Genomic DNA, 72,089 nt, shown 5'->3' with positions numbered 1-72,089 from the left:
CATTGACTCAGGGTTCACGATTCTCCTGCTGCAGCCAAGGGCCCCATGCATCCCAGCACCTGGGCTTTCTGGTGACTCTCAGAGTATGAGACTCTCCCACCAAGTCCTCTTCTTCAGGCACAGGCACCACATAAATCATCACATGGACCCTTCGGTGAGAGCAAAAATCAGAGGCAATGAAACAACCACAAGAAAAGAAAAGAAAAGAAGGAATTGAAAAAAAAAAAGAAAGAAAAAAAAAAGGAAGTAAATAAAACAGACACATGAAATATGTCAGAAAAAGAATTCAGAGTAATGGTCATGTAGTTCATAAACCGGATGGATAAGACAATCAAAAAATTATATAAAAGTCAAGAGGAAATCATGAATGATATATTTACAATAAAAATTGGAAGGTTTCAACAGTAGACTAGAAGAAGTGAAGGATCAAATTAGTGACTTGAAAGACAGGACAGAAAAGCACACCCAATCTGCAAAGCAATTGGAGGAAAAAGATTAGGAAGCAGGATTAGAGCCTAAGGGAGCTTTTGGAAAACATGAAAAGAAGTAACATATGTATTATAGGGGTTTCAGAAGGACAATAAGAAGAACAATGTATTTGAAGAAATAAGACAGAAAACTTCCCTGATACGAGAAAGAAAAAAGTCACACAAGCACATCCCAAACAAGATGAATCCCAGAAGACTCACACCAAGACACATAGTAATTATGACAAACATTAATGACAACATGAGAATCTTAAAGGCTGCAAGAGAGAGATAGATAGTTACCTACAAATGATCTCCCATTAGATTAGCAAATTATTTCTGAACAGAAACACATTAAGCAGAAGGGAATGGAATGAAGTATACAAAATGATGAAAAACAAGTTACTGAATCCAAGAATACTCTATGCAACAAGGCTATCATTAAAAATTGAAGGGGAAATCAGGAACTTCACATACACAAAAAAAGCTAAGGGAGTTTGTTTATCACTATCAAGAGAGTAATGCAAGAAATGCAAAGAGTTCTGTTGTAAAAAGAAGAAAGAGAAAGGAAAGGAGGAACACAGGCATAAAGAATAAAAATGGCTATAAACAAGTACCTATGAATAATAACCTTAAATGTAAATGGACTAAATGCTCCAAGCAATACACGTAGAGTGGCTGAATGGATAAGAAAATATGACCCATATACTCGTATATGGTGTCTTCAAGAGACACCAAAGAACAAGGGACCCACACAGGCTGAAAGTGAAGAGATGGAAAAAATATATTCTATTCAAGTGAATAGGGGGAAAAAAGCAAGGATGGCAATATTTATATCTGAAAAAATAGACCTCAAAGTGAAGGCCATAATAAGAGATAAGAAAGGCATTATTAAGGCCTTATTAATATTCATAATATTAAAGTGAACAATACAAGAAGATATAACTCTGAAAAACATATATGCGCACAAGACAGGAGCACCCAAATACATTAAAATCTTCTGGAATATATCAAAAGAAAGATAGACAACAATACAATGATAATAGGAGACTATAATACCAAATTGACATCACAGGATAAATTCTCTAAACAAAAATACAGCAAAGAAACAGCAATCCTAAATGACTCACTAGATCAGATGGACTTAATTGACATCTTCAGAACATTTTACCCCAAAGTTACAGAATATATGTTCTTCTCAAGTGCACATGGGACATTTTCAAAGAGAGGCCACATATTGGGACACAGGCAAAGTCTCTCTAAAGTCAAGAATATATAAATCATATCAAGCATCTTCTCAGATCACAAGAGCATAATTTTAGAAATAAACTACAATAAAAACAATAAAAAATTCAAACACTTTGAGGCTAAATAGCATGTTATTAAACAATGATTGGGTGACCAAAAGATCAAAGAGAAATTAAAAAAAATATCCTGGAAACAAATGATGATGAAAACACAACAGTCCAAAATGTATAGGACACAGTGAAAGCAGTCCTGAGAGGGAAGCTCATAGCAATACAGGCTTATTTCAAAACAAACAAACAAACATACAAAAACAAGAAACAAATACACACAAGAAAAACTGGTAATAATTATCTAACTCTATAGTTTAAAGAATTAGAAAAAGAGCAATAAGAAAAGCCAGAGTGAGAAGAGGGAAGGAAATAGTAAAGATTAGAGCAGAAATAAATGACATAGAAACTAAAAAAAACAAACCAACAGATGACCTGATATAGTATATATAAAATGCTAAAGATGTCATCTAAACACTACTAAATTTAATTACTGAATTTGGCAATGTAGCAGAACACAAAATTTATGGCTTTTTAATACACCCATAATGAACTCACAGAAAGAGAAACCAACCAACAAACAAACAAAAAAAACAACAACACAATCCCATATATCACTGCACCAAAAAATTAAGATACCTAGGAACAAACTTAACTGAGGAGGTAAAAAGACCTATACTTGGAAAACTACAGTACATTGAAAAAAGAGATAGAAGATATAAAAAAGAAATGTAAGAATATACTGTGTTCATGCATTGGTAGAATCAACATCATTAAAATGTCCATATTATCCAAAGCAATCTATAGATTTAATGCAATCCCTATTAAAATACCAACAGCATATTTCACAGACCTAGAGCAAATTCTCCAAAAAAATTTATGAGATAAAAAAAGACCCCAAATAGCCACAGCAATCTTGAGATTCAGAAGAACAAATTTGGAGGGATCATAATACCAGCTATCAAGCTATATTACAAAGCCACTGTTCTCAAAACTGCCAGGTACCGGAACAAGAACAGACATATAGACCAATGGAGCAGAACAGAAAATCCAGAATTAGACACAAGCCATTAAGCTCAATTTATATTTGACAAGAGGCAAGAGCATACAATGGAGTAAAGATAATCTCTTTAATAAATGGTGCTGGGAAAATTGGACAGAACATGCAAAAAATGAAACTCAACCACCAACTTACACCATGCACAAAATTAAACTCAAAATGGATAAAGGTCTCAAACATAAGACAGGCAACCATAAAAATCTTAGAAGTATCCATAGGCAGCAAAATATCAGACATATGCTGTAGCAATATCTTTACTGATACAGCTCCTAGGGCAATGGAAACTAAGGAGAAAATAAGTGGAACTACATCAAAATAGAAAGCTTCTGCATAGCAAAAGAAACCATCAACAAAACAACAAGAAAAGCCCACTGCATGGGTGAACATATTTGTCAATTTTACAACTGACAATCCTTTAATCTCCAAAATTCATAGGGAACTCATACAGCTTGAAAAAAGGAAGATAAACAACCAAATCAAAAAAATGGGCAAAGGACCTAAATAAACAGTTTTCAAAGAAGGACACACAGAAGGCCAAGAGACATATGAAAACATGCTCAAAGACACTAATTATCTGAGAGATGCAAATCAAAACAACAATATGGTACCATCTCAGACCTGTCAGAATGGCTATCATCAACAAATCAACAAATAACAAGTACTGGTGAGGATGTGGAGAAAAAGGAACCCTCTTGCACTGCTGGTGGGAATGCAGACTGGTGCAGCCACTGTGGAAAACAGTATGGTGTTTCCTCAAAAAATTAAAAATTGAACTGCCATTTGACCCAGTAATATAATACCTCTGTGGAAGGGCCCGCACCAAGACCTCTCCTGCAGCAGTGCCACCTCCTCTGCTCCTGCTCCTGCAATATTTCTAGGTTGTCTACTGGGGTATCACCAAACAGGGAAAGCTCACTGGCAATGCATTCCTGAGGGGGTATTTAGTTGTGGTGGCATTGCATGTTTAGGGTTCCCCAAGTGTCCCTGATCTATGGAGCTGGCCATGGTGGCTGGGAATCCTGGGTGGAGAGAACCAATCTGGGGAGAGACATGGTGTGGGGAAGGCTGGGGCATATCCTGGTGATGGGCTGGAATGTGGAGGCTGGGACTGGGGTCTGGAGACTGGACAGGGTCAGAGATCTCACCTCGCTATTGAGGGATGTGACCATGTGCTGGCTAGAGAGGTGAGGCCTGTGGGGCTCATGGGTTTGTTAGGTCCATGCTGACAGGAGATAGATCAAGAGATGTGAGAGTTTTAGAAATTTTATTTTTAACAAACACCAGTATATCCATTTCAGCAAGCCAGAGTAGGGAGGGCGGGATAACTGCCTTTCTGTTGCTGCTGCTGCTCTTGCTCCTTGGCATCTCTATACTGTGGTTCAAACTTGCCAGGCTGGGATTGTGCCCTGGGTTCATGATGTTCAAGGACTGGTCCTGGGGATCCAGACTTCCCAATGCTTGCTACTGCAGAGGGACAGCAGGTCGTGGCCCACTGGCTTGAATGGCATTAAGGGTCAGCAGGCTGGGCTAGAGCTGAAGGCAGGGCTGGCTGGCCACTAACTTGGCTGTGTGCTTTTTGATGAGAGTTGCCATCAGCTGAGGGTTTGACTTGAAGGTGTTGAGCACATGCTGCTGCTGGGGGAGCTGGGAGACTTCATGGTCCCCAGCAGGTCCTGCACCTGGAGAGATGCTCTGCGGTGGCTGCACCTTGGGTCTGCATAGACATCCTGGGTCTGGGCATGCCTCACATTGGCTGTTGCTGGGGGATGGTGCTGGCTGCCATTGCCGGGGGCCTGGGGGCAGAATATCAGGACCACTGACCTGGTTGGGTAACATTCAGGCCCATGGGGGCCATCTGGCTCTGGGGGTCATGTTGTTGGTGTTCATCCAGTACAGGTGCTGCTGCTGTGCTTCACATGCAATCTGCCCGGCACCTCCACTGCTGCAGGTGGGCCTGGGCGGCGGAGGGGCGGTGGGGCTGGCACCTGGTTAGTGGGCATCTCGGTTTCCTGGTGCAAACTGTGGTGGGGGGCTGAGTTCTGGCCATGCTGGAGAAGCTGGCTAGTGAGGTGCTCACAGGCGAGGGCTGGGCAGTTGGGGGCTGTGGTGTCCAGGGTGCGCTGGGATGCAGTGTGGGGGCTGGGGTGGTGCTGAAGAAGGGGAAGGCAGACTCTGCTGAGGCATGGTGCAGTGTTGATGATGGCATCTGCTGGTGCATGAGCTACGCGTGCTGCTGCGGGTGCTTATGTCCTGCCAGTAGAGCTTCTGCTTGATGTTGAAGCGGTAGGGAATGGGGCATATGCTTTCTTGCAGTGTTTGGCATGGTAGCAGCAAAGGGCCATGAACTGCTTGCACACTCCACAACCTCCATTGGCCTTGTGCTGGCGGCCCTTGGTGTGCTGCACAACCCGGTTCATCTTCTGGCAGGACGGCTGTGGGCAGTTGGCTTCATGGCACTGGTGGGCACGCCTCAGGGACTGGATGCAGCGCTGGATGGCCTGGTACAGCCACTCACAGAGGCTCCTAAACTGCGGCTCACCTTTGCTGCCGCCCTTATTGGCCTCTTCACCCAGGCCCACCATCTTGTGGGTGTGTCCCTTTGTGTTGTAGCAGTTGATGCAAAGGTCATAGTCCTGCACCAACCCACCACAGCTCCCATGGCAGAAGCATCAACTCCACTCCAGCTCCTCCTCGTTCTAACTCCCTTGGCTTGCGGCTCACAGCCACTGTGGCTTTGAGGGATGGACATCAGATAGATGTCCAGAAGACATCTGCCCTAATTAGCATATTACCCTTTTATTAATATAGATATGTCAACTATAATTGAAAAATTAAAAATGGTTTTTGAAAAAGAATATGTTGTTCACAGCTGTGTCCTCAGCAACTTATGCGGTACAGGGCACACAATGGGCAAAACAGAAATACTAAACCAATAAGTAATGAATGCTCTGAGGAACTGGAAAAGATGAGTCAAACCTTTCCAGTGGTAGGCCAGGAGGAAAGTATGAGGTCCCTGAGATGCTAAGTAAAACACAACAAAATAATCTCCATTGGCAGTTTGATTCCTTAAAAAGGAAAAACAAACAAAACAACACTAGTGATCTCTGATATGCATAAAAAAATAAATGTATAAGAATGATCACAGCAGCATATTTCCTAAAATGCAAAAACTGGACAACAAAATATCCATTGATAGAATGATAGGTAAATAAAGTACAGTAAGTTTGAATATCAGAACAGTATACAACAAAGAAAAAAAAATTGATACATGAGACAACACAGATGAATATCAAAAAATATTGTAAAATGAAACCACCCCCTCCCACCTCCAGGTTGTACAATGAGAACTGAAACCATAAATTGCTTCACAATTTACTGTCTATATTATCACAATTTTATTATTCCACTAGAGGCCCAGTGCATAAAAATTGTGCACTGGAGCGGGGCTGTCTGTAAGCCCAGCTTGCAGGCTCTGCAATCTGGGACCCCTCAGGGGATGTTCTGGGACTGCTATCTCCTAAAATGCTTGCCTGCCTGCCTGATTGCCCCTAACTGCTTCTGCCTGCCAGTCTGATCACCCTCTAATTGCTCCCCTGCCAGTCTGATTAACACCTAATGCTTCCCTGCTGACCCGATTGTTCCCATCTGCCCATCCCTGCTGGCCTGATCTCACCCGCCTCTGCCAGTAAATTTGGTTCTAATTGGTCAATTTCTATGCCAGTCAGCATCAAAATCTTTACCTCCGAGGCAGCCATTGGCTCCTCAGAGTTCACCTGAGTTTGGTTCTGATTGGTTGATTTCTATGCCAGTCAGCATCAAAAGCTCTGTCTCTTAGGCAGCCATTGGCTCCTCACAGTTGACCCAGAATTAGTTCTGATTGGTCAGTTTCTATGCCAGTCAGTGTCTCTGGGCTTATTAATGGGGCCTGAACAGAAAGTCAGGGCTGATAAGCAACTCCAGTGGAGTCCTGGAGAGAAATAGAGGTGCGGCTGCTGGCCAGGCCCAGAGAGAAACAGAGAGGTAAGTGCTGATCAACAGCTGCCATGGAGGCTATGGATCAGACCCTGATTCTCCCCATGTCTCTCTCCAAGCCTGATTTTCACACAACCCCCTCAGCAGTCAGTGCTGGGTCACCACCGCAATCTAACACTGACTGCAGGACTGACTTCTGGTTAGTTGAGCCTCTGGTCATGAGGGACCCAAGATTTTTAAATATTAGGATAGTCTTTGCAGGCCCGAATACTTTTGCGGAGGCAAACACCTTTGTTTATTTATAGAAACTTCCTGAAAGACCCATCATCTCTTCAATAGAGATAATCAATAATTTACATCTCAAGAGTCTTTAAACCCCTCACCCAAAATCCTTGCCTTAATATTTCTGCCAATGCTAACTGATATGATAATCCTCATCAATCCTACTCAAACCTTCACACTGAAAGACTTCCATTAAACCAAAATAAAAATCTCAAGCCCAGCTGTTCCTACCCCCCTCCAACACACTACCAAAGCTCTCTCAAGATGACATCCTCCATAACTGTAATAAGCAGTATACTCAGCATTCTCTTATGAACAGACTAAAGGCCAGGTGCACACAATTGGTGCATGGGTGGGGGGAGGGTCCTTTAGCCTGACCTGCACCCTCTCCAATCCAGGATCCCTCAGGGGATGTCCAACTTCCTCTCCCAATCCAGGACTGCAGGCTCCTAACCACTCACCTGCCTTCCTGCCTGATTACCTCTAACCACCTCTGCCTGCCTGCCTGATCACCCCTAACTGATCCCCTGCTGGCCTGATTGCCCCTTAACCATCTCTGCCTCACACTGTACTTGGGACCTAGAATTTCCTCCTCTGGCTGGTCGCAGGCACCCAGGATCCACACTCCCCTCCCTCTGACTGGTCACAGGCACCCAGGATCTGGGCCAGCTTTGCCTGGGCTGGCTGTAGCTGCAGGGGACTATAGGAAGGCAGCTTTGCCTGGGCCACAGCTGCAGGCACTGGTACCTGGGACCACAGGGCTGGCAGCTTGTCCCTCTCCTGGGCCGCACCCACAGGTGCTAGTGCCTAGGTACACAGGGTGGGTGGCTTGTCCCTCTCCCAGCCACAGGCACAGGTGCAGCAGTTGGTGTCCAGGACTGTGGGGTCGGCTGCTTGTTCCTTTCACAGGCTGCAGGTACAGGCACAGGTGCAGCCACAAGTGCCCAGGACCATGGGGTGGGCCGCTTGTTCCTCTCCCAGGCCACAGCCTAGCTGGTTCCCATTCCTCTCTTGTGTGCTCATTTGTGCCTGGCTGGTCCCCAATCCTCTCTCCCCAGTGTTGAGTGTCTGAGCCATTATGGTGTGAGGGTGTGACAAGCATTTGCATATTAGCTCTTTATTATATAGGATTGTTCCGGTGATATTTTAGGAGCCATAATTCAACAACATAGTGTTGATTGAGAAAAACCAGACACAAAAGAGAACATGCTTTATGAATCAATTTATGTGAAGTTCAAGGACAGGCAAAACAAATCTATGATAATATAAATCAGAACCATATTTGCTCGAGCTGTATATAGTCATGGTAAGGAGCCCATTGCCTTAGAGAAGACAAGAGTTTTTTGGGTGCTAGAAATGTCCTCTGTCTTGATCTATATGAGACTTACCTGGGTATAAACATGTATAAAATTCACTGAACTGTACTTTTTTGTGCACATCTTTTAAATAAAATTTTACAGTTTAAAATTTTAATAGGTATCAGAGATTACCAAGATAGCTAAGCATAGGGCTTTTCTTGCTTTAGTCAAGGGCTTGCTTTAAACAACATAGGGTTAGGTATTCTAAGAGATCCCCACTTGGCTGCCCTGGTTTTGTTTTGAAAGCCTTCTAGATATCATCTAGTTTGCATTTGAGACCAAGAGCAACCATTGCAATTGGCCCTGAGCCCTGAACATGAATCATTGGTATTTGTACACATGTGACAGAAAAGGGTGTGGTGAGAATTAGCAAGTTGAATGCTTGACACAGTCTTCTACTGGCAGGATGTAACTTGTGAATCTATTGTAAAAACCTGGAAACTGCACCTCTCAGGGAACTACACTGAGTGGCCAGGTTATTATGATCTCTGAACACATAATAATCTGGTCAGTCAGTGTATAGCCTATATAATAAAAGGCTAATATGCAAATTGTCCCCTCTACCAGGAGTTCGACCAACAGGTAGACCAGCCAACAGCCCATGTCCCCTCCCCCTGGCCAGGCTGGCCAGACCTCACCCATGCACAAATTCATGCACCAGGACTCTAATATATGTATACTGAGTGGCCAAATTATTATGCATTCCACGGTGTTGCTCCTTAAAAAACCCAGTGTGTGAAATGTGGCATAAGGATACTCACTATTCCTTTCCCTTTTTACCCCTAAATCTTTTAAGGACTTAGCTACATTAGTTGACATTACATTTAGAATTCTGTCACAATTGGGGGAGGGGATGGTGTAAATGGTTTCCATTCTCATTATTTGTGCAATTCACCCAAATTGTCTTATGTAGCAATAGTTTGCTCTTTTTAATTGCTGTGTAGTAGGAAAATGTGTGTATATGTGAAAGAGAGAGAAATGATTAATTAATTTTGGGAATTAACATGAAATCCACCTCCAGAAAGGCTTAGCAAGTTTCTTTAACCACAGTAATTAAAATAAATATCTACATTGACAAAGATACACATACAAAGATATTTCATATTAAAAGGGAAGGAAGAACAATTTGTACTAGCCTAGTGTGGATGGCTTAATTTCTGTACCTGTTAAATCCCCACATTGGGCATCTTCATAAATCAGGCTAGTTCAAGTCATGTAAACCCATCCCGTTGTTAATGGTCCTCTCATTTCAGAAATGTGAAGTGAGAAAAACCCGGGCTGTTCTATAAAAAGCCTTGATCAAAAATCAATGCTTAAAGGAATTTCATTACTTTCATTTTTAAATAGATAAACAGATAATGTAGTTATTTTTTTAAAATCTTATTTAGTAGCAAACTAAATAGATACCATGAACTTACATTCCCAAACACAGAGCAGGAATGTTGGCCTCCCATAATATTTTTTAGTCTGTGGTTACTGCCTGCCCCACCTAGCCCATCCCTCCACCTAATTGCAGGCACACTTAATTTTCAGTGTTGACTGTGGAATGACTCCTCTGTTTGCCAGCAAGAGCAATGGTTTCTCATACATTTGGGGTGTTACCTTTGAAGACTGTGGACTGCTCCCTGGATGATTTTAGAACTGAGTCTTTTTTTTTTTTTCACTTTTGTTTTCTTTCCAAAAGTAATATGTTTATTGTAGAAATTTCAATAAATTTCTGATACAGAAATTAAGTATAGATAAGCAAATCAAGCAAAAATCACCTAGAATCTGATCAAAATTATGTTTTTGTTTATATATATTAAATATACATATTTTTTTTTTATTATGCTGACATTTGATCAAACAAGTTCCTTGTTGGGCTTTTAGACTCTTGTCAGTTTTCTTAGTATAAATAATATTCCCAAAATTATCCCTGGAAACTGAACATCTTTGATGATTGCTTTAAAATAAATTTCTAAAGATAAAAATACGGGGTTAAAACATGTTCAGACTTTATAAATTGTTGCTTTTCTAAAAAGTTGCACCAGATCCATATCTGTTCCCACAGAGTGTGAGCATCAGTAGGAGCATGATTGGAGCATTCTTGTACATATGTAAAAGACAAGTTGTAATGAAGGTAATAGCCCATCAGTTTTCTTAGATTTTGATTCAAGAGGGTATTCTTTATGAGGGCAGTTATTTGTACATTTGGTAACCATGGTAAATTTGGTTACTATTTCCTATGACCCTTAGATTGAAGTATGTAACCTTGGTGCCATGTTTGCTAATCAGGTGATTCAAATTCTACAACATTTTTATTGTTTTATGCAGCCAGGTGATAAAGAGCTATTTCAGTATTCCTGCGGAAATTTCCACCCAAATTGAGGGGTTTAGAATATTACAGTTTCAGCATAGCTGGTAACTTGAATAAGCTATTTACTTTGGGCAATGGCAATTATTAAAGAATTTACAAACCAGGGGAAAGTGAATCACTCAATTTGGGCCCTGGGATAGGAATGAAGAGGTCACAGGGGCTTGTCAAAGCTTCCTTAGGTGGTGGAGAGGGTGAGACAGTGTTGGAGGAGCTGTGATCCCAACATGCTGGCAGAGACAACAGAGGCAGAGAGCCAACAAGAGGAGCTAAAATCTGGGTTTTCACATTAAATCTGAGTTTGGATCATAGTTTTATCACTTGGGAAAGATATGCTGTTGGGCAGATTACTTAATCTCTCTAAACTTTGACTAATATGGAGACAAGCATCACCTAATAAGTGATTTTGGTGAAATAATATGTATAGGAACCAAGTACAGTAACTAACACATTGAAGGAATTCAGTGGTTGTTATCATTACTATCACTAGAGGCCCAGTGCATAAAATTCATGCACAGTAGGGTCTTTAGGCCTGGCCAATGATTAGGGCTGATCAGGGCCTTCTGGCTAATGGCCAAGACCTTCCTTTCAGCTACTGACTAGGGCCCTCTTTTCCCTAGCTGCCGGCTGCCTGCCAGGGCCTTCTTTCTTTCCATGCCACCCCCTGGTGGTCAGCACACATCATAGCAAGCAATAGAACTCTTGATCTCCCAATTAAACACCTGCGGAGACACTTTCCATGTTAGGCTTTTATATAGATAAATGTAAGTAATTATACCATTTCTTTTGAGTATACATTTAGAAAAACAAGATGCTTATAACTAATCATTATGCCTCTTTTTTAGATACTCTATTGCATGGATTCTTAACCTTTCCAAGAACTCACATGAGGTCCATGGATAGATAGATATCTGTTAAAAAGAATATTAAACTTAGATGGGAGAAAAAGTCATTATTTTTGTCAAACTCTAATGAACATTTAGTATTTCCTTTATTATGACTGCATGCAGCAAATCTCAGTAGTATCAGCAATACTGATCATGCTTTCATCAACTATACAAAGTTACATATGATTTTCATATCACATTAAAGTCATTGCAGGTAGCTTGAAATCTAATTTCAATTGGAATCATGTTTCAGAAGAACAGTAGTTCTTAGACCCACTCATTAGACTACTGCTAGTCACCTGGGGTCACTGTTTACCTGTGCACAGACACTGATATGATGGAGCTGGCCATCAAGAAAACCATGTCATAATTTTCAAAATCATTTTGATAAAATACTGCAACATATTGATTTACTTTGTAACCATATATACCTTCATTTATTCACTTTTAATTTTCTCTTTCTTTTTGAGAAAGAGAGAGCGAGAGAAATATGGATTTGTTGTTCTCTTTATTTATGCATTCATTGGATGTACCCTGTCCAGGGATCAAACTCACAACCTAGGTGTATAAGGATGATATTCTAATCAATTGAGCTACTCAGCCAAGGCTATTCACCTTTAAAAAAAAAAAAAAATATATATATATATATATATATATATATATATATATATATATCGTCTAAAGTATTACATATGTCTCCTTTTGCCCCATTGACTTCTCCCCAGCCATTCTCACCATCCCAGCACATGTCCTCACTTCCCCTTCTGTCTGTGTCCATGCTCATATGCATGCATACAAGTCCTTTGGTTAATCTCCTACCACCACCACCCTCCCTTGCCTTCCCTCTGAGATTATGTTACAGAATTTAGCAGGTGACCAGAAAGTACACATAGGAATACCAGTGATACCAGAAAAAATAAAAACAAAAACAAAAACATTTATTTCCAGATGTACTAGTACTGTGATCAGGAGAGCCTGTTTCCAAATCCTAAGCAAGCCAATGTAGAGGATTCTTTCTCTTTATATATTTTGGTTTCTTTGTACCCTACATATGGATCAGATTTCCGGACCTTTCACAGACTTTGCAAAAAGCCCCATGTGTTGGGATGGGGGACGTGAGACCACACTTAAAGGCCTGGCCTGGAGACAGCGCTGATAACATCCTCTGGGGGTTGTGTATTGTTCATGGTTTATGGCCTTTGTAAAATTAGAGTATTTATGTCTTGCAAGACCAGATAATTAAGGAAGGGACAATGAGTTAATTATCAGCTAACAAGAATGTGCATTAGGGATATTGATTAGGTACAGAGTCAGGCTACTAGCCCACTCCCCTCAAAAAAATGTCTTATTTCCCCATCAATTAGATAGTCTGTTCTTTAAACAGTATCCTTCATCAAAGTCTGTAGGCTTCATCAGACTGCCAGAGAGACAGAGGTACAACAAAGATTAGAATCCTTCAGTCAAGAAAGTGCTATTGGGTGTCTCATAGGCAGGAGGAGCTCTGTGGTCTAACAGCCAACAAAGCTGCTTTATTAACTGCATGTCTGTTGCCAAGAAAAATGAACACCTTTAGAGATGTATTAGGTCTAGTAATAATTAATGTCGTTTTCTAATACTTTTTAAAATCGAATTTATTTAAACAATACAACAAAATTTAATCAACAATATAGTTGCCGTTGTTTTCTACTACTTGTGCCCAAAGCTCAGGAAGCATTTTAATCCCTCTGTTGTAAAATTCTTGTGATTTTGATGCAAAAAATTTGGTCAATGCATTTTTGAGGCATTCTTCATTATTAAATTTTTTTCCAAGAAGAAAGTTTTGCAAAGAACGAAACAAATGGTAATCAGAAGGGGCAATATCAGGAGAATATGCAGGTTGAGGGAGAACTTCCCATTCCAACTGGCGCAGTTTTTCAGCAGTGATTCTTGCAGTATGCGGTCGTGCGTTATCGTGGTGAAGAATTACGCCCTTCCGATTAATCAGCGCGGGTTCTTTTTCTCTTAAAGCTTGGGCTAACCTTTCCAATTGGGCACTATACACTGCACTTGTAATGGTTTGGTTAGATGGTAAAAGTTCATAATGAAGAATTCCTTTAAAATTCCACCAAACACACAACATCACTTTTTTCGCATGCAAGTCAGGTTTTGGCGTGGGCTGCGGAGCCTCATTTTTGTCCAACCATTGAGGCCGCCTTTTCAAATTAACATACAGCACCCATTTTTCATCTCCGGTAACAATTTGCTCTAAAAAGGGCAAACGGTTTTGACGAGAGAGGAGCGAACTGCAAATTGTGACTCTTTGATTACGGTTGTTGTCGGTCAACTCATGAGGAACCCATTTTCCAAACTTTTGGACTTTGCCAAGTGCACACAATTGATTGTAAATTGTTTTTTGTGAACAATTTAAAGTTGTCGCAAGCTCTTGTTGGGTAATTTGAGGATTTTGCACCAAAAGAGCTTGAAGAGCTTCTTGATCAAAATTGGACACACGGCCTCGACCACTCTTGTCATCTAACAAAAAATTTCCCTCGCGAAATTTCTCAAACCAACGCTGGCATTTTCTGGCCCTAACTGCATCTTGACCAAGAGCACTACAGATGTTTTTTGCAGCCTCACTTGCTTTTCTTCCTAATTAGAACTCGTAAAGCATGCAGTGCCGAAAATGCTCTTCATCCGCCATCTTCTTAGCCCTAGTTTTGCAACAAAAACCAAACCAAACACAAACTTTTTCAAGCAAAACTTGTTAATTGCACTTCACACGTTCTGTAGATACCACGTGTTTGAAGGTTATGTCAATACAAGTCAACGCCAAGCAAGATTTTAAACAAATGTTTAAAAACGACATTAATTATTACTAGACCCGATAGATGTGAGCAAAAACAACTCCATCTCTGAGTTCCAGATTTCATTTCATTTTTTGTTTCATGCTTCAACCTTTCATTAACCTCACTCACTGTTCTTGGTAAGTATATCAAAGCTTTCTAGTTGATGACATCTGTGCACCTTAAAATGTAGCCATAAACATCGTTGGACAACTGGAGATAAATATCAAACTGGTGATAGATGATTATAATCACTCATCTATTGCAAGATCACCAGGAGGCGTGGCCCCTGTTGTTACTGCAGTCTTTGTGCCTGTATTGTCAATTATTAATACCTGTCATACTACTTTTTAAAGTATAGTAACAGGAGTCCGTAGCAGAGAATAATCTGTGCAGAATTGTTGGGTCGTGTATTCTGCTCAGACCTAAAGTTCCCATAAGTAAATTACCCTGCAATATATTCTATTTTATGGAGTTGCCTGCTTCATTTATTTGTCTTAACATACCATCCTGTTACAGTGGTCATTATGGCTTAGCTCAATCATCAGACAACATTGAATGCAGAAAATTTCTGAAAACAATACCCAATAAATAAATCAGGGGATCCTGTCACTTGAAAGAGCCTAACTCTGTACAACCAACATAAAATATCAAGAAAGAAAATGTTTTTCATCTCTCCTCCACCCCAGCCTGTTTATCCAGCAGAAAGGTAGGCTACCTAACAGGTGAGGCCTCTGAGGGATGGCAGAGCAATGAGCAGAGGAAGGTAGGAGAGGAGGGAGGGGTGAAGGAGAGAAAGTGGGGTAAAGAAACAGGGAAATACACAGTGCCTAACAATAGGGGTTTCACAACCTGCAGACTCGGAAAAAATAGGGAGAAAAAGAAAGGAGAAATTTTAAACAAAGGACAAAGAAACTAAACAAGAAAAAAATGGTAGTGGTTACTTTATTTTGTTGTATTAATATTTAAACAAGCAAATTAGGGATATTTCCTTGTGGTCCTCCTGCCTTGTTTCCCTTCTCCCCCGTTTTCTCATGGTGGTTTATTCCGTTTCTCATCATCCTTCCTGTCTAATTATCCAGGCCTTTTTCTTCTTAAATATGTAATCCTCAGTGCTTGCCTTTGAAGGACAAAACAGTTTGCACTGTTAGGAAAACTTAGGATCTGGAAGTGCTTGCAGCAACCAGCAGCATTGTATGTTTTGACTCATTCATTAGACTTGGAGCATTGTGAGTCAGTCCTCCCACTCTGGGCAAGGAGCTGTCCCTCCCAGAAGGCAAAAACAGTGCAGAGGCTTCATGTTAGAGGCTTCATCTTTTCAAGTTGTTGGATTTTCTCCTTCATGATCTTAAAAAGCTACTAGAAATCTTTCACTTAATAATCACAAACACATATATACAGCAGAAATTTGGATGTAATATTTATCATTGCAGTGTTTCTTAAAAACATTATTTCAAGCCAGAGCTTATGTCAGATGCACTGAGGACCATTACTTCATCTGTAAATTACCTCAAGAGTGTGGTTTATTTTCTCATTCCATAAAAAATATAGATATTTGTTTGCAAAGTGCAAACACTGACATCACATGAAAATGCTAGTCTTGACACAAACTTATAAAAGGAGTATATAAGAAGTATGACACACTAGTACAAAGTTTTACAAATTAATACAAGTAAAATATATAAATTACATTGAAATAAAGGAAGATTGTGGTTCTGTCTTGGGGTGGTTATTTTAACAGTCATATTGCTGTAAAAAAAAAAGAAATATGCATTAGATTACAAACAGGCTAAATGAACAATGATGGCTTTTCAGTCTTTTACATTCCTATTTTAAGCAAGCATGAAGCTAGCTTATCTCAATTTCAGCAGAGCTTCTAGGGACAACACTAGAACTTAGACAATGCTCACAAAACATTTCCTAAACAAACCAGACAGACCAGTTGTCCTCTCGGAGTAAAAACTGCAGAAAGGGGCCATAGAAACTGTAGCTTACTAATGCTGAGTTGGCTTTGAACATGTTGGGTAGGTTTTTAATCTTAAGGATTTTAGAGACAATGCCATGGGAGTTTCACATAGGAATGGGTTCAGTGTGGGTAACCTTTCTCATTAAATGCTACCGAGTTCTACAGTTGACTCATCTTCAGTAAAAACCTTGTCCTTTGAAAGTCACTTTTGTCTTATAAACAAAGGTAACAGAGCTGCTCTGCAGTGTTGGGAAAAGCAGCCAATCCTACTGTGACACAATGTAAACCCAGGGGGACTGTTTGTTCCCTCCCAGGAGAGAGTGTCATTCTGCTAAACCACTACAGTAACTTTGGTCATTGACATATCATGCCTGTCCCCAAGATGCATGAGAAAAGAGGTCTAGTGGGGCCCCACAAAATTTAAATGGTGCCTTAAGTGAAGCTCAAAACTAAAGATAGGTTACTTAGTAATCACAGAAGACTCTTCCCTGTCTCTGCCAAACCATCTTGCTGGAAACAGCTCATGGTAAAGCGTTCCCACTTCTTTGTTTTCTTAGGAATTTGGCAAGCTCCCAAGAAAATTATTAACCTTGCTGGATTAATCTTGCCTGACAAGGCAAACTAGAGTTTTATTTTAACTTTCCCTCAAAAATTATAGAAAGTTTCCATTTATTTACAGCGCCATGTATTTTTTTATGGTAATAGTGGGCTTTTGATGTTCACTTAGTTTTATCTTACTTTAAAAGAAAGTTAAGAGACCTTGAACCATTTACAGAGAAGTAAATGGCTAGGGAAATATACATTAAATAATTTTCTATTTATCTAATCCTATTTTACGAATAAGACATAAAACAACACCATCCTCCAAATTGAACCAAAGCTGAACTTCCGTCAATTTAATAATATATAATTTTTAGGAGGCTATAGAAACAAGATGTTCCCCACTACTAACAAATACATATTTTTCTCCAAAATCATATCCCCAGGAAACAACTGCTTCCTGGTTTTCTTTCACAATGAAAAGCTTTTCATGAGCTGCTATTGAAAGGCTACTAGTGATTCTCTCTGTTTAGCTGTTTGAGCTTTTTATTAGGAAGGGGCTGTAGAGAACTCAGCAGAACAGCAAGTATTGCATACAGGTTAAGAGCAAGTGCTGCGGCAAAAAATGACCCTGGGTTGGAAGCTCATTACTTTCTTGATTAAGTAATTTTAAGCATATTGCTTAATGTCTGAGTCACAGTCTCAGCTGAAAAATGGGTTTGCACTATGGATAATGCAATGAATTTTGGCTATTATTTGTGAAAACTAGTTGGTAACAGGAGAGAAGAAAAGAGAGGACATTTCTTTTGTGTCTGCAGCCAGAACAGTGGGTTGGCTCCTGAATGGGACATTTTGTCTATGGGTGGCATTTTCCCCTATCCACAGAGCTAATTATGAAGGTGACTGTAACATTCAAGGATCTTATTATTGAGAGCAAACTGAACACTATAAATACTTTGTCACAAAGACAATGTAGGAATAAATGCTAGTAGGCTGAGCAATGTTTGATTTTTGCTTTTTTCCTCTGTTATGGTGCATTATATTGCTTGACTACAAGAGGGACAGGCTATGATTTTTTCACGCAGGTCCTTACCTGATGGTGAGTACAGCAATAGCCACATATGCCTCCAAGCATTCCGTTTATTACTTGAATGAGACACAAGATGAATTCAATTCCACCTAGTGCCAAGAGTATAGAAAACAGAGAAACATTCCATTCCACAACATGCCTGGGTTCAATGCACTGGGACCATGTGGATTTGTCCAGAAGGTATCTGTGCATAAAAAGAGAAATTTCTGACACATGACCACACCTAATGGAATATTTCATAAACTACTTTTTTGTTGGGTGTTTCTTCATTCAGAAAAAAGGAATAAAATAATTCAATGGCCTATCTCAACTTCTTCCAATCCATGTCACTCCACAAAATGACAGTTTAGCCCAATTTTGTTGCCATGATAAACATAAAAATTAACAGAATATTGAGCCAGGGCTGGGAATGCAATAGTGAACACAGCATGGGCTCTGTTCTGGAAAAGCACAATTTCAGGGAACAGACAATAGGCAATCTCATGCAACAGATATACAATAGTAATCAGGTAAATCAAGCGTGAAAGGGACACAGAGGAATGAAACCTATCCTAGATCAGGGAGAAGATCTATATATGTAGCTTTCCCACAAGTCTGAGCTGCATGAAGATGGAAACCAGACCTTTCATCATTGTATATCTAGTCCTTAGATCACTATTTGACACATAGTAGGTTCTCAACACATTTTTAAAGTAATTGAATGATACTTAACAATCCAAAGTTACTGTGAGAAAGGTTAGGAAATAATGCTAAGGTCATATCTGTATATATATATGAGGTAATATGCAAATTATGCAAATTAAGCCAGGATGCTGTAACAGTCACAACTGGTCAGAAGGAGGCTACGCAGCAAGTGAGGCCTGGAGCGGAGATGGAGACAGAGACAGGGAGGCCTGCCCAAGCTTCTGTGCAGCTACACTGGCTTGGGCAGTCCCAGAGTGAACACAAGCAGGGTGGCAGGGGGTAGGGGGATTCTGGGGCTGGCTGAGCCACCACACTGACTTGTGTAGTCTTGAAGCAGACCCAGGCAGAGAGGCAGTGAGGCAAGGGGTTGGGGTGTCCTGGGGAAGAAGTCAGGCCTAGGTTCTGGCCGCCTATGGCGGCAGTCAGGCCTGGGTTCACAGCAGCCTGAGAAATAGGCAGAGGACAGACCACTGAGGGTCTTATATGCCAAAGCAGGGAGCTTAGCTTTTATTTCACAGAAGGAGGAAAAGTGAAGAATATCAACCTTGAGAGCATCCTGGATGGATGAATGGATGAATGATGCCTTTTTAGTTTGATGGGTCTGCACTATACACATGTGGTAGATAATATTGTGTGGTCTGTTATGGAACAATTACTTACTGTCCTTCAGTGTCCAGAAAGGTATAGTTCCACTGGTTGGAGGAATCAAGACATAGTGGTCCTGCCGCTAAGCCCAGAGCTGCCACAACGACGCAGTAGCCAGACCCTGCAATTCCGATGAGAGATGCCAGCACAGAAGAAAGCATCTAGGGGAGGAGAAACACCAGAAGTGAGCCACAGAGTGTCCTGCAATGATGTGGAAACCAATGTCTCCACCAGAGCAGGAGGACCTACCGCACATCTCTTGCCACAGTTGTCAAGGCCGCAACAGCCACAGCAGTCCTCTTGTTCCAACCCAATAAAGACAAATGCTGGCAGGAATATCTGATTAGAAAACAAGCAGATTAAAGTTATTGTCTTTCCCCAAGTCCATTAAGGGTCAGGTTAAGTACCTTTGGTAAAATATATTTACTTCTGACATTGTTGACTGGCATTGGATTAAATTGAACAAGTATCTCAAGTAATGTGACATGATGAAGAGAAAAAACCCCTCTAAATGTAATATCTGCTTATTTTCATGTAATCTGTCAAAGCATTCTTTAAGGTGAGGGTGTGGTATAGGAGGACTAAAACAATAACCTTTGAATGTGCTTATTTCACTCAAGTTTCTAACATAGTCCTAACTGCAACTGCTGCTGGGTTTTTGCAAGTGTTGTTTTGCAATTATTAAAACTTGCCTTTAAATCTGATTTGTTTTTCATTGTAAAACATAGAAGATAACAACAATCTTTAACAGAATAACTGACACTTTTTTTTGTAAATGGAAGAGATGGAAGCTCTGTAATAATAAAAGTGAACTGCTTCTTTGAAGACATGATTGTATGGTTATCTATACTAATAAAAGCCTAGATGGCGTCTTGCCCTCACATCAGCACAAGATAGCTGCCCCCATGTCATCACAAGATGGCCGCCACAAGATGGCCACCCCCAATGTCATTACAAGATGGCCACCACAAGATGGCTGTCAGGGGAGGACAGTTGAAAGCAATGAGGCCTGCAGAGGAGGGGAATTGGGGGGACCAGGCTTGCAGGAGAGGGCTGTTGGAGAAGATCAGACTGGCAGGGGAAGGCAGTTGTGGTCAATCAGGCCAGCAGGGGAGGGCAGATGGGGGCAATTGGGTTGGCATGGAGCAGTTAGGCGTCAATCAGGCTGGCAGGAGAGTGGTTAGGGGGTGATCAGGCTGGCAGGCAAAAGCAGTAAGGGGCAATCAAGTAAGCAGGCAAGTGGGCAGTTAGGAGCCAGTAGTCATGGATTGTGAGTGGGATATCCCAGATTGGCTGGGCTGAGGGACACTGGGCCTCTACTAACTTTATAACAAAACTCTTTAAATAAAGTATGAAATACTTTGAGATAAAAAGAAGCTTAAACAAGTACAATATTATTGAAGGACAAATGGTTATATTAATGTGTTAGTAATGTTTAAATCCAAAGCAGATTTATCAAACTCTAATTAGTGTATCAAGGTTTAAATATCCTTTATTTGAATATAAAAACTATTTTGTCTAGTATTAGCAATTCTATAAATTTCTCTTTAAAATTCTCAATCCCAGCATTTTAAAGTAGCAAGCTCAACTTTGTACACATTCTTTCCATGCTATGCTTACAACTGTATTTTCAGCTCCAAAATTGGCAAGCACATTCCTCTCACTTCAATTAAAAATAAACTTTGAAAAAACAACACATTCCACTCTAGCTTCAGAAACTGATCTGCTGTGAGCGGCAAGATTTTCCTGGACACCACACCCAAGAATTACATAAAGGAAAAATTCTATAGCTCTTTCTAAATAATAATTCACTCACAAATTTTTTTCTGTCTCATTACTTGAGGACAAACAGTAGAGATTTTGGATCCCAAGTTTTGTTGATTTAGACAGAAAACCAGCTGACTCCTCTCAACTCCCCAGAGCAAAAATGATCCAGGGCTGCCAGCTTCAGGGTTAGAAACTCCAGTCTCTCAAATCTGATTTAACAGCTAGTATCTGTTTCTACAATAGTTGTAAAGTAAGAGTTTAGCAAAAAGATAGTTCACTTTTAATTGAAAGAGGATTTTGTAAAACTACATCCAATAAAATTAGTATCTTATGCCTATCTTAACTTTTGCATAATCTGTTTTGAAAAGAAGAATGAACAAAAATCACTGGATTTGGAAATAGGCATTATAAAGAAAAAAATCCATTAAAAAAACACAAGAAATCATCACATTTAAAAGAAGTTGTTAAGGTTGTAATAATTTTGAACAACTTACCAGCAAGCCCCCTCCTATGATGCCTGAAAAGAACCACACGAACTTGCTAAGGTGTTCTTCAGAGGCGTACTTTGTTTCCCCGTTGGGAAAGTACAGCAAGATGTTAGCTACAATGCAGAGGATGGCGAGCCCCACCAGAGATTGTCCGATACATCGTGCGCATTTGCCATAGCACATGGTGGCAGGGAGTCCGAAGGTTATTTTTCCCCCTTCACTCCGCAGCTGAGAGATGGCCCAAATCAGATGGGAGTGTGCCTGTCTGCACAGAAAACAAAAGCCGATTTTCAGCCCATTCCTACAACCTCTTAAATACTCTGAGTTGATGAGGTAGTTTGCTTTCATTGGTCCTGATTACAAGCTGCAGTTGGGAGGGGAGGGAGAAGGAATGTCCCGCCCTTCAAAAGGGTTGGGACAAGTGAAACCAGAGGCAGGACATGAGAAACAGTCATAGGGAGGAGAGAAAATATTAATCCTCAACAAGAAATTAATTGTGTAACTCCTTTACAGGATAAAAGATCCACAGGAAAGTCTAGTACAGTTTACTAGGAACTGCCAAGTGTAAATGTCCACACTGTGACCTGCCTGGCTTGAGACTTTGAAAGATGGTGGGCTGTGATCCTGCTCCATGCAGGACAATTTTTAGTTTAAGAGCTCTGAGTTCACTTCCACTTTTGCACTGATTAAATTCAAAACCCGGGATACTTTCCTGAGGTCTGAGCTCCTTTCCTGGTCTGTTAAAGGCAAGGCATTCAAGCCATTGCCCATGAATTTGAGGAAGCTGTCAGGAAAATTACAGAGCACCCTTCTTTGCTCTGCCTATGGCATGCTCTGCAGGCTGCTCTGACTGTCCAGCCTTCCTGGACAGGGGCCTCCAAAACAAATCTGGTATAAAACAAAGATGGCATTAGTCTACATCAAGAGCTCAGACATTTTTTTACTGCTGAGCATTGCTGTCAGGAAAAGTGATGCCAAGAAGGGCCCATGGAGGTCTTCAGTATGGGGGAAGGATAGAAGAAGAAGAAGAAGAAGAAGAAGAAGAAGAAGAAGAAGAAGAAGAAGAAGAAGAAGAAGAAGAAGAAGAAGAAAGAAGAAGAAGGAGGAGGAGGAGAAGAAGAAGAAGAAGAAGAAGAAGAAGAAGAAGAAGAAAGGAAGAGGAGGAGGAAGGGGAGGGGCGGAGAAGGGGGAGGGGTAGGAGGCGGAAAGTAGGGGAGGAGGGAGGGAAAGGGGAGGGGTGGGGAGTGGAGAGGAGAAGGGGGGAAGGGGGAAGGGAGAGGGGAGGGGAAGAAGGATGGGGGGGGAAGGGGGAAGGGGAGGAGGGGAGGTGAAGAGGGAAGAGGAGGGAGGGAAAAGGGGGAAGAGGGAGGGGGAAAGGAAAGAGGGAAGGGGAAGAGGGAAGAGGGGAGGAGAGGAGAGGGGAGGAGAGGAGAGGAGAGGGGAGGGGAGGGGAGGGGAGGGGAGGGGAGGAGATGCAAGCAAACTGGTGGCACATGATTGAGAGAACCTGGAATGACTAGAGTCACAGTCATTGATTGGGGGGGGGAGTGCTGTGAGGGGGTTGGGGGGATGAACTGTGGTCTTCCCAGCCAATCCCCTGAGATGGGTTCTGCACATAAAAGCAGAAAAGGGGTGTCAGACCAACTTTCTGATGTGGTTCTTGCAGAGAAGTCTGGTTCTAAACCTGTTTAGCCCTTGAATAGCAGGTTGGACCATCGGGCAGCATGGGGAGAGGACAGGGTGGCCAGATAAAGAGGCCAAAGGCCAAGATGGTGAGTTATCAATTCAGAAAAGAAAGGTGAGTGGGCCTGGTGAATCTGGAAGCTCAGGCTGAGGCCAGAATCCTAGAAATTTGGGCCAAAACTAGAGAGCAGGACGCATACTAAATGTGAGGAGCCAACTAGAGTTACCAACGGCAATTCACTCTGGGCGGAGGACTTAAGAGGAAGCATGGCCTGAGATATGCTAGCAAAAGTGAGGCCATTATCCACACTAGCCTGAGGAAATAGACAAATGGAAAACTGAGTGTTGGCAGGGAAGCTGGCATCACTGTCTGCTATGGAGTAGGGAGGCAGATCTGCACAAGTGCACCATTCCTTCACCACCATGCATCCAACAAAGGGAATGGTGCCTTCTGTCCTGGCTGGAGTCCTACTGCTGGCGGGATTCCTCAGATGTTAGGGCTGCAGGGGCGAGTGAGTTGAGGCATCCTCATTCTAACCCTTCACTCTGTTATCTATCCAATCAGTTTTCCCATGACACCCATCACACCCTTCTCTGTCTAAAAACCTGCATATAACTTCCATTTTGTCCTTAAACACACCCCACCCAGCACCATGCAGATCGTGATGCCCTAATCAGCCACCCAAGCTCCGCTAAGGTCTTAGAAAGCAGGCTACCTTCCAGAGCACAGCAACTAAAACAGTGTCAGTCATTTAGTTGGCTCTCAATAAACATTTTTGTTCAAATAAATTTTTTTCAAATAAAAGCAGAGTTGAGTATGTTCATTATGCAAAATCAAAATGTCTTATGAAAAGTTAGGAAAAATTGGCATTTCCATTTGAAAAATTTCAGTTTTACCTAGTAACCTAGTATTCTCAGGAGCATCAAGTGATTCTCTCTGTGGTTCTCCTTTACGTTTCCAGATCCCAGCCACCTTTGGGGGAAGATGACAAAAACTCCTATCTAGTTTCTGTACATTTAGGGGGAGAGGGAGGGACAATTAAATAGTATGTAGCCCCTCCCATTGCAATAGAATTTTATAGCGTTTCTGTGTGGAGCTGTTTCCAGGTGAGGAAATTGAGGCTCTTATGGGTAAGTGAGCAGGCTAGAGTCACAGGCTGGTGAGTAACACACCCTGGACTCCTCCTACTCAGGTCTCACTGACTCAGGCACTCATGACCTTTATTTTACATATTGAATCATAGCACTCTCTCCAATGAAAAGTGTGGACCAGATTTAAGCACTTTATATTTCCAATTTCTGAATAACATAATTTCAAGACATTAATTATTTTGGTTCTACTTCAATTAGACAAATGTTTTTAAAGTTAACCTGGTATTTTCAAATGAGACCAGTCCCCACAAACATGGGTTGAAAGGACAGAATTTGCAGGGAACCAATTCCAGCATGTCATAATTACAAGTGTTTCATCAAAAGGTTGATGAAGCTTGGAGGGCTCAACAAGGGGTGAGCCACATATGTAGTTTATGTAGTTTAGCTGTTGGAACAGCTAAAAAGCATCTCCCCCAAAGCTGAATAGGATAATCATTTGCTGGCAGACATCTCAGGGCATCTTAATCTACATGTTATTGCCTCCTGTTGGCCAAACACCCGAACAGCTGTAGACTATTCCCTAATTAGACAATGCTTCTGTAAACCCTATCCTTTGAAGTGTATTATCTCCACCTTGCCTTAGGGCAAATTGTGTTAATAAAAAAGCATGGGATCATGAATCAAAGAGAGTCTTTTGTTCCTTTAGCTGAAGCTCCTCTGACCCCCAATGCCTTTCAAAATTATCTTTCATCTTTGGACTCCTTATTGAATCTACACGCAGCAACGTTCTCCAGATTACTGAACCCTTTTTAATGCTGGGACCAGAACCTGGGTAAGAAATCTAGTGGAAGCACAGCACTAAGACTATGGCCAGTAGTTGATAAGTTTGTTTTATTGTAGAAAAATAGAACTGTCAACAATCAAGACATATGCATGCACAATTAAAGGTTTAAAAATAGGAGATACTTGTTCCTAAATTCAGTATAGTAGAGAAAGAATAAAAACTATTTTCATCCTGATCTAATGTGTAGAAGAATTGCCCCACCTGGCCTTCAATCTTACATAAAAAAATATGTTAAACTTTTTCCCCCAGAAAGCTTGGGGTAGACCTCTCCCCCTTGTGCTTTTGTGCCATTTAAAATTCAGCCCAGTGGGGTTTCTGTGGGAATTGGAGAACATACAATGATGAGAAGTGAATGCAATTGGCTTGGAGCTGATTTTTAGACACTACTTTTCAGGATTCCCTGATGAAAGGAGTTTTTCTTTGGTGGTTGAGTTCTGAATAAAAAACCTTCCTGCTATAAATCTGTCATTTTTGTGACTTCAGTGCTTTCAGAGACTTAGATTGAAGTATTCATAAGAAGTGGTGTGAGCATTCTTCAAGTTATCATTCCAAGTTGGTGAGCTAATACTCCACCTAGACCTCCTGGTGTCACTACTTTCAGTCAAACTGGTTTTTGTGGCTGTCAATCAAAAGCCAGGGCAAATTTCCCACTGATACTGAATGAACTGAAAATTCCAGTTACTGGTGATTTTGCCCTAGGGAAATTTTACCAAGAACCTTTATAGAAATTGAGCAGTTAAGACTTGGTGTGTGTGTGTGTGTGTGTGTGTGTGTGTGTGTGTGTGAGAGAGAGAGAGAGAGAAAGAGAGAGAGAGAGAGAGAGAGAGAGAGAGAGAGAGAGAGAGAGAGAGAGAGAGGTTTAGCTATAAGACTTGGTTCTGACCAAGGTAGACAGTTGATTGACCTTACTTCCTACCTTTCTGTGCATAGTCTCTGCCTGACACTGATTGGAGAGAATTGCAGTTTTAGCATCTAGCATAAACACATGCCTCAGATTTCCTTCCCAGAAAAGGAGTTGAGATTCTAACTTGCTGAATCATCTAGTGATAACCCTTTCATTGTGTTAAGTTACAAAAACACAGTTGTATACTATGGGACTCTGATGGGTAATCCATTCCATTTTCAAGTTAAGCTATTAGCCACCCTGTTTCAACTGACTAAAAGATTCTGCAATCATGATTTTCAACAAATTATAGTTATTTGAAAATTACTTTTTCAGACTTAGAAGGTGAAGAAAATTTGAGCAAGAATTGCAAAGAGACTAAAACACCAATTTAAAACCTAAAAATTATCTAGAATATTTCTAATAATTATTTTCTTGCCCAATAGGAACCAACTAAGATTTTTGGTGAGATCCTTCAGGAAAACTGTCCCTGGAAGTAATGAAATCAGGAATTTGGTATAGAGATGCCAATTGAGAAGATATTAGAAACATGCTTGGGATTAGATTCCATGCTTTTCCTTGCATCTTCTTTGCAGACATAGATTCTGCCAGCTCTTACATCAACTCAAGAGAGCACCAGGGAGAATGATTATGAGTCTTGTCTTTCTCCACTTCCTCCTCCTATTTCCTCTTTTCTCAATTGTCTTGGTGTCTGTAGGAATCTGAGGCCCAGACAGTCACATTTAGATTTGGCACCAGGCTTGTGTGGTTTTCTTTCACTTTTATTTATTTATTTTTTAATGAAGAAGGACAAACATGAATATAAATGAACAGAAAACAGTTTTTCCTTGAATCGCATATGTGGCATTTCACAGGAATATCATTAGCTTATGGTATATTACAACATATTAAAGACAATTTTAAAATTATTGTAGAGAATTCTTAAAAAATATTTCCACAAGAGGATAAAGATTTCTGACAAATTCACTTTTTATTTATTTTCTAAAAAGGATATAGATTAGGGTTTCCCCATTCATTGCCATTTTTTCTATCAGAGCTTCTCATCAACACAAGGATCATTCAATAGATATTTACTGAGCAATTACTGTGTTCCAGGTATGAGTTGAAGAACCTCACATGTAAATCTCAACTAAATTCTCACAATCACCTTTGAGGCACTATTATAAACACCACTAGTGGCCCAGTGCACGAAATCATGCACATTAAAAAGTGGATTAATTAGAGGCAATATTTTAATATTGCTATTTGCCTTTTCTCTATAATAGAAGTGTCAGAGATGAAAGAAATTAGCAAAATGTATATGAAAACCTTCCTCCTGCCAGAATCTGGTGTGCACCACAGGACCCAGTCAAATCCCTGCCCACCCACATGCGCCTCAAAATCGCATGAGACCCTGACCTGACCAGCCCCCACCCCCATTGGGCTAGATCCAGACTTGGCCAATTCCACCCTTGTCAAGCCTCACTGGGCAGGGGATGTAGCCTCAGGTCCCCTAGCCTGGTACCAGGACAGAGGATGTGCCCTGAGGTCCCCCAGTCCAGACCAGGATGGGGGGCATGCCTTGAGGTCTCCATCAAACCCTGCCAGATGAGGGAGATGGCCTGAGACCCCCTGTTAATCCCTGCTGGGTGGCGGGCATGGCCTCAGGTCCCTCATCAAGCCCCACCAGCAGGAGTGTTCAGCCTCACGTCCCCAGTCAAGCTCTGCTGGGCAGGGAGTGCGGCATGAGTTTCCCCAACCCAGCACTGGGGGTGCACCTTGAGGTCCCCATCAAGCCCCACTGGGTGTTGAGCACGACTTGAGGTCCCCTGTCAAATGCTGCCAGGCAGGGGGGCATAGCCTCAAGTCCGCTGGCCTGAGGTCCCCCAGCCTGGTGTTGGGGTGGCGGGCATGGCCTAAAGTCCCCTGTTAAGCCCCACGTGGTGGGGGTGCGGTCTGAGGTCCCCTAGCCCAGCACCAGGACAGGAAGCACACCTTGAGGTCCCCAATCAAGCCCCGCTGGGTGGGGGAGGGCGTAGCCTCAGATCCCTGCTGATTGCTTGTTAAGGCTCTTTATGGGAACTTGGCTTCAGCTATGAGTGCAGCCATCTTTGTGATGGAGTGATGGTCAATTTGATATTCCTTCTTTATTATATAGAATAACATAGGTGATTAAATTGTAAGTAACTCTCCCAAGATCTTATGGCTAGTCCTGGATCCAAAGCCTACCCTCTTAACATATATTACCTCCAACCCAGGCAGGTGGTATATGAGAACAAGTATTGCCATAAGTGTTAATACCATTATATGTAAAATATACCTACCCCCCAGATATTGGTTTCTAAATTTCATTCTTCATAAAAACAAAAAAAAACAAAAAAACAAGACACTTTTGAAAAATGGCTGGTTCTAGGGCTGAATCAAGATTTGAGGCAATTTTGAAATGTCCAGTGTTAGTGTGTAGTGGCCTTTTAGGTGATGATTAGTAAAATTTAGTAACAATAGGTGACACAGGAAATACTTGAGCATACTTGCATTATGCTCAGTCCTGGAAACAGAGGCACAGTATGCCATGTGGGGTCACAGGAAAAGATACCAGGGTGGTCATGAGGCAAAGGCAGCAGGAATGAAGGGAGAGCTTCTGCCACCTTTATTGGAGTTTCAAGGGAAAGGCAAGGCATGGTAAAATAAACAATTTATAATTTGCTAGTTTGGATAATTGTGAAGAGCTATAAACTATAGGATGATCCATAGTTGCCTGCACCTGGCCCTTGGGATGATGAAGGAAGCAGAATATTGTCTTCTGGGGTCAGGAGTCAGATAGAGGAGGACTGGCTCAGGATTGGTTAGTCTGTATATTGAAGGTATGCTCCTGGCTGGCCTTTTCTATCTAAAAAATTGGCTAACCCCAGAAAATGCAGTCTTTCCAGCCAGAAAGGTTTTAAAGATACCAAATACCTTAATATACAGAAAATGAAAACATAAACAATACAGCTAGAAAATCAGGGAATGCTCACAGAATGATTGACCCATGTTGAAAGGACACAGGGGTCAGCTTGAAAAGGTTTTCATGGGCCAAATCTGGAACAATTTGAACATTAGTAATGGATTATAACTAGTTGAATAATTAGGAATTCACAAGTTTATAGAACTATTAATTAAAAGTTAGATGAAAATGCAACACTTACATTGCCTCAAAGTACATATCTCCCTGCAAATTCTTATATTTAGAAAGGGGAAAAGAGTAACTGGAGGACTGGTGGACAACACCTTAATCAGGTGATACAAGTTAACATCACCAATAGTGAGACTAATGAATATCATGAGCCATCTGATAGAACACAAAGAGGGGGACTTTAACATGCCCTCCACCATAATCCTGCCTCTGATATATATATTTTAATATTTTATTGATTTTTCACAGAGAGGAAGAGAGAGGGATAGAGAGTTAGAAACATTGATGAGAGATAAGAGAGAATCATCGATCAGTTGCCTTCTGCACACCCCCTACTGGGGATGTGCCTGCAACCAAGGTACATGCCCTTGACCGGAATTGAACCTGGGACCTTTCAGTCCGCAGGCCGTAGCTCTATCCACTGAGCCAAACTGGTCCTGGCGTGCCTCTGATATTTGTGTCCTTGAATAATCTCATCACAAGTGCGGGCAAAACCTGTGACTTCTTTGTGAGCAATAGAATATACCAAAGGTAATGGGATGACATTCTGTGGTTATCTCACATTATATAAGGCTCTGTCTTGATAGCAGTCTTACTCTAGAGTCTTGCTCTCATTGTTGACTTTGAAGAAGCACAAGTTCTACAACCACAAGGAAACAAATCCTGCCAACAAGTGAGTGAGTTTGGAAGCAGTTCTTTCCTGAGTAGAATTCTGAGAGGAGAACTCAGCTGTCAATTACACATTGATTATAGCCTCATAGAGCACTGAGCTACACTGTGCCCAAAGTCCTGACCCCCCAAAACTGTGAAATAATGTGTGTTGTCTTGAGCTGCTAAATTTGTGATAATTTATTGAACATGAATATGGCCACTTCTACCATATTCCTGCCAAAGATGCAGGCAATCTTCAAATGTGTCAAGGTAATGAAACTAAGGTGATGATCCTAAGAGCACACCCTACCAAACTTCTTGCAAGCTAATCGCCATCTGTAGTCTATTTTCCAGGTAAATTGATCTTTAGCTCATGCCTTCTCCAAACCTATCAGATTATCTCCTGAATAGTAGGTTCCCTTGCTATATAGCTGCTCCTTTGCATGGAACACAGACAACATTTCTGATCCATAAAGAGTGTGAATTTTTAAATTCTGATTTTTAAAAGGATAATGTGGAAATAAAATCTAACAAAAATTAGATATTTCTAAGCCTTTCTTCTTATTATATTGTCCTCATTTGAAAAAATTGACCTGTAGTAATTTTGTTTACTTCAAAATTTTATTTAAAAATTTTTTTTTATTTTTCTAAAAAAATGTATTTTATTGATTTTTTACAGAGAGGAAGGGACAGGGATAGAGAGTTAGAAACATCGATGAGAAAGAAACATCGACCAGCTGCCTCTTGCACACCCCCTTCTGGGGATGTGCCCGCAACCAATGTACATGCCCTTGACCAGAATAGAACTTGGGACCTTTCAGTCCGCAGACCGATGCTCTATCCACTGAACCAAACTGGTTTCGGCTTACTTCAAAATTTTAAACATACAGAGAATTAGACAGAATCTATACTATTAAAAGAAAAAATGCTAATTGACCATATCTTCACTATGTCCACAGCCAATCAGAAATGATATGCAAATTAAGCCAACAAAGATGGAGGGTAAATTTGCATATGCAGGAGGGGCAGGCTGTGCCTGATGCCAACCATGGTGTTTTTGTTAAAGAAAGTTCTCCACAGTCTGGAAACCTGTCTATACTAATAAAAGGGTAATATGCTAATTAGACTGGATGTCTTCTGGACATCCTTCCAGACATCCTTCCGAACAAAGCCATGGTGGTGAGGGCTGAGGCAGAGGAGGTTAGGGATGATCTGGTTGGCAGAGGAAAGCAGTTAGGGGGATCAGGCCAGAAGGGGAGAGAAGTTAGAGGTGACCATGCTGGCAGGGGAGATCAGTTAGGGATATTAGGGAGGCAGACAGAGTGGTTAGGGGAGATCAGGAAGGCAGGCAGGTGAGCAGTTAGGAGCCGGCAGTCCCAGATTGAGAAAGGAATATCCCTGGGGGTCAGACCTAAACGGGCAGTTGGACATCCCCCAAGGGGTCCCGGATTGAAGAGGGTGCAGGCTGGGCTAAGGGACAACCCCCCTCACCTTTAATGCACAAATTTTGTGCACTGGGCCTCTAGTATTGTATAACATGCTTATCAGTATTTCCTATAAACGGTAGTTGGACCTAGGAACTTTATCAGATCCAGGCCTTTTAATTCAATTTAAAATTACAAAAATGATGTATTCCATCATTAATTATTCATTTTTTAGCTGGCTACATTTAAAAAGAAAACTTTCTCCTTGCCTATTATTTGGGGCCCAATGGCATAGTTTGAATAAAAAACTTAGGATAAATGTGAGGTTTTTTTTCTTGATTTACCACTGTTTAAAATAATGAGTTGGTTTCCTATCACCCTCCCAGTATGATATTTATTTTATTTAATAGCATTATGAACTCTGGAGTCCAAAATGTGCTTTAGGTGATTGAGGTACTATCCTTACTGATGCTCAAGATGCTCTCTCTGGTCAATGGGAATCTCTTCAAGTTGGATACTGAGTCCTTTTGTCATGGCCTTAGTCTTCTTTGGTAACTTCTTTGCCCCCTTGTATAACAAAATGTGCCTAGCTCATCTTGTGTATTCCCTGCCCTCTAGAACTGGAATTAGTTAGTTATTTTTATAAAGAGCTCTGGTTCTGTGTAGTGGGGAAATATATTCCAAAACCACATATTGGCTCAAACAGGCATTTCCAGTAATTTTTTAAAAATTTCTATCCAGAAGAGTTTGGGGAAAAATGGAATTCTTTTACTGTTCTTTTTATACTTGTCTGTATTAATTGAAATTGTATCATGTATATTTATTCTTTCAATTTATGACATACAAATAAATTTAGAGTTGAAAAAGTCAAAGTATAAATTCTTTCATGCCCTTCTAGATCATTTCTCCTGTTAGAGATAACTGTAATTATCAATTTGTTCTGAATCCTTCCAGACTTTGTCTTAGACAATATTGCTACTTAAATAAGACTAGTGCTATAAGGATTCTAGATTTTGTTTTAATTTATTCAAATTATTTGAAGAAACAGTAATCCAAGGTAAAAACATAATGGGTAGAAATAGAAATCTTCACTGGGACCAATAACCAGGGCATCAGTGTTGTCAGCTGCAGAGGGTGCTGTTTCCATTGACACACCTTCATATTCATAGCACACAACAAACCTGCCCACAAATCAAAAGGACAAGAAGCAAAGAATATGAACACATAAAAAATGACACTAAATAAATGATGCTCAAGTTTTCTTTTAGTAAGAAAAATGCAAAATAAAACTACACTAAGGTACTATTTTTCATCTTTCAGGCTGGCAAATATTGAAATGCTTTCTAACACTCCCTCATTCAATACTGATAGAATAATTGTATTCCTGAAGTTTGACATTATTCATTCAATTAGAAATGTATTAGCACTTTCTAATTCAAAACACTTCTAGGAATTTAAAAATATATACAAATATACTTGAATGTTTAGGAAATATATATATATATATATATATATATATATATATATATATATATAGTGTAATATTATGTCATATTACAGCTATTGCAGATACACTGAAATATGATTTTATGTTTATCATACTGTTATAAGCCATCTCACTGACACCAGAGAGGTGTTACTGGACAGGAAAGGCCTCTGAGCTAGTTAGGAGAGGGTTGTCCCCAATCTCTATCCTTGTGTTCTCATATAAATATGAGAGACCTTGGCTGCATTGTGAAAAGCCAATTTATTAAAGCAATTAAAGCATGCAACTTTATTTAAAAAGCAAAGCAAAGCAAGCAAATGTATTTCATCCAGCTTGGAGATTTAGTTGGGCTTTTCTAGCTAATCTGGAAAGCGAGTGTCTGGAACAAGTTTGAGGAGTAATATATCCTCTTCTTGTCTGTAGGTTTTAAAAGATCCTTTTGCTAAATATCTTGGAACAGATTAAGTCTCAATGTTTTCTTGTTGTGGTCTTCCCAGAATCCTGCAACTTTATCTTGCCGAGTCCCAGAGACTTCTGGCTTCCCTGCTTAGTAAATAAAAGGGACCTATTTTCCCTTCCTCTTTCCTCTCCCTTTCTGCATTCTCTCATTAGGGAGGTCTTTAACTATTTGCTCTCCAGGTGTCCTTGGCTGGGGGAGATATTGGTTTGTTATTCACAGGCCAGCTGCAAATTACTCACACTGTTTGGCCCTGGCCTAAGTTTCCTGTTTCTGTTTCCTCTATTCCACCTGCCTGGTATCCTGTAAGAATACTATGAAATTGCAGTAGTTATAAGGCTCACTTTTAGATCTTGTCATTTAATTCATTAATAAATAAGCACATATATTTTAAAATAAAAACATTTTGCTAACTATATTTTAGTATAATTGCTTTCTTTTCAACCCTTAGAATTTTACTTTATACACCTGAAAGCATTATGGTGAGAAGAAATTGATAGGCATTACCAGACCTCTGGAGAGGCACATGATACAAAATAAGTTAAGACTATGGAAATTCACAGCATCATGTATATAACAGCAAATTATTGGAAGCAGTCAAAAGGGTGGACTAGCCAAATATATTTGTATATTGCTACAGTGGAATACTCTACATTGGCCAAAAAATGAATCACTTTATGTAATAAAATGAAACATATCGCAGACGTTGTAAAGATAATAAAGCAGCATATGGAAGAATCTGTACAGTATGCTACAACTTGTATTAAAAAATGAAGAGGGAGAATATACAATCAAATGTCTATCTGCTTTCATGTGTGTGTAATAGCTCTGGGAGATAAACAAGCTACTGGTAATTTTGGTGGCTAACAGAGAAGAGAAAAGGGGTGGGGATGTGGTGTCTGGAGTGTCAGGGAAACTTTTTTCCAATAAACCTCTGAGTACATTTAAAATGTGAACCTTGTCAATGTATGATCTGTTAAAAAATTAAATAAACAATATCTGCCATTTAGAAACTTCTTACTAGAGAAGTCAAGGGCATTAATACACAGCCCAAGGCCATACTTCAAGTCCAGTCCCCATCTTGATTTTGCAACAGCAGCCTGCCTGCAGAAAGTCCTGGGGTTCTATTGTTTTAGCCGCCTACTCATTCCCAACCCAGAGTAAAAAGTTCCTAAGACTTCGTTGACTCTTGTCTTCCCTTACACCTGTAGCATTGTTGCTTCCAGAAGTAAATTTTACCCTGTGCCAATCCAAAGTAAACACACTCCACTCTTATCTGTATTTTTCTTACATCACAGATGCTCATAAACCAAGATGGCTTTGGCGGAGTTATTCTCAAAGGGCAGCGAAGGGAAGAATGTGAATATTCATAGGTTAACCATTTTTTGTCTGCAATAGTATTTGTTCATGCTTTCATAATATATTTAGTTTAAAATTAAGCCTTACTTATAGAATGGAGCAGATTTTTAATTTTGTTATTTACAAGTGAGAGAACATATATATTATGGGATTAGATCACTAAAATATTTCTTCTTCCCCAAACTCCTCTCATGAATTTCCTATTGTTTTCAAAATGGAGCCAAGTTTCAGTACAACCCATTGATGACCATGCTCACCCAACATATTTTTGGCACTACAGTGTACATTTATATTACCAAAGTAAAATATTTTGAGGAAAACATTAATGTGGAGAGCTGAGTGCAGTGATAGCATGAGTAACTACTGCAAAATTAGGCAAGTCAGAAAGACAATTGTAAGTGTATATAAATATTTGCTTGAATCTTTATGATAACAAATGATACTTCTTCTTGAGCTTGGAATAGCAGAGGTAAGCCACTTTACTTTTCAGAAAACATTTTATTTAGAAACAAACTTGAGGTTCTTTGTATAATAAGCAAAACTATAACAGGCTTTTGCCACAGGAACTCTACCAGATTATTTAAAATGTTATGACCTTATTATTTTTATGGAGTACTCTGGGAAAATATTTGAGGTCTCAACAGAAACCTTCAGCTTGTTTTTGAGTTAGGAATGTTTTCTTTGGAGTCATGAACAGGATGAGAAAAATGGGACAGCTGCCAAGTACAGCTCCTTGCACTTTGAGCTTTTGCATGCTACAAAGCAAAATAGTGGCTGGAACTATGGGGAGCTTCAGGGCTGTGGGTGGGTTATAGGTGGGGAGAATTTGGGAAGATGAAGATAAAACTCTCTGTGACTTCTGAAGACCTGTGTAACAAGGTGAGTTGTAAAAAAAGGAATAACTGTTATTTTCAGATTCTTTTTCCAACCCATAACACTCATTACAAAAATTTCCCTGGATTGGGCTTTCTGGAGGAGAACATGGAGGTTAGGGCTTTGGAGTAGAAGCCATACAAGCTACCTAATTGAGGAAGAAGGTTGTTTTCCTTGTGGCTCTGCTACTGAGAGTGGGGCATGTGCACTGACCCCAGGCACATTGAGGGAAGGCTAAGGGACTTGGGCTCCCTCTCATGGAAGTGCCTAAGAGGAATGATTACACAGTGCCCATTAACAGCTCACACTTGCCTCCAAGTTCACAGGAGTCTGAGGTTCTGTGTGTGGTAGAACAGTGCACCACCATGAGGGGCATCTCTGGTCTTCCTAGTACAGCTGCCTGACCAGTGCCCTGGGAAACTGCTGAGTCATAGCAGATGGAGTAGCTGATAGGACTCTGCCAGCAATGGCATTGCAAATACCAGGATATCCTTGAATAAATCCCTGGAGGATAAGAGAGAACACACCAAACATGATTGAGGTTGAATTTTCTGCCAGTCATATGGGTGAAAGTACAGAGCAAATAAAAGCAAATTTCTGATTTAGAGAAATATGACATTTAAATATCAGAAAGTGGCAGTGGCATTATTACTTGCTATACTGAAATATCCTATATAATAAAAGGGTAATATGCAAATTGGCTGAGCAGCAGATGACCAGAAAGCCCGTGTCCCCTTGCCCTGGCAAGCCCACCCTCCATGGCCCCCATCGGGCAGGCTGACTGGACCCCACAAGTGCATGAATTCATGCACCGGGCCTCTAGTTTCTATATAGTTAAGTATAAAGCTCATTTTCCCTATACTAGCACTATTCTCAGGCAAGTGAAACTGCCTGGGACCAACATGCCTCTCCACCCTTCCTTATATATACTTCGCATTAGTCTTTTTTTATTTGTTGGCTTCATCCATTTATTCATTGAATTAATTCTACAGAAAATCTTGAGGGCTTAATATTTGCCTGTAATTCAAAGACATAATTCCAATCTCAAGAGGTTCATAGTATAGAGCAGGGGTGGGGAACATCTGACCTGAGAGCCCTGTAAGGCCTTCAAAATCATTTGGTCTGGCCCAGAGTCATATGAAACCATGCTCAACATTTGTGAAATTTTGTGATTGTTTTATTGTAGTTTTGAAATTTTGTGATTGTTTTATTGTAGTTTACTTCTAATATTATGCCATTGTGGTCTGAGAAGATGCGATATGATTTCAATTGTTTTGAATTTGGAGAGACTTTGCCTGTGACCCAATATGTGGTTTATCTTGGAAAACATCCCATGTGCACTTGAGAAGAACATATATTCCATGGATTTGGGATGAAATGTTCTGAAGATATCAATTAAATCCATCTGATCTAGTGAGTCATTTAGGATTGCTGTTTCTTTGCTGATTATTTGTCTAGACTATTTGTCCAATGATGTCAGTCATGTATTAAAGTCCCCTACTATGATTGTATTGTTGTCAGTCTCTCCCTTGCTATCTTCCAGGAGTCTTTTTTCTTTTTTTTCATTTGCCTGAAACATATTTTTCCATCTCTTCTCTTTCAGTCTGTATGAGTCACTTGTTCTAAGGTGGGTTTCTTGTAGACAGCATATATATGAGTCATATTTTATTTTATTCATTCAGCCACTCAATGTCTTTTGATTAAAGCATTTAGTCCATTTACATTTAAAGTTATTATTGATAGGTACTTGTTTGTAGCATTTGTATTTTCTGTGCCTGTGTTCCTTTTTCCTTTTCTATTTCTTCTTTTTTATACAAGTTCCTTTAGCATTTCTTTCATTGCTGTCTTGATGGTGATAAACTTCCTTAGCCTTTTTTTTTTGTCTGTGAATCTCCTTATTTCCCCTTCAATTCTGAATGATAGTCTTGCTACTATTCTTGGATTCAGTACCTTGCTTTGCATCATTTTGTAAATTTGCTTCCATTCTTTTCTGGCCTGATGTGCTTCTGTTGAGAAATCCTTTGATAATCTAATGAAAGATTCCTTGTACATAACTTTCTTTCTTTCTGTTGCAACCTTTAAGATTCTCTCTTTGTCCTGAATGTTTGATATAATGATTATGACATGTCTTAATGTGTGTCTTTTTGGGTTCAACTTGTTTGGGATTCTCTGTGCTTGTGTGACTTTTTATTTCCCAACATCAGGGAAGTTTTCTGACATTATTTCTTCAAATAGGTTTTTCTAACCCTTGTTCCTCTTTCTGTCATTCTGGCACCCCTATTATTTGTATGTTGCTTCATTTCATGTTGTCCCAAAGATCCCTTGGGTTCTCCTCCTGTCTTTTAAATTTTTTTCTCCAATTGCAGTTCAGTTTGGGTGTGTTTTGCTTTCCTGCCTTTTAATTCATTAATTCGGTCCTCAACTTCTCCTAGTCTACTGTTGAAACTTTTCATAGTGCTTTTTATTGCAGTTATATCACTATTTTTCTTTCATCTTTCTTTCTTTTTATTGATTATAGTATCACATAATTGTCCTCATCCCCCCATTTCCATCCCAAACTCTTCTCAACATATGCCCCCACCTCCCTGTTGTCCATGGCCACTGGCTAGGTCCATATGCATACACACAAGTCCTTTGGTTGATTTCTTTCCCTTACCCCCACCCTCCCCTACTTTCCCTCTGAGGTTTGAAAGTCTGATCACTGTTTCTCTTTCTCTGGGTCTGTTTTTGTTCATCAGTTTATGTTGTTCATTATTTCCTCTAGATGTGTGAGATCATGTGATCCAAGAAATACCCTTATAAGAACTGAAACTGAGACAAGCCATAATGGTTATGCTGAGAGGCAAATGAATCAGTTTGTAGTGAGTTCCTTTCTGGACCAACAGTTCTTTTGAGTCCCAATTTTAATGTCAAAGAGTTCCTTATGTGTACATGTCAGCCATGATGTTTAAGATCTGGTTGGTGGACAAATGGTGAGGATGCGGGTCCCACCATCTCTGGTTTGGTCCTGAGCATCCTTCAGCAACACGAAGCTTCTGTCTGCTGGTATGGCGAGGCATCGTCAGCGTCTTCCATCTCTGAATTGTTTCTCTTTTGTCTTCATGGCTGGAGCACTTCTGTCTATTCCTCTCTGTTATAGTAATCCAGATGGGTTCGGAGTTGTTTTCCTTCTTCCAGGACTTCTGCCCTTCCTGGATGCAAACTATCTCACCAGCTGTGCCTCCTCTCCAAATTAGGGCTGAATTCCACCCATTTCAGTTGTTCCCTCTACCCACTCCGGGACAAGGCTCAGGACACGTCGGTCTACACCGCCGCCACCTTCCTTCCCATTCTTATCACTATTTTTCATGATTCTTACACAAGTTGTTGATTTTTTCATCCATCCATTTTATGAACTATATGATTGTTATTCTGAATTTTTTTCTGACATATTGCATACCTCCATTACACTTTTCTAGCTATTTCTCATTTTCTTTCCTTTGGTTTTTTTTTGTTTTGTTTTGTTTTGTTTGTTTGTTTGTTTGTTTTTGTTTTTTTTTTTTCTCCCCATTTTTGCTCTCACTGAAGGACCCAGGTGTCAAGTTGTGTGGTGGCTGCTCCTCAGGTTGGCAGTGGCTCCTAGGCAGCAGTTGCTCCTCAGGCCATCATGGTAGTGGCTTCTCCTTAGTTGGCAGCATCTATTCTGGTGGTCACTGCTCACGTGGCTGCTCACAGAAATGGTGGCTCTTCTGGCTGGTGGGAGCAGGCTGCTCAAAGGCTTCTGTTCCTCAGCCACTGGTGGGGTATGCATGGCTGCTGCACCTTGGACAAGTGCAAGATTCTCGTGGGGCTGCTGCTGCTGCTGCTTGCATGGGGGATGGCTGTTCACATGGCTGCTACTCCTCAGATGAAGACAAGGCCACATGAGGAAGGCTGATGCTCCTTGGATGGAGGTGGGATGTTCATGTGGCTATTGCTTTTTAGACAGGAGAAGACTGCTCACACTGTTGCTGCTCGTGTGGTTGCAGCACCCTAGGAAAAGCGTTGGGCAGGCCAGAGGGAAGTGAGCTTTGGAACTCACCAAAGTCCCTGGCTGGGGTGGCTGGAGTCTCGGTGACTATGGAACTGCAACTGAGGCAGCAGGTCCTTGGGAGGAGTGGCTGTAGAGTCCCAGGTGGTGTCTGATGGCACCTTGAGTAGAGATGAGGCTGGGTTACCAGTCACAGAAGCTCTCCCCTTTAAGAAAACACAGCCTCTTTGGTAGAACCAGTTTCCCCAGGATGGTTTGCAATGGTAGCAGAGGCTGCCCAGCTAGGCAAGCCTGGTCTGCCTGTCCCAGAAGGTTCTGCAAGATATAACTGTCCCTCACTCACATACACATGCACAAACCCAACATGTCCACACACTCTCCTTTCACTCCCTCACTCACTCAAGCTCTCTCCCTCACTGCCATTGTCTTCCTTTCTCTGTAGTTGGGTCTGGAGTGTTATTGATGTATTCGTGGATGGAGTCTTCCCTCTAGTTGTCTGGCTATGTGGATTGCTCTATACCACATTGATCAAACAGGGGAAAATGCAACTTGACAAGATACAACAAAAAGGGACTAAAACATGAATGTATTCATGACACTGATAACTGCAATATAAGTGACGAACAGAAAAAAAGAGAATTAGGGAAAATAAAAGAGAACACAAATGGCACCAAGAAGAGAAAAAATGGTAAGAGAGAAAATAAAAAGGAAGAAAGAGGAAAAATATATAAGTATATAGGGTGAAAACATCATAGAACAAACAGATAAACCAAAAAATGCAAACACCAAATACCCAGAAAAGAGTGGGGACAGAATCTGTAGAGACCAAGCTTATATACAAAAAGTAAGGTTAAGAAATTGGATAAACATGGGGAAGACCTCAGTTCAATATAGAGGAAGTAGAAAGAGGATGAGTGGATAAGAAGAAAGAGAAAGAAGAGAAAACAAATTTTTAAAAATCCTAATATATAAAAATCCTGGGTCCATCACATCTACAACAACCAGACATTCAACCAATTGGAAGTCTGTCCTGCAGTCAGCCCGGGGTTGCTTTGCCCTGATTGCTGTGGCTACAGGTGGTGACCCAGCACTGACTGCTGAGGGGGCTGAGAATCAGGCCTAGAGAGAGGCCTGAAGAGAGAAGCAGGGTCTGATCCATAGCCTCTGTGGCAGCTGTTGATCAGCACTTGTCTCTCTCTTTAGCTCTGGGCCTGGCCAGCAGCCTCACCTCCATTTCTCTCCAGACCTCACTGGGGCTGCTGATCAGCCCCACCTTTCTGATCAGGCCACGTTGATAGTCTGGAGACTCTGACTATCATGGAAACGGACAAATCAGAACCAATTCTGGGTCAACTGTGAGGAGCCATGGCTACCTAGGAAGTGGACCTTTTGATGCTGACTGGAATAGGAACTGACCAATCAGAACCAAATCTGGGTGAACTCTGAGGAGCCAATGGCTGCCTAGGAGGAAGAGCTTTTGACTCTGTCTGGCATAGAAACTGACCAATCAGAACCAAATTGGCCAGCAGAGAAGGACAATTGGTGACAAGATCAGGCCAGCAGGGGAGGGCAGTTAGGAGTGGTAAGGCAGGCAGAGACAATTAGGGGAAATCAGGGCAGTTGGAGATGATCAGGCCAGCAAGGGAGCAGTTAGGTGTTAATCACACTAGCAGGGGAGCAGTTAAGGGGTAATCAGGCTGGCAGGCAAAAGCAGTTAGTGGCAATGAGTCAGGCAGGCAGATGAGTGCTTTGGAGCCAGCAGTCCGGAATTATGAGAGAAATGTCCCAGATTGGAATAGCTCCAGGCTGGGCTGAGGGCCATCCCCCAGTGCATGAATTTTGTGCACTGGGCCTCTAGTTAATTTATAAAATAGGGTAAAATTAAAAAATAAAAATAGATAAAATAAAAGTGGAATGATAAAAAATAATGGAAGAAGAAATAAAAATAAACAAATAAATATAGAAAAAAGAGTGATAACAAAATAATAAAATAAAAATGGGAAAGTGAAGTGTCTGACAAGTTTTAATGCCCCATGGGGGCTGGTTTAAGATCCCATGCTTCTGTACTGTCTGCCACCTCTCAGTTTCCTGTTAGGTTGTCGAAGTTCCAAGTGGTTCACCGCTCCTATGTTTGTGTCTATCTCCACAGCCTTAACTGTCAGCAGGCAGGACCAGTCTTCCCACTTAGCCTGTCTGCCCACTTTCAATCTTAATCTCTCAAGAGGCTGTTTCTGACAGGGCTATAGTTGGGGAAGTTGCTGTATGGCTTTCTAGGACTAAATGGCCTCTCTTCAGGCCAGTCCCTGCAGGCTCTCAGGAATTATTCAGATTTTTTTTTTTTCTTTATAGCATTCAGGGTGTAGTCTGGGTGATGCTCTATTGGTTGCCTGGAGACTGCAGGGAGGGGCTATCTCTTCAGGGGAAAATGGCTGTCTAGGTCCAGGGTGTCAGGTATGTCTCAGTGCCAGACTCCCAGCCACCTCTCCCTGAGCTGCTCTTCTCCCCAGCCTCTCCCCAGACTCCACAAGTCTATACCTCAGCCATTTGTATATGAAAGGTCCTATGAACTGGGTTTAAAGAATAAAAGCAAAGACCAAAGAGGAGAAAGAGATGCACCACTGCAAACCCCACCGCCCAGTATGGCACGATGTGGGCAGTTGTTCAGGCCTACCCCTTTGGGGCTCAGCCTCTTGTGGCTATGGGTTTAGAGCTAGAATCCCCTGCTGCCAGCCCTCTGTACATCCTTTCTACAGTCAGATATTAATCCTGTCCCAAGGGATGCAGGTTTAGTGCCATGCAGCTTCCTTCTGACTTTCTGGGCTTGAAAGTCTCATAATTTTCTCCAGCCCAGATCCCTAATTTTACTTTTCTCCAGGTGTTGTCTGCTTTTCCTGGATGCAAATTATCTCACCAGCTATGTCTACTTCACCAATTCAGAGAAGATGCTATTTGATTTAGTTGCTTCTTCTATCTGATCCAGGACAAGGCTCAGGACACACCTGCCTATTCTGCTACCATTTTGTCCACCTCTCCATTGATTTTTAGAGATCGTGGAAGAGAGAGGGAAAGATAGAGAAATATTGATGTGAGAAAAACATTGATTTGTTGCCTTCTGCTTGAGCCCCTACCAGGGCCCTGATGGGGAGGATCCTATAGCTGAATAATTTTTTATGATAATGGCCCAAAAATTATGTTATAAATATCCAAATGGCCCTTGGCAGAAAAAAGGTTCCCCACCCCTGGTCTAGAGCATGATGATCATAGGTGGGGGGGGGGGGGGGGGGAAGCAAGCAGTTCATGAATCTAGAAGGAAGACAGAGGCCTAGGTCAGCTAGGGTGTGTGGAAAGCTTGGCTTCCTCCATGCAGGGGAAACCCAAGCCTCCCTCCTGCTCTTTGTGGCCGCAGTCATCTTGGTTGGATTTGTTTGCATATTTGTTCTGATTGGTTGGTAGGGGTGGCTTGTGGGTGTGGCAGAGTGATAGTTAATCTTCATATTACTCTTTATTAGATAGGATATAATCAGCAAAATGGCTTTAAAGCTTTATAATAACATATGTGTCTTTAAGACATTAAATAATAAGATCTAGGTACAAGTCTAGTAGCTACTCTTTTTGAAGTAGTGATTAGATATCTACAACAATTATAATGTTACAAGAAAATGTCTTCTGTATCTTTTGGGTACAGAGGAACAGTTAATAATTAATTAATAATGGTTTGAAATCTATATAGAAAAGTATAAAAGCACCATATAAAGACAACCATGTACTGAAAAGACAATAAAATGGTAAAATGAAAAGCACTATTTTAATTCTCTCCCTTATTTCATTTACAGTCTTTATTTAAACTTTGAAATTTATAAAAATTTCAACTTATTTTTATTTCTTTACATTCAATATTATTTTTTTCAAGCCAGGCTATAATGGGGAAGAATTCTGTTAAAAGGCAAAATTATAAAGAAACTAGGCACCTTTTGCAGGAATATTCCTGCAAGACTTTTGGTGGGCTTCTCTCCTGCCACCTCACCTCTCACGCCTACCCACCTCTCCTGCTGTGCCCCATCCATCCCGCCTGCCCCACTGCACCTGCAGCCACCGCTGTCACCATCTCCGCGTGGCACCATGCGCACGTGTGCACACGCTGCCACCACTGCTGCATGCCTCGCCCCACAGGTCTGACCAGCTGGGGCCGCTGGAGCTGCTGCATGTCCTGCCCTGCCCACCTGACCTGCCTCACCTGCCACCCCCGCTGCCTCCCACCACCGCCACCTCCACAGCCACGCATGCCGCTGCTGCGCACCTTGCCTGCCCAGCCCTGTGTGCACTGCCAGTGCTTTCTCTCCAGCAGCCGCAGCTGCCGGGCCCCCTGGTAACCCAAATGGAGGCCCTGGTATCTGGAATTTATTTACCTTCTACAATTGAAACTTTATAGCCTGGAGTGGAGCCAAGCCTTCTGCTTGCTCTGTGGTGGCATCCATTTCTGTTTGGATTTATTTACCTTCTATAATTGAAACTTTGTAGCCTTGAGTGGAGGCTTAGGCTGGCAAGGGCAGGTGGAAAGCTTGGCTCCCTCTGATGCCTGGGAAACCCAAGCCTCCCTCCTGGTAGCCATCTTGATTGGGTTTATTTGCATACTCACTCTGATTGGCTGGTGGGTGTGGCTGGGGGGCATGGCTGGTGAATGTAGTGGAATGATGGTTAATTTGCATATTACTCTTTTATTAGGTAGGATACTTTTTGTAATCATTCTAAAAGATATCAATTAAATTTAAACTGGTTTTTATATTAAAATTTTTGCTGAGACCACAGAATTAATCCTCCTTATTTATTAGACCATATAAGATTTTATATTCAAGGTTGAAATTTTACCACATATAAAGACTACATTATATTTTAAACTATTAATTTCTCCATAGAAAATATAAGAATAACTTTCTCAAAAATAAATTTCTATACTTTATGCATTTTGTTATCACACCTATATAATTTCTCCCAACTTAATTTTAACTTTAAACTCTTAGAAGCCTTAAATCTTAGCTGGCAAGTTAAATACTTAGCAATTTTCAGATTAGTATAACTTCATATTTTTAAGAATATATTTCAAATAAAATACAAGACAAATTTACTTAATAGATTAAATTCTATCCTCTAGGTTTTTCATAAGAGGCAAACTCAGATTAATATTTCAGTATTTTGTCATTTTAAAATACCTAGATATTCAATAAATTTTTATCATTTACTTTAGCAAACTTCAAAGCTCTAAGTTGCCATAGACTTTGGAAAACTATGTTTCTGGCTGGAAAAAGGAGGGGGAACCAGAGAGGCAAACTTGTAGCTATGTAAATATAAAATCACTACATTCTTTTCTCAGAGATAATCATCTAAGGTTTCTGCTTCGGGAAACTGGATTAGCCCCTCTTCTATCAATACACCTATATTTATCGTGGAAAAGCTCTACCACAAATCCTTCATTTTAGTTATATCTATTTATCTATGTTTCAACAATTTTGAGATTTGAAAGCCAATTTTTATTTTCTAAGGCATTTACTTTGGCAAATTCTGTAACAGAGATAACTTATTGACTTTTTAATAGCACTCTCAGGAGTGGGCGTTTATTTTACAGGATCACTACATTCCGCTTGGTTTGGAAAAATTTAGAAAATGTTTCTTTTCTTACTAAATTAAATTAAAGGCATGCTTAATAAACTAACAATAAACACATTAAAACCAAACAAAAAGGACAGATCAACAAACATATAGACAAGACCCAATAAATCACAGTTTTTTTCCTGGAAATTTCTCTCCATAGCATTGACTACCCTTTAAATTTATTTTAGCTAAACTCTGCCTGTCCCAAGGTGTCATATGGTAATTTTCAAACAAAGCATCAGAGAGTCTCCCTGTGAGAGTGTTAATAGCACCACCCTGTCTAGTTCCCTTTGAACCTCTGGACACCAGATGTGCAGGATCTGGTGGGGCTTTTAGTAATTACAGACTTTTGATCCCTAATACAAATTAGGTATTTTGTAATTTGAACAAGACCCCCACATAGTTAAATATTAAAATGGCACTCCTTTTCCTTGAGCCTGATTTCAGAGAGTACCTTTTGCCCAAACCAGTTTGGCTCAGTGGATAGAGCATCTGGTCAAGGACATGTACCTTGATTGCAGACACATCCCCAGGAAGGGGTGTGCAAGATGCAGCTGATCAATGATTCTCTCTCATCGATGTTTCTAACTCTCTATCCCTCTCTCTTCCTCTCTATAAAAAATCAATAAAATATATTTTTTTAAAAAGAGAGTACCTTTTGACACTTTAACCTATTATAATAATAGAGTAATATGCAAATTAACCATCACTCCGCCACACAAAGCCACGCCCACCAGCTCATCAGAGCAAGTATGCAAGTTAATCCAACAAATATGGCAGTTAATTTGCATACACCAAGGGAGGGAGGAGTGAAGACTGAAGATATCATAGAAGAAAGAGAGAGCCGGGAGCTTTGCAATTGTATTAAAGATGTTTCCTTAAAAAAAAAAAAAGAAAAGAAAAAGAAAAAAAGAAAGAGGGAAGGTGGAAAGCAAGGCAGCTGCGGCTGCTGGAGAGAAAGCACTGGCAGTGCACACAAGGCTGGGCAGGCAAGGTGCGCAGCAGCGGCATGCGTGGCTGTGGAGGTGGTGGTGGTGGGAGGCAGCGGGGGTGGCAGGCGAGGCAGGTCAGGTGGGCAGGGCAGGACATGCAGCAGCTCCAGCGGCCCCAGCTGGTCAGACCTGTGGGGCGAGGCATGCAGCAGTGGTGGCAGCGTGTGCACACGTGCGCACGGTGCCACGCGGAGATGGTGACAGCGGTGGCTGCAGGTGCAGTGGGGCAGGCGGGATGGACGGGGCACAGCAGGAGAGGTGGGGAGGCGTGAGAGGTGAGGTGGCAGGAGAGAAGCCCACCAAAAGTCTTGCAGGAATATTCCTGCAAAAGGTGCCTAGTTTCTTTATAATTTTGCCTTTTAACCGAATTCTTCCCCATTATAGCCTGGCTTGAAAAAAACGTTCCTGCCCACTCTGGATTGTGAATTCCAAAGCTTGGCATGGATTTTATGTGTAGTGAATCTTCCCATCAAATTTACTGGTGATCCCCACCTTTACCAGTGGACCTCTTCCTTCGCTCAGGCAAATAATCTTCTTCTCCAGATATCCTTCATTGAGGAGCCATAAATGCTGCAGTTTTTTTTTGTTTGTTTGTTTGTTTTTCCTCAAGGGTTCAAGAATCTGGAGAAGGGCTGCACATGAATGAATAGAGACTACACAAGAAATATAAATTTGGAAGACATGTTGGGGGAACCAAGCAGAGGCCACACCGCTAGTGAAGTGGGCTCCCCAAATCTACAGACTCACGACTTTTTAGTAACAAATTTTGACCTTTAGCAAAGCAGATATACACATCAAAGATGAGGTTTGATAAACAATAAAGGATTATCAGGTTGGGTGAATTGCCCTCAGCTGTTTGGCAGCAGGTACTAATATGCAGAGTTTCAGCTCTGCTGAAGATGTCCATCAGCCTTCTGACAAACTTCTCCCATTTATTATGCTAACTACTGTCCTTAGCCTCCAGCACAAAGGGAAAGACAAAGGTCATTGATAACACATTAAGGAAGAAATATTTCTGGCTGGGAGCACATTTGTGTTAAATAAGTGCAAACAAATGAAAGTGAATTAGTATAATCAGAACATTTAGATTCTTTCTGGTTTGTCAGGAGAGATGAGTGCTATGAATCCTAGTTTGTTCTCAAATCACTTTACCAATATTGATGCTGTTATGTGACAGATGATAACAATGAAAATTACATCAGGCAGAAAAGCACATAAAACATGATGGGGATTTTTTGCATCTTTTCGGCTATATTGATGTGACTGCCAGTAAGGACCCTATCCTCAATTTTATCTGTTCAAATATTAGCTGGTCTTTTATAATAGAAAATCAGAATGACTTTATTTTGAAAATGCATATAAATTTATTAAAAAGATGGTCAATTTAAAGGTCTTATGTTAAAAAATATAGCATATTTTTAAATTAAAATTCATAATGTGTTACTCATGGAATATTTTAGGATGTCATCATACCTTCAATACCTTAAGCATAGCCCTTGCTGATTTGGCTCAGTGGACAGAGTGTTAGCCTGTGGACTGAAGAGTCCCAGGTTCAGTTCTGGTCAAGGGCACATGCCCAGGTTGTGTGCTCAATCCCCAGCAAGGGATGTGTAAGAGGTAGTCAATCAATGATTCTCTGTCATCATTGTTGATCCTCCTATCTTTCTCTACCTCTCCCTTCCTCTCTGAGATCAATAAAAAATATTTTTTAAAATACCTTAAGCATATACAACAGCCTTGGAACTATGGAAATATCTTTAAACAGCAAGTTATGAGTGAATCATAATATCTTCATGTAAATAATTCACCACTTTAATCTTGTAGCCAAGCCATAAAACCATTACATAAAGGGGTTATCTCATAAGAACATGAAACTGGTGATTATAATTTAGTAAGACAACACTATAAAATGATCCTAAAGCTGAAATTTGAAGAAGTTTAAAAATGGTTCTCTAGAGTATTTTTTGCTTTCCTCAGTATCTTTAAAACTTTATATTAGGACCAATATAACACATTTAGGAGTGATTATTAAAATCAAAAGGAAATGAATTAGTTTCTGTATGTTTTTATTTGAGTTATAAAAAGAAATATGGCCCCAGCCGGATTGGCTCAGTTGTTGGAGTGCAAACCCACAGACTGAAGGGTCTCAGGTTCGATTCCCTCCAAGAGCATGTACCTTGGTTGCACCTCAATCTCTGGCCCCAGTCTGGGTGCGTGTGGGAGGCAACCAATTGAGGTATCTCTCTCACATTGATGTTTCTCTCTCTCTGTCTCTTCCCTTCCCTTCCACTCTTTCTAGAAATCAATGGAAAAAATATCCTCAAATGTGGATTAGGAAACAACAAACAAACAAACAAACAAACAAAAAAGAAATATGTATTCCTTCTGTCACATTTACAAATATCTCTAAGAATATAATTTATAAATTTTATTCCATATTTCCATGAGACAGGTATTTTTTAACATTTTATTTTATTTTATTTTTTAATTAATTTCTTTATTGATTAAGGTATCCCAAATTTGTGCTCGCTTCGGCAGCACATATACTAAAAAAGGTATCCCAAATTTATCCTCAATCCCCCATTCCAATCCCCCACGCCCCCTCACTCAGGACCCCATCCCCTCTATTGTCCTTGACCACTGTTTAGACTCATATGTGTCCATATAAGTCCTTTGGTTGATCTCTCCCTTTTATCTCCACCCTCCCTTTGAGGTCCAACAGTCTGACCCATAGCTCCTTATCTCTGGCTCTGTAATATTCTATTGTAATGCCACACAACAAAAACGAATAAATAAATATGTGTTAACTCTTTTTCTCCCATTTTGTGTCAAAACATACAACTTTTGATCACAGTAATAGTGACTTGCTGCCACAGTGACCAGCTCCTTGTGTGATCAGTCCTTCATCTCATAACTAGGAAAGTCTCTCTGTGCCTCTCAGGGAGCCGATTCATGACAAAAGTTGACAAACTGTTAGACAGCCATTCTTTATCCTGTTCAGGGTCTTAGGTCAAGGGTAATTGTCTGAGTTTTAACTCTTTTAAGAAAATCTAATGAGTCATAAAGAAATTATAATTTCTATATTATTTTGTTGAATGCTGATTTAATTCACTTTTGATTTCTGTGGTTCAGCTTATCACATAAATGTGTAGACAGTGTGGCTCAGTAATTGAGCATTGACCTATGAACCAAAAGGTCACAGCTCAATTCCCAGTCAGGGTACATGCCCAGATTGAGGGCTTAATCCCCAGTATGGGGCATGCAGAAGGAATAACTCTCTCTCATCATTGATGTTTCTATCTCTCCATTGCCCTTCCTTTCTGAAGTAAATAAAAATATATTAAACTCAAACACACACACACACACACACACACACAAGTCAGCGTTTCACGATCTAAATATATCAATCATGAAATATTTCAATCATAGCATACAAGGGTGTATAGGCTTGATTTTTAAAGTAATATTTTCCTCAGTGCAAAAAATAAAAAAAAGAGGCAAAAACTCAAAAAGAATGCGATGAATACACTGCTTACTGAGAATACCTCTGTTTATGCAGATCTTTATGGTCTTCAAAGCTCTTCTAAATCTATAGCCAAAATGTTGATAAAAGGGCTATAAGATTGTTCCGTTTCTAACCATAATAGAGCTATTTCATTTGATGCTCAAAACAACATTATGATATAGACAGAGCAAGTATCATTGTTAATATCTTACAAGTGAGAAAACTAAGATTCTGAGATGTCAAATGATTTGCCCAGGATCACAGACAAAGAGGCCAGTCTAGAAGCAAACCTATGTTTCCTGGATCCTATCAATTTCCCTCCTGACATGCTATATTGCTTCTAAGATAGCTATGAATAATGATTGACCTTAAATCACCTGTTTATTTTGGAAAACATATTTCTCCCCGGATCCCCAGCTGACAGACACCAGCCCTCTGCCCAGGATCTTGGACTTATAGTTAACAGGAGGGGAACAAGTGGCTGCTTGGCTATCAGGTATTGCAGAAAGACTGGGACACTTTCTTTTGGAAAAGGGTTCCCAGGCTTAGAGTTGCTAGGTATTTTAAAAAGGGGAGAAAAACAAATTCCCTTCTGCAGAAAATTAAAAAAGAAACCCCAAAGTCAGTATTTAGTGTTCCAGAGGAAAGTTTCATTCTTAAGATGATTTTTTGTTATTTTTAGAAAGAGAAATACAACTTTAGCTCTGTATGCTAAAACAGAAACCAATGTTAATACTCATATCCTCCCACAACCACATCAAAATACAATTAACATACAGAACAACCATCATTTAGAATCACCTGAAATATGGCTAAAAAAAAAAAAAAAAAAAACTACAAAAAGACACCTTATAGAGTAGGACTACAATGAGATAATTAAAGAAGAAAACACATTGAGACTAGAAGGAGGGCCTGAGGCATAGAATGGCTGGTCCAACAACCACATGTGGCATTTTTTTAATCAGGAGGGATATCTTGGCTACAGAGGGCTCCTATGAAGAGCAAGGAGTCCCAGCCCTACACTAGTTCACTCAGCCCAGGGTTCCAGTCCTGGGAAGAGAAGTCATGAGTGACATGAAGACCGCTGAGTCCTAGGAAGTTCCTCTTAAAGGGATTGACTCATTTCCTCTGAGCTCCAGCACTGTGGCAGCAGTTTGAAAAGATCCAGAGACATACAGGGAGGAAATAAATGGTGTGGCATTAGGGCAAGAACTTGGAAGCAGCTTTTTTCCAGCCAAAAGTGCTGGGACACCCCCCACCCCTCCACACACACACACACACACACACACATATCACCATAGAGCTGACTGGCAGGCACCATATCTGATTCTCTATCAACATGGCCCTCACTGTTCACCCTACCCTAGTGATAACCTGAGATCCTGCTCCACCTAATTTGCAGCCCCACCCAAGTTGTTTGCAGTGTCTTTTCCATATGAATGGCCTATTCTGGCTCAGGCTTCAGACTTTCATAAAATCTCTCAAAGCAGCAGCTGGACTCAAGTGTGCCCATATCTCTTGATAAGTGGCTTCAGGCCCAGCACAAGCAAAAGCTTGCCAAGGTTCACAACTTAGCCTCTCTTAGGCATCTCTAAGATAAACACAGGTAGCAGCCATCTGCAGATCACTCTGTAGCTTGTGCCAGATAGTCTTAAGCAGGACACAGGCAGTGGTTAACTTTATACCTCCTAGGAGGCCCCAGAGACAGAGCACTCAGTGGACAGCTTCATACCACACCAGATTACAACTCTACAGTATCGACACGCAGCATAGTCAAGGGGAAAATTCAGTGAGCACCACAACCTTATGAAGCAAGTCCTACTCTATAAGATGTGTTTTGCACAGCAGCTCTTCCATTGTACTTGCAGCTGGCCCTCACAGCCAATTGGCCTGGGAGTCAATTCCTTCCAGTGATGCCAAAACCAATCAAGGCTCAACTACAACAAGATAATGCACATAACCTACACAGGGACCCATCTAAAGTGCCCAGTACAGGTGACTGGGGAGGCTGAGCCACTTAGCCTTACAGGATACATACAACACAAGATCACATTATGGTTTTTAGGAGACAAAACAGCTCTACCTAATACAAACACAGAGAAGTAGCAAAAATGTGGATAGAAAAAAAAATGTCACAAATGAAAAAAACAGAAGAAATATCCAGAAAAAGAACTACATGAAATAGAAGCAAGGCAACTACTGGATATAGAGTGCAAAACAATGGTTATAAGGTTGCTCAAGGAAATTAATGAGAGATTCATGAACCTTAGTGAGAATGTCAAGAATCTGAGTGAGAATTTCAAGGAAATTAGTATCAACATCAAGGACATGAAAAAAGACCACTCAGAAATTGGTGGAAGGGTACACTAACAGAAATGAAGAATAATTTACAGGGAAGCCACAGTACACTAAAGGATGCTGAGAAAACAAAAAACACCTAACCAGAAGAGCAAAAAGAAAACATAATCCATAAACATAAAGATAATGTAAAAAGACTCTGAGACAACTTCAAGCGTACCAACATTCACATTATGAGGGGTGTTGAAAGGTTAAGAGAGGCAGCATGAAATTAAAAATCTATTTGAAGAAATAATGACAAAAATCCCTTCCTTACCTGGTGAAAGAAATAGACATACAAGTCCAGGAAGCACAGAGAGTCCCAAATCAGAGGAATCCAAAGAAGACCACACCAAGACACATCAGCATTAAAATGCAAAAGGCTAACAACAAAGAGAGAATCTTAAAAGCAGCAAGAGAAAAGCAAGAAATATTCAAAGTGATGAAAAGCAAGGACCTACAACCAAGATTAGTCTACCCTGAAAAGCTATCATTTAGAATTGAGGGTCAGATAAAGAGCTTCACAGATAAGAAAAAGCTAAAAGAGTTCATCACCACTAAGACAGTATTACATGAAATGTTGAAGGGTATTCTAGAAGAAGAAGGAGAAGGAGCAGGATGGGAAGAAGAATGAGAGAAAGATTAAAAATATATATATGAACAATAAAATGGCAATAAATGCCTATTTATCAACTGTTGAATCTACAAATAAATGAACAAGGCATCAAACTAATGAATCAAATAGAACCAGAGGCATGGAAACATGAACAGACAGGTGAATCTCAGAGGGAAGGAGGAAGGAGGGGTGGGAAGAGATTAACCAAATAAGTCATATGTATATATGCATTACCTATGGACACAGACAATTAGGTAGTGAAGTCCTAGGGTGGGCAGGATCTGGGTGAAGGAAAGGGAAGAGGAGAGGGAAAGGAAAGGATGTCTGTAATATTCTCAACATCAAAGATATTAAAAAATAAAACATTTAAAACACACCAAAAGACAAAAACCAAAAACCATGTCCTTATCCATGAGGGACACTGATGCAGAAACAAGCAGAAGCCACGCAAAGTCTGTAATTCCTTCAGGACTAGGTAATGCTTAAGTAAATAATCAATTTCCATCAGATATCTCAAAGTTTACTCAAGTTCAAACAGGACTGCTGCCAACCTTTTTAAGTCAACACTGATATCTAAAATAAACACAAGATGGCTAACACACACTGGCACTATAATAAAAATATAGTGTATTGTGGAAGAGCTTCTAACCAAGAGATATTCTTGGGCTTTTTATGTGGGCATCTGTTGATCAGAAGAGTGAATCCTGTAAACATTTTAAAAATTACTTAATTCAATAAACTTTTGTTTTGAACACTTACTTTCAGGAACTGTGAATGATATAAGATTTTATCCTACTTTCAACTTAACAAGTTAGCTTTTTATAGTTTCATAGAAGGTGGCAGACATACTAGTAATGAGACTCCTGAGTCAGAGACACACACTTATAGCAGAAGCAGCAACCAGTGTCAGCATTTGAGAGGAACTCTGACCTTGGCAAACCAGGTCTTTTATACTCAACAGCAAACACACCTGCTTATTTCTGTTGAGGTAGAGAGACACTGCCTCACTCTTTAAAAACAGTTTGCTACATAGACATCCTTGAAAAACAATCCAGAACAAAGGCACTCAATGCTTCTACCTGGAATATGTGTATACTGTGAGAAATTCATTGAGAATTATCTCCCAACACTTATTCTTTAGCAGACAATGAGAAATGCTAAGATTGCCGAAATTGGTTTGGCTCAATGGATAGAGCGCCAGCCTGCGGACTGAAAGGTCCCGGTTCGACTCTGGTCAAGGGTATATACCTTGGTTGTGGGCACATCCCCAGTAGGGGGAGTACAAGAGGCAGCTGATCGATGATTCTCTCTCATTGCTGTTTCTAACTCTCTATCCCTCTCTCTTCCTCTCTGTAAAAAATCAATAAAATATATATATATATATTTTTTTTTTAAAAGGATATGAAGATTAAAAGAAGGAACATGCTATTTTGTTTCTGATAAATCTAATATTGTTAATAAATTTAGTCATGACATTGAACTCTCAAATTCTGTTCATAGAAAATGTGGGAAATTCAGTTTGTTCAGTATCCATCCTTAACTTGATTCTTATAATAATAAAAAATTTGGTGGAAGGCAGAAAAAATAAGCCAATGTGCAATGTGATATAACACTTTTAACTTTAAAAGACAAAGAAATACTTATGCAGAGGAAAAAAGACTAGATGGCAATATCAATAGACCAAAAATTTATCCAAAAAATATTTATGATGATTTTCTCTATGTGAGGGAAGAGGATAGATCTTTCCTCCCTCCTTCTATCCTTCCCTGCCCTTACCAACCTTTCCTTCCTTCTTTCCTTTCCCTCTTCCTTCCATCATTCCTTCCTTCCACATTAAGATTGATGAAGAAAAGAGAGTAGGATAGGAAACAGTTAGCATTAGCAAAAGAGTTTATTTTCTTTACTTAATATATATATTAACATGGTCTTTTTAATCAAAGAAAGTTTGAGAAGATATGAGTGGGAGAGTGTAAATAAATATTCCTTTCACTTCTATCTACCTGCCCTCAAATAATTCTTCTTCAGAGGTAATCTCTGTTACACATTTTTGCATTTAAATATATAATTTGCATGAACAAATATACATGTGTACTAGTATTTGTGTGTGTCTTTCCTTCTGTTTTTAATTTTGTAGCTTTATTAGCAAGTTATCATGAAGAGTTTTCTCTTCATGTATCACTATATACACTATCTTTATTACTCTTTTCAGATGCTTAGTGTTCCATTGTTTGAATGTACTACAGTTTATCTAACATTTCCCCTAGAGATGGGTACTTAAGTTGTTTCTAATCTTTGCTATCACTAACATTTCTGCAAGGAATATACCTCAAGTACATTTATGTATACATATGAGTATACTTGTGAGTTAGCTTCTTTGAATAAAATTACTGAATCTAAAGCATGGACAGTAAAATTCTTATATTTTTTTTGTCCTAAGAGGTTGCACTAGTTTGATACTCACCAAAATACACGTGAAAGCCTCTTATTCCCAAAACTCACTCTTGTTTTTTTAATAATTATCAATCTGTAGACTTTTTAAAAGAAATGGTCCTGTGGTTTTAGTTAATTTAACTTCTCTTATTATGAATTAATCATGATATTCTAGCTATAATATTCTAAAAGATACCAAGATTATTATTATAAAGTTCTTACAGTATATTTTGTTGGGCCTGGACAAATAAATAAACAGGGCACGGATGACAGCTACGTTAGGGATGGCAGTCACAGTGCATGAGTACTGCTCTTCCCTCTTCATGTCAATAATCTTCAGTTTTATTTCTTTTTTAAAAAAATATATATTATTGATTTTTTACAGAGAGGAAGAGAGAGTGATAGAGAGCTAGAAACATCGACCATCGACCAGCTGCCTCCTGCACACCCCCCACCGGGATGTGCCTGCAACCAATGTACATGCCCTTGACCGGAATGGAATCTGGGACCTTTCAGTCCACAGACCGATGCTCTATCCACTAAGCCAAACTAGTTTCGGCCGTTTTTATTTCTGAGCATGAATGTACACTCATGATCCTTCTCATCACAACTCTGAGGTGCGCCATCAGTCAATCAGAGTTGATGTCTGAGCTTATACTATTTGCCAAACTTATTTTAGAATACCTATAACTAAATTAAATAAAGGGACAAAAGCCCAAGCTGTGGCATTCCACATAACAACTAATTTAAAAGAAAGAATTCTTTTGGCATGAATCTCTGTAGGATTCACACTGTGTAACATGTGGCATTCCACATGACAACTAATTTAAAAGAAAGAATTCTTTTGGCATGAATCTCTGTAGGATTCACACTAGTTTGGCTGACATGTTTTTATTTTTCAAAGAGTTATTAGTTATATATTAAGCTCCAGTTATATACAGACGGAAGGAGCTGGTTGGCTAGTGTACCATTCACAGGTGGCTTTCTTTTTTGGCTTCCCTCCTCTCTGAGTACTCCCTTCCATTTTCAAATAAACTACTTATAATATATTCAAATTCTTCTCTCAGGTTTCTTCTGGAAACCCAAACTAAGACACAAATTTTTAAAATATATATTTTATTGATTTTTTACAGAGAGGAAGAGAGAGGGATAGAGAGTTAGAAACATCCATGAGATAGAATCATCGATCAGCTGCCTTTTGCACACCTCCTACTGGGCATGTGTCCGCAACCCAGGTACATGCCCTTGACCAGAATCAAACCCAGGACCTTTCAGTCCACAGGCTGATGCTCTATCCACTGAGCCAAACTGGTTTCAACTAAGAAGCTAAGACACAAATTTTATCTAACTTAAGAGATGCAAAACCAAGGCAGGAGTGGCTGGACAGGGAAGCCTAGCCCTGGCGGTTGGGGGAGCAAACTGGCACAGCACACAGAGGCTGTTGACCTCTCCTGCTTTCAGACTCCTTCCTGTGTCATCTTTTCATTGTAACTTCACAAATGTAATATTAAAGTAATTTTTTAAAGATATTAAACGCTTTAAGAGGTACAACTTTTGTTTACAAATTTGTTTTGCAATGTGAGACTTCTGGAAACTCCATTCAGGGATAGATACTGGACTCCCACCCTTTGCACATACCTAATCCCCCTTCAAATATAATAGCCATAGCTCTCCCTGTTTCCAGTGAGTGACTCATGTCTTCGCTCCTCTGCCATCTACCTACCCTCAGCACTCAGAGTATTACTGGAAAAAGGCAGGCATCTGCCGATGGCTGGGAACCCAAGAACAAAGCTTGTATGTATTAGTAGAAGCTACTTTGGTTCCGACAGATTTACTGCAGAGAATGGATATACTGTAATGTATCCAATTAATCCTTATTGCTGGATATTTAGGCATATAGAGTTACTGTTTAGAGTTGAAACAAGGATTATAATATTGAGACTATTTTTGTGTGTGACTTGACATACTAGTTTCTTTCCCTAATAGTCAGACCTCATTCATAGACAGTTAACACAGCTCTCTACTTTTCACCACTGAAGCAACTCAGTCAAAATCCATTCAAAGAGGAAGAACACATCCTCTGAAATTTCAATTAGAAAGAAGAGATATGTTATAAAGGAGAAAAATACTCCATACTCCAAAGTTCTAAGTTGGAAGCACTCTTAGTGTTACTAGGGCCAACCCATATGCTGATGGGAAAACCAGCCAGTTTCTGGGGTATTTGTATGCAGAGATCAGGAGCAGGACTTGGAGCCACTTTTATCCTTAAGAATATTATTGAAGGACAAAGTGTTGAGATTTGCTCTGAACTCTATAATCCTAGAATCCAGGAGATCCAAGTGATAAAATTAGAGAAATGGCTGGATGACAGCTTGCTTTACTTAGAAGATGCCCTTTCTGAATACAGCACTGCTGATGTTAATATGAAGCCAAAATGACAAGGACTGAGCCAAAAAGTTCCTGTTAATAGCCTGAAAGTAAAAATGAAGCCTATGGGCTGGTCCACACTATGGGAGCATCTAAAGCTTAATGTTAAGGGAATTATATTTGATCTTTATTTAAATGAAGAGCAAATGAGAGAAGTGGAGTTAGCCATGACTTGAGTTTGATATAATGAGGAAATATGATAATTCAAAAACTGAAGCTGCAATATGGAATGATATTGAAGTGTCAGAAAAATCTTGGTTGTGCCACCTTGAGACTCTGCCCCATCCAAGCAGAATATAGAAACCCCCTAGCTGAGACACTTCTGATCCTCATAGCCAATTGGCTTGGAGATCAACGCTTCCTAGTGATACCAATAACAAGCAAGGCTTAACAACAAGACTGCACACACAGCTCACAAAGGGCTACACTAAAACTGTCCACCTCAGGTAACTGGGAGGCTGACTCACTGAACCCTATAAGACACCTTAGCACACAAAGCCACCCTACCAACTCAGGGAAGCTGTGAAAATGCTGAGGCAAGGAAACAGATCACAAATGAAAGAAATGGAGGACAAGAAGAGACTGGATATAGAGTTCAAAACCACGCTTATAAGGTTTTTCAAGAATTTCCTAGAAAAGGCCGATAAAATAAACGAGACCTGTGAGGATATGAAAAGTGATCAACTAGAACTAAAGAACACATTGTCTGAAATAAAAAATATTATACAGAGTCCTAAAAACAACGGAAGATCGTAAGAATCAAGTCAAAGATTTGGAAGACAAAAAGCCAGAGGACACTCCTCCACAGAAGCAAGAAGATAAGAGAATCCAGAAAGTTGAAGATAGTGTAAAAAACCTCTGGGACAACTTCAAGTGAACCAACATCAGAATTATGTGGGTCCCAGAAGAAGAGAGAGAACAAGATACCAAAACATACTGGAAGAAATAGTGACAGAAACTTCCCCCACCTGGTGAAAGAATTATAGACTTACATGTCCAGGAAGCACACAGAACTCCAAACAAAAGGAATTCAAAGAAGACCACACCAAGACACATCATAATTAAACTTCCAAGAGCAAAAGACAAAGAGAGAATATTAAAAGCAGCAAAAGCAAAGCAGGTAGTTACCTATAAAGGAGCACCCATACGATTGTCAGCTGATTTCTCAACAGAAACCAGGCAGGCCAGACAGGAATGGCAAGAAATATTCAAGGTGATGAATAGTAAGAACCTACAGCCAAAAATACTCTACCCAGCAAAGCTATCACTCAGAATAGAAGGCCAGATAAAGAGTTTTACAAATAAAAAAAAAAAGCTAAAGGAGTTTATCACTGCCAAACTAGAATTATATGAATTGCTGAAATGGGGTTCTTTAGGAAGAGGAAGAAGATATAGATAAAACTTATGATCAACAAATATGTAACTATGAACAAGTGAAATTAAAAGCCAAGGGAATTAAAAAACCTGATGAACAATATTAACTGTTGAATATAAAGAATCAGAGGTATGGAAGGGGAGTGGACTAATGATTCTCCAGGGAAAGGGGAGTGGGCGGTGTGGGAAAAGCCTGAAGAAAAACTGTGCACCTATGGATAAGGACAATGGGGGGTGGGTAAAGGAAATAGGGTGGGGTGGGAACCTGGTGGAGGGGAGCAATGGAGGGGGAAAAAATGAGGAACATTTGTAATAATCTGAACAATAAAGATTTATTAAAAGAAGAGAAAAAAGAAGAAAAGAGATAGAAGAAGACATAAACCAATGGAAGAACATACCATATGCTTGGTAGAATCAACATCATTAAAATGTCCATACTACTCAAAGCAATCTACAGATTCAATGCAATCCCCATTAAAATGCCAATGGCATATTTCAAAAATCTAGAAAAAACTCTCCAAAAATTCATCTGCAATTAAAAAAAAAAAAAGACCCTGAATAGCCACTGCAATCCTGAGAAATAAGAACAAAGTTGAAGGGATAACAGATATCAAGCTATATTACCAACCGTGGTTCTCAAAACTGCTTGATACTGGCACAAGAACAGACATATAGACCAATGGAACAGAACAGAGAATCCAGAAATCGACCCAAACCATTATACTCAATTAATATTTGACAAAGGAGAAAAGAGCATACAATGGAGTCAAGACATTCTCTTCAAAAAATGGTGTTAGAAATATTGGGCAGATATGTAAAAAAAAAAAAAAAAAAAAAAAAAAAAAAAGAAACTAGACCACCAACTTACACAATACACAAAAATAAACTCAAAATGGATAAAGGGCTTAAACATAAGACAAGAAACCATAAAAATTTTAGAAGAAGCTATAAGCAACAAAATCACAGATAATTGATAAAGCAATATCTTTATTGACACAACTCTTAGGGCAATAGAAACTAAGAAGAAAATAAACAAATGGTCTATATCAAAATAAAAGGCTTCTGTGCAGCAAAGGAAGCCATCAACAAAAACAAGAAAGCCCACTGCATGGGAGAACATATTTGCCAATGATATCCTATCTAATAAAGACGGAGTATCCAAATTGCCATCACTCCATGACAAAGATGATGGTGCTCACAGCCAATAAGGAAGGAATATGCAAATTGACATGACAAAGATAGTGATGGCTGGGCTGGGACACTTGTGTAGTCTCCATGGTGATGAGGCAGGCATTCTGCCCCATCCTGGCCACTCCAGGCCTCTGGGCAGCACATGGACGCAGGCACTGAGCAGCCAGGGCAGGGCAGGATGCCTGCTATTGGGGGGTGGGGGGCAGTGGAGGGAGCTACTGAATGGTGGCAGGGCTGGAGCGAAGATGGGATTTGGCTCTAGCTGGAGTGAAGGCAGCAGGTGGTGGCCAAAGTGAAGGCCCAGGTCCTAGGTTCCAGAGGGAACCTGGTGCCAGCAGCCAGGGAAGGAAGGCCTGTTCTTGCACGAATCTTTGTGCATCAGGTCCCTAGTTTACGATAAGGGTTTAATCTCCAAAATTTACAGAGAACTCATACAACTTAACAAACGGAAGATAAATGATTCAATCAAAGATGGGCAAAGGACACACAAAAGGCCCAAAGTCATATGAAACCATGCTCAACATCACTAATCATCTGAGAAATGCAAATCAAAATGATAATGAGGTACCATCTCACACCTCTCAGAATGATTATCATCAACAAATCAACAAAATTTTTCTCCATATCCTGGTGAGGATATGGAGAAAAAGGAACCCTCGTGCACTGCTGGTGGGAATGCAGACTGGTACAGCCACTGTGGAAAACAGTATGGAGTTTCCTCAAAAAGTTAAAAATGGAACTCCCATTTGACCCAGTAATCCCACTTCTGGGAATATATCCCAAGAAAACAGAAATACCAATCAGAAAGGATATATGCACCCCTATGTTCATTGCAGTACACTTTACCATAGCTAAGGTTTGGAAACAGCCTAAGTGCCCATCAGCAGATGAGTGGATTAAAAAACTGTGGTACATCTACACAATGGAATATTATGCCATTATAAAAACGATGGAACTTTTACCATTTGCAACAGCATGGATGGAACTGAAGAGCATTATGCTAAGCAAAATAATCCAATCAGAGAAAGATAAATATCACATGATCTTAGTGGCGGTGGGCCGAGTGGCAGTGGCAGGTGGGATGGCAAGTGATGAGTGGCAGCGGGCAGAGCAGCAAGCCACTTGCACAGGATTTGGTGGACTGGGCCTCTAGTAATAATATAATAAAATGAATTTGTCATTCAATAAAATTTTTAAAACTGTATGGTTTTAATTATTATTATGTTATTTTCAGAATCCATTTACTAAAGTTGGGGACAGTGAAACAAGACAAGTCATGGAAGAAGCAATAGGAGAGACTAGATGGGAAGTCAGAGCAAAGGGGGCCTTGGAGACAAATGTGTGTGTGGGAGGAGGGTTAGCCTGCTAGTTGAAAGTCTTGTGGGGACCCTTGGAGTTTAGGAGATGCATGCCTGTGGGGGAAGAGGAGAAGGAAGGGAAGGCACAGGTGTGCTTCTAGGAGGGAGAATACTTATAATGTCTTTTATTTGAGGGATTTTATCTCTCTCTTGCAGGCCGGAATCTTAGAAAGGTCTGAGGGCAAGATCTCAATAGAATATTTGTCAGCTTTTCCAGGTGTGTCCTTTATAGGGCATGTTCTCTACTGATTGGTCCATGTCAGGGCACCAGGTCATTACTCATTTAAGCTGGTCCTGTCATTGCCCACCTAGTTTTTTTGTTTGTTTTTAATTGATTTTATTTTATTTTATTTTTTCACTTGCCATTTATCCCCTCTATGCCTTCTTCTGCCTCTACCCCTTCACACCCCTCCTGCAATCACCACTATTGTCCATTAAAACTGTATCATTTTAATTATTTTTAACAATCTATTGATATTTTATTGTTAAAAAATGTCTTGATATGCATGATAAACTACATAGTTACCCTAGTTAGGGCAATGTCATTTTGCAAGAATAAGTCTAAGTTTCAGGGACTGGAATCCCTTTTTGCCCAAGCCAGCTGGGAGCCTCTCCATGAAGTCAGGCCTCAGCAGCACAAATGTTCAGCTACCATGCCCTGGGACTGTCTGTATTTAGAACTCTCCTGACTGAAGCTTCCCTTGGCACATGGCTCTATTAGAAAAGGAGCTTGAGAGAAATACTGATCTGCCTTTGTCTCTCCAAGGCTGGACTCCAAGTCCATAGCAGGTGTAGGTCACACAAACTGGCCCTTCATTATTTAAAGGGCAGGTGGTGAGCAGGTCTTCCCTTCCTCTTTGGGACTCCCATAGAAGGTAAGGAGAGTGAAGAAAGCATGCCATTGAAAAACAGATAAGAATCCCACAAAAACCTTGCCTTGGAAACATTGGCAAAAAATAAAAAGTTTGAAGGCCAAATATAAGAAAAAATGAATTAGGGCATCAGTTGCAGATCCTTGCTGGGAGTTTCTAAGCTGAGTTTGAAAGCAATTGAGGATAGTAATGGACATACAATTTCTCTCATAAGCCATTTGATTTACTCAAAGGTCTTGTTGCACAAATAGCATTTAACTCCAATGTCTTCCTAGCTTCAAAAATCTGAAAGTCCACTTTCACAGAGTGGAGTGTGCTACTCCACCCTAAAATAGCAGAATTCAAAGGTCCTGAGCCATTTCCCTTTCTCACAGTTTCTGTCTGTCAGAAGTGGAAACTTTAGGCTAGATGAGTTATGATTCCTGTGAAGGAAAACAAAAATGAGATAAAGCTAAAAAGTTATCAATAACTTTATCAGTATGACAATACACACTTGTAACTATTGATAATTACCAATAAATGTTGGCCATTGCATTGGGGGAAAGAATGATATTTTAGAGAGTCCTTTGGGTCCATCAGCAATGGGCTCCAAAATCATTTAACTCCCAGAACTTGTGAAATGGGAATAATTCCTTACTCATAAAGTGCAGTGAAGACCAATAAAGAGAATGTAGATAAAGCTTCTCTTGGCCCTCCTTATTGCCTTAGAGGCAATTCTTTCATTCACTTATTTCCTAAGCATTTCTTGAAGCTTGGGATACAACTATGAATAAGACTCCTCTCCCATGACCTGGCAATGGCAGTGCAATGATGGGGATATTCAGAATGCTGATAGGAAGGGCACCTAATCCAGAGTTGGGAGTTCAGGAAATCTGGGAGATGAGTGGGGGTAAGGAGGACTATGTTGGCCATGCATCCCATGTAGGGGTATACAACACATGAAGAAGCCTATATGTGGAGGACATGTCCCAGCACAAGTTCAACATGGCTTGACACAATGTGGACCAGACAGGCAGAGGATGTAATGTACCTTTGTAGACATATGTGTCCCATTAGTGTTCACACAAATAGTCTGATGAGAGCCTCAGAGCAACCCAACAAGATGATCAAGGAAGATATAGTCATCCTCACTTTAAAGGTGAGCAAACAAATGTTTAGAAAGTATAAATGACCAATAGATTATATGAACTAATACAAGGTCAAAGCTAAATAATGGTGAGGACATGTGACAGTTTCTAGTCTGCTAACTGGGTCATTATTATACTAGTATTCATACTAGAGGCCTGGTGCATGGATTCATGCACTGGTGGAATCCCTTAGTGTGGCCTGCAGGGATCAGGCTGAAACCAGCAGTCCAATGTGGCCTGCCACTCCGGCCTGCTCATCCCGGTTCTGCTAAGCCTGCTATTGCTGCTCTACTGTGGTCTCCTGGCTGCAGCAGCCAGCTGTGAGCCATGTCTGGCATAATTGGTAAGCTGAGTGGAGATCCTACTATAGTAGGGCACTGACCACCAGTAAGCAGCTCCTGTGTTGAGTATCTTGCACCCTGGTGGTCAGTGTACATCATAGTGACCAGTTGACAGGTCATTTGGTCGTTCCGTTGTTTGGTCACTTAAGCTTTTATATATATAGACTAGTGGCTCAGTGCATGAAATTTGTACACAGGGTGTAGGGGGTGTTCCTCATCCTGGCCTGCACCCTATCCAATCTGGGACCCCAGAAGGATGTCCTACTTCTGGTTTACAGGGATTGAGCCTAAACCAGCAGTTGGATATACCTCTCGCAATCTGGGACTGCTGGCTCCTTACCACTCACCTGCCTGCCTGCCTGATTGCCCTAACCACTCTACCTGCCAGCCTGCTCATCCCCAATTGCCACCCCCCGCACCAGCCTGATTACCCCCAACTGTCCCCCATGCCAGTGTGCTCACCCCAACTGCCTCCCATGCCAGCCTGCTTGCCCCCAACTGGGGTGCCCTGCTGGCCTGCTCACTCTAAAATCCACCCTCCACTGTCCTGATCACCTCCAACTGACCCCCACTGGCAGCCTGCTTACCCCCAAATATCTCCCTTGCTGGTCTGCTTACCTCCAACAGTCCCACCCCCCACCAGCTTGATCCCCCACAACTGCACTCCCCTCTTAGCCTCTAACTGCCTATACCTCAGCTCCACCAACATGGCTTTGTCCAAAGAATGTCTGAAAGGTCTCTTAGAAGGTGTCCCAGTCTAATTAGAATATTAACTTTTATTAGTATAGATAGAAGGCCTGGTGCATGGGTGGAGGCCGGGTGGTTTGCCCTGAATGGTGTCCCAGATCAGGGTGGGGGAACCCTTGGACACAGACAAAAGGGTTTGAAGGCCTAGGTGGGGGCAAGCTGTAGGGGATCAATGGGGGGGGGGGGGGGGGAAGAGGACATATGTAATACTTTCAATAATAAAGAATTATTTTTAAAAAATTTAAAGCCAAGACTGGTTTGGCTCAGTGGATAAAGCATTGGCCTGCAGACTGAAGGGTCCCAGGTTCGATTCCAGTCAAGGGCATGTACCTTGGTTATGGGCATAACCCCAGTAGAAGATGTGCAAGAGGCAGCTGATCGATGTTTCTCTCTCATCGATGTTTCTAACTCTCTATCCCTCTCTCTTCCTCTCTGTAAAAAAATCAATAAAATATGTTTTAAAAAAAATTTTTAAGGCAAGGACTGCAGATAACCTAGCAGTGACCATTTTATCATTTTGGTCCCAATTATGCCAATTTAATTAAAATTCCTAATCTGTATCTAAACTGTTGTCTTTTACTGAACTAAAGGTATTTTAGTATGGTGTACATAAAATATCAAATAACAAGTATTTAACACTTAAAAAAAAGGGGGGGGGGTACTAATTTGAGTTTAAAACAGTATTTATTCTCCCCTTCCCCAACTTTTAAAATTTCTAGAGTAAAAGAAATAACTTCCTGGACAGCTCATTTTTAGAATCTAAAAAATGGAAATAAAAGGCAAAGTCTGGACGTTTTTGAAGAGACAAAGAACATCTAGGTTGACTGAAAAAGTTTGAAGAGCAACAATTACAAGCATTATTGGATGCAGAGGATGTCAAACTAAAAAACAATTGGATGTCAAACTAAAAAACAACATTTTTATTTTCAATCAGTATTATTACTACTACTATTTTACCTCTTTTTAAAAAAAGTGTCATTTCATTTTCTCTTTATTTTACTTTAGCATTAGTATTCTACATTCTATTTTCATCTTTTCTTTAGCATCATTTTACTCTATTTCAAATTTACCTTTATGCCATCATTCTTTTGCTAACTTTTTCCTTTTTGGTGTCCTGTTCCTCTTACCCTTTTCCTGCTTTATATTTTCCCTATTCTTTCTTTTTATGCCCTATTAAAATTTTACCCTACTTATATACCTAATTTCCAATCCCCTGATCCAAGTCCATACACATCTCTCTTCTTTGTCTTAACTATCCAATTTTTTTTATCTCTGTCCTTTTGTTGTTGTTTGCTTGAATGTTAATTATATCAATTTTTTATTCTTTTTTGTGAGATTGTTTTGCTTATTCTTTTTTGTTTTGTTTTTGTTTGCTTTGTTTTTGTTTGTTTTTTGCTTCTGTTTTCCTTCGCCTTGCTTGATATTAGTTGTTGTTTGTAGTTTATATTAATCTTCAGGTACTTGTTGCTGGCATGTGCTGGCATTAGTGGCTGTTCTATTGGAGTTTTCTCCCCATATATATAGTTTGTTCCCCTTTTCTTTCTTATTATCTTTTTTCTCTCTTACCTTTTTTCCCCTTTTCCCAATTTCATTTGGCACTCCTTTTCCCCCTTTTTTTCCTCTTCTTGTTTCTCTTCTATCCCCTAATTTGCCTTTATCTGGTGATCACCTTTCTTTGGAGTTATTAATATCATTAATACATTCCTGTTCAGTGCCTTGTGTGATGTATCTGTTTGTGTTGTATTTAGTGTCCTTAAAACGATGCAGGAGAGAGAGAACTATATAACCAGACATCCGGAGAATAGAGACCATGGAGATACAAAGAAACAGTCTGCATATGCAAGAAAAGTAGGCATCACCAGAGGAAGTAAATGAAATGGAGGCAAGCAACCTGTCAGAGAAATAATTCCAAGAAATGGCCTTAAGATGGCTGAAAAGAAAGGAAGACAAATTCAACAATATTAATAAGAACCAAGAGGAAATGAAGAAGAACCAAGAAGAAGTGAAAAATGGCATTGCTGCTGTAAAGAACTCAATAGAAAGCATCAATAATAGACTAGAAGAAGCAGAGGACCACATCAGTGAGCTAGAAGACAAGGTGGGGAAAACAATACCTAAGTAGAGCAGCTTCTAGAAAAGAATTTTGAAAAGCAGGAGGAGAGCCTAAGGGAACTTTGGGATAACATGAAACAAAACAACATTTCCATAACAGGGGTTCCAGAAAGAGAAAACTGAGCAAGGAATAGAAAACCTATTTGAAGGAATAATGACATAAAACTTCCCTGATATAGGAAAGAAAAAAAACCCCACACAAATCCTAGCTCACAGAGTCCCAAGCAAAATGAACCCAAAAAGAAAGACACCAAGGCACATTCTAATTAAATTGGCAAACACCAACAACAAAGTAAGAATCTTAAAAGTGGTCAGAGAGAGAATTTCAGTTGGGGTTTATGTATCTTCTATAATTGAAACTTCATAGCCTTAAGTGGAGGCTTGGGCCGGCTAGGGTGTGTGGAAAGCTTGGATTACTCTATTGATGGGGGCAACCCTAGCCTCCCGCTCTTTCCAGTTCTGTGGCTGCTGCCATTTCTGTTTGAATTTGTTTACCTTCTATAATTGAAACTTTGTAGTCTTTTTTTTAAATATATATTTTATTGATTTTGTACAGAGAGAAAGGGAGAGAGATAGAGAGTTAGAAACATCGATGAGAGAGAGTCATCGATCAGCTGCCTCTTGCACATCCCCTACTGGGGATATGCCCGCAACCAAGGTACATGCCCTTGACTGGAATCGAACCCGGGACCCTTCAGTCCCCAAGCCGACGCTCTATCCATTGAATCCAAATGGTTTTGGCAAAAACTTTGTAGTCTTGAGTGGAGGCCTAGGAAGCCAAGCTTTCTGCCTGGGAAGTGCAGGCAGAAAGCTTGGCTTCCTCCATTGCCAGGGAAACCCAAGCCTCCCTCCTGCTCTCTGTGGCTGCAGCCATCTTCGTTGGGATTCATTTGCATACTCCCTCTGATTGGATGGTGGGCATGGCTTGTGGGTATGGCTTATGGTTGTAGCAGAGTGATGGCTAATTTGCATATTACTCTTCTATTAGTTAGGATTATTAGTATAGATTTCCTTGTAATTTGCTCAAATCAATGGAATGTAAAATATAGGAAAACCTGAGCAAGATGATATTAAAATTCTAATTTCTCACTTCATAATACTTTATAATAATGCTAATTATGTTATGGTTTTATATTCACTTTAAAATGAGGTTAGGTTCTTAGATACAATTTTATATTCATAAGGTTTTTTTCTATTACAGTTGACACTCAATATTGTTTTATATTAGTTTCAAGTATGCAGCATAATTGTTAAACAATTATATAATTTACTACAGGCTCAGTGCACAAAATTTGTGCACTGGAAGAGGGGTGTCCCTCAGCCTAGCCTGCATCCTCTCCAATCTGGGACCCCTCTCACAATCTGGGATTGCTAGCTCCTAACCACTCGGCTGCCTGCCTGCCTGATTGCCCCTAACTGTTTCTGCCTACCAGCCTGATAGCCCCTTAATCGCTCCCCTCCCAGCCTGATTGATGCCTAACTACTCCCCTGCTGGCCTGATAGCCCCCAACTGCCCTCCCCTGCCAGCCATCTTGTTACAATGTGGGATCAGCCATCTTGTGATGACACAGGGGTGGCTATCTTCTGACAAAATAGGGGCAGTCATCTGTGCTGGTTATATTGTGATGATATGAGGGTGGCCATCTTGTGGTGGCCATCTTGTGACAATGTGGGGACGGACATCTTGTGATGATGTGGGTAGCCATCTTGTTGTGGCAGCCATCATGTGACTACATGGGGGGTGTCCATCTTGTGACAACATGTGGGTGACCATCTTGTGATGATGTGGGGGCAACCATCTTGTGGTGGCCACCTTTTGATGACATGGGTGCAGCCATCTTGTGATGATGTGGAGGTGGCCATCTTGTAATATATGGGGGTAGCCATCTTGTGGCAACCATCATGTGATGACATGAGGGTGGCCACCTTGTGACAATGGGGGGTGGCCATCTTTTGCATGAGGATGTGAGGGTTAATTTTCACATTATCTCTTTATTATATGAAATGACATGAGCCGAAACCAGTTTGGCAAGAGGCAGCTGGTCGATGTTTCTCTCTCATCGACGTTTCTAACTCTCTATCCCTCTCAATTCCTCTCTGTGTAAAATCAATAAAATATATTTTTAAAAAAATAATAAAATAAAATAAAATGACATGATCCCCCAATAAGTCTTGTACACACCTGGCACCATACATAGGTATTACAATGTTAGTGACTATATTTCCTATGTTATACAATACCTTATATCAGCTCCACCCCACCCTGCACAGCTTTTGGGAGCATTGCCCCAGGAGAAGAAAGGGGGAGGCTGCAGACAAAAAGTCACAGGAGGAGGGAGAGCAGGGCCCACCAAGTTAGATGAATGGGGATAGAGGGAGAAACCCCACTGAACTGGTGACAGATATGGTGGGGAAAGAGAGCCACGAGGAAGCAGCACTCTTGGTTGAAGTAGAAATCCTGACCTCATTTTACAGACCCTAGCAGAGTGTGTGGGGAGTGGGGTGAAGACAAAAGAGGATGTGAGGGGACTGGATGGAGAACAGTGATGTTTGATTCATGGCTATTTATTTATTTATTTATTTATTTTAATTTTATTATTATTTTTTAAAAATATATTTTATTGATTTTACACAGAGAGGAATTGAGAGGGACAGAGAGTTAGAAACGTCAATGAGAGAGAAACATCGACCAGCTGCCTCTTGTACACCCCCCACTGGGGATGTGCCTGCAACCAAGGTACATGCACTTGACCAGAATCGAACCCGGGACCTTTCAGTCCGCAGGCCGACGTTCTATCCACTGAGCCAACCCAGTCCCGTCTTATTTTTATTTTTGTTATATTTTTATTGATTTCAGAATGGAGGGCAGAGGAAGATAGAGACAGAAACATCAATGATAGAGAATTGATTGCTGCCTCCCATATGCCCCCTATTGGGGATTGAGCTCACAACTGAGGACTGTGTCCTTGACCGGAATTGAACCCAGGACCTTTCAGTCTGCAGGTCATGGCTCTATTCACTGAGCCTAACCATCTAAGGTGACCTATGGCCTATTTAAAAATGCTGCAGTAGTCTGAGCAGGGGTCTTACCACAATGGTGTTAATTGTAACTGCAGTGAAGTAAAGACACATCCATGGAGCCTGTAAAGGGTTTCCATGCACACGATGCAATTTACTTCATGTAGCACCTGAAGAGGGTGAGCAGAGCCATAGAAAAACATAAGGTGTCCAAGACCAGGGGCTGGAGGGAAAGTTTGTGCCAAGCATTCTGCACCGTGAGTTACAATCCTAATATGTGAAAACCCAGGATCCGTAATCACCAACCAAAGGCTCAACCAAACACTTGAAGTCAGTCCTGCAGTCAGTGCTGGGTTCCTGTAGGGGTTTTAAGGGCAACAGCTTTTGATGTTTGTTGTAAGAAAGCAGTTCAATTTTTTAATGACTGGTTTGGCAGTATAGTGCATATGGCTAGCTATCAGTCCAGATATAAGGATTATGTATTTTTGTCTGCCAAGAGCATCTTATCCTGCTGAAAAAGGCTCCCCTCCCCTCCATTTAAGCAATCCTATCCTATATAATCTATCTATACTAATAAAAGGGTAAATGCTAATTGGACTGGGTCTACCAGCCATCTTCCGGACGTCTGACTTACTTCCTGACAAAGCCATGGTGGTGGGGACCAAGGCAGAAGCAGTTAGGGTCCATCAGGCCAGCAGGGGAGGGCAGTTGGGGGCGAGATCAGGCCAGCAGAGGCAGTTAGGTGTGATCATGTCTGCAGGGGAGAGCAATTAGGGGTGAAATCAGGCCAACAGGGGAGGGCAAGATCAGGCGGGCAGGCAAGGGCAGTTGAGGGCAACCAGGAGGGCAGTTGAGGGCAACCAGGCCAGCAGGGGAGGATAGTTGGGGGTGAGATCAAATCGGCAGGGGAAGGCAGTTAGGGGCGATCAGGCAGGCAGAGGCAGTTGGGGGCAAGATCAGGGATGGCAGGGGAGGGCAGTTGGGGTGAGATGAGGCTGGCAGGGGAGGGCTGTTGGGGGCAATCAGGCAGGCAAGCAGGCAGAGGGGTTGTGGCAATCAGGCCAGCAGGCAGAGGGGTTAGGGGTGATCAGGCAAGCAGGTAAGCAGTTAGGAGCCAGCAGTTTCAGATTGTGAGAGGGATGTCTGACTGCTGGTTAAGGCCCAATCCCTGTGATATCAGGCCTAAACTGGAAGTCGGACATCCCCCAAGGGGTCCCCGATTGGAGTGGGTGCAGGCTGGGCTGAGAGACACCCCCTCCCGTGCATGAATTTACTAGTACTGATGATCATATATATGAAACAACTGAAACTTTAAGTCACTAGAAAATTATTATTCAAACCAGTAGATTTGATCTTTAGATCTACTCTTCCATGTTAAGGCCCCATTATTCTTGGTACTTGATGTCACAATATAGCACAGTGGTCACAATCTGCTTCCATAATGCCACAGAGAAAGACAGTGGTGTTCCTTAGCCATGGCTTCAGGAGACGCACAGTTCTGCAGAGAAAGTGGTTACCCCAATACATACAACAACCAAATTGTAGAGCTTTCATAAAATTGAACTTCCTCTCTAGCCTTCTCATCTTTGAACCTAATCATTTTGATTCCTTTTATTTTTTTCTTATAAATACCTTGACTCCTTTAATTTTTCTTTTATTTCCCCCTAGTCTTTTATATGTGCTTTAAAATGTAATGGACTTCCACACTGGATAAAAGGGCCAGCTACTTGCCAGAGGTTAATTATAGATAGTCTCATCATTACAAACCGTCACATCCTCCAAATAAGATTACTATAGTATCATCAAGGCTCTGCTTCTGGTGCACCAGACTTTCAACTCCAGAATGTGGTTTTGCAGGGATGAGATTAGCTCCTGCACAATACATTCTCTGAAGGTACTGAAAATATGTTATAGTAATTCTGAATGCCCATTTTGATGAGTGCAACCATGGTTTCCCATATTTTTAACTTCCTATAAATGTTTTTTGGAAGCAACACAGAATACATGTGACAAGAAGATACCACCCCTGAGAAACAGAAAGAAAAAAAATTATTGTTTCTTCACATTTTGATTCTGTTAAATAGCATATTCACACTTCTCAGTCAGGAGTAAGAGGATCAAAGATAATTCAGTCTTTCATAAAAGCAGTATTACTTCTCTTCAAAAACTAAGTCAAGAGGAGGAGGTAAGATGGCAGAAGAATAGATGGGTGGATTCTGAGCCCTCTCCTGAAGCAGAAAGAGAGAGTAACTGAGGGTCTTGTGCTGTGACTGTTTATTAGCAAGTTGGGAGACAGCGAACACCAGAATCTGCTGGGGGGCCGCTGACTGAGGTACCCCTCACAGGGAAGCACCCACATGGGCTACATCCCTGCCCGGAGCTAC

The 72,089-nt window shown here is 40.6% G+C and overlaps 1 protein-coding gene and 2 pseudogenes across 2 annotated transcripts; 1 reads left to right on the top strand and 2 right to left on the bottom strand.

Annotated features, from left to right (window-relative positions):
- Positions 1-4,116: 4,116 nt before the first annotated feature.
- LOC118723004 lies at positions 4,117-15,022 on the bottom strand (annotated as a pseudogene).
- A 403-nt stretch (positions 15,023-15,425) lies between these two features.
- Positions 15,426-22,007, bottom strand: TM4SF1 (transmembrane 4 L six family member 1). 2 transcript variants are annotated; one of them, XM_036445975.2, is made up of 5 exons: positions 21,683-21,993; positions 19,671-19,760; positions 19,437-19,582; positions 18,096-18,276; positions 15,426-16,245 (listed from the first exon to the last, which is right to left on the bottom strand). In XM_036445975.2, the coding sequence occupies exons 1-5, from the start codon at positions 21,857-21,859 to the stop codon at positions 16,231-16,233; spliced, it is 609 nt and encodes a 202-aa protein (XP_036301868.1). In that variant the 5' UTR covers positions 21,860-21,993; the 3' UTR covers positions 15,426-16,230. The 2 variants fall into 2 exon arrangements, with proteins under 2 accessions (XP_036301868.1, XP_036301869.1); XM_036445976.2 differs by lacking the exon at positions 18,096-18,276 and having other exon boundaries at positions 21,683-22,007.
- Positions 22,008-53,107: 31,100 nt separating this feature from the next.
- LOC118723003 lies at positions 53,108-62,690 on the top strand (annotated as a pseudogene).
- The last annotated feature ends 9,399 nt before the right edge of the window (positions 62,691-72,089 follow it).

The sequence above is a fragment of the Pipistrellus kuhlii genome, unplaced genomic scaffold (assembly GCF_014108245.1).
Source record: "Pipistrellus kuhlii isolate mPipKuh1 unplaced genomic scaffold, mPipKuh1.p scaffold_m20_p_2, whole genome shotgun sequence".
In the NCBI taxonomy this organism is placed as follows: Eukaryota; Metazoa; Chordata; class Mammalia; order Chiroptera; family Vespertilionidae; genus Pipistrellus; species Pipistrellus kuhlii.
Note: the sequence above shows the minus strand (reverse complement) of the source record. Positions and strands in the feature narration are given on the sequence as shown.

Excerpts from the sequence above, each read along its gene's own strand:
- TM4SF1 (XM_036445975.2), bottom strand. The coding sequence starts at position 21,859 with ATGTGCTATGGCAAATGCGCACGATGTATCGGACAATCTCTGGTGGGG. Across the intron at positions 19,583-19,670 it reads ACTGTGGCAAGAGATGTGCG|ATGCTTTCTTCTGTGCTGGC; the intron begins GTAGGTCCTCCT and ends CTCCTCCCCTAG. Across the intron at positions 18,277-19,436 it reads TTTCTGGACACTGAAGGACA|ATACCTTCTGGACAAATCCA; the intron begins GTAAGTAATTGT and ends TTTTATGCACAG.